Below are 72,089 nucleotides of genomic sequence, written 5' to 3'. Positions count from 1 at the left end.
AATTGAAGAGAAAAAAGAACAGAGAGAAAAGAATGGAAAAAGATTGAGCAGGGGCTCAGGGAGTTGAATGACAGCATGAAATGCAACAACTCATGTGTCATGGGAGTTCCAGAAGGGGAAGAGAAAGGAATAGGGGAAGTAAGAGTATGTGAGGAAATAATAGCTGAAAATTTCCCAGCTCTCATGAAAGAAATGAACTTACATGTCTAAGAAATGCAGTGTATCCCAAACAGAATAAATCCAAATAGACCTACTCTAAGACCATGTACTACTCAGAATGTCAAACTTCAAAGATAAATTTTCTGAGAGCAGCATGGGAGAAGGAGACAATCACATACAAGGGATACCCAGGAAGACTTAGTGTGGATTTCTCATCAGAAACCATGGAGGTGAGAAGACAGTGGTATGATACAATTAGGATACTGAAAGAGAAAGACTGCCACCTGCAAATACTTTATCAAACAAAATTGTTCTTCAAATATGAAGGTGACTATAAAATAATTCACAAACAAATTGAAACTAAGAAAGTTCATAAAATGAATCCACCCTTGGAAGCAGATGTGGCTCAAGAGATTGGGCTCCTGCCTACCATATGGGAAGTCCAAAGTTTGATCCCCAGGGCCTCCTGATGAAGGCAAGTTGGCCTGTGAGGTGAACTGGCCCTAGCAGAGAGCTGGCCCACACAGAATGCTAACCCGTGCAGTGAGCTGGCCTGAGCAGAGTGCTGGATTGTGCAGAAGTGTTGGCTCATGTGGGAAGCTGGCTGGAGTGGAGAGCTGGCATAGCAAGATGATGCAACAAATAGAGACACAGAGGAGAGACAATAAGAGATGTAGCAAGCCAGGGAACTGAGGTGGCGCAAGAGAATGAGCACCTCTCTCCCTCTCCAAAGGGTCCCAGGATTGGTTCCCAGTGCCATCTAAAGAGAAGACAAGCAGACACAGAAGAATGCACCCAGAGCAAATGGACATCCAGAGCGGACAATGGGATGGGGGGAGAAATAAATAAATCTTAAAAAATGAAAAGTCTGCCTTTGCAGGAAATATTAAAGGAAGCCTTAAAACCTGAAAGAAAAAGACAGGAGAGAGAGGCTTGAGGAGAGTACAGAAGAAGGAATAGCAGAAAGGATAACCAAAAGAATAAAAAGACAGATTAAAAACAAGATAGGACATATGAAAACCAAGGAATAAAATTATGGAAGTAAATAGTGCATTTACAGTAATATCGCTGAATGTGAATGGATTGAATTCCCTAGGCAAAAGGTATAGGCTGACAGAATGGATGAAAAAACATAAGCTGTCCATACCTGCTTACAAGAAACTCACTTTAGACCCAGGGATACAAACTGGCTGAAAGTGAAAGGTTGGAGAAAGATATTCCATGAAAATAGTAACCAAAAAAGAACAGGGGTAGCTATACTGATATAGGACAAAACAGACTTTAAATGCAAAAAGTTATGAGATAAAGAAGGCCATTATATATTATTTAAAGGGTCAATCCACCAGGAAGATATAACAGTCATGAATATCTATGGACCTAAGCAGGGTGCCCCAAAATACATGTGACACACTCTGGCAAAACTGAAGGGAGAAACAGACATCTGTCTCAAACAATAATAGTTTGAGACTTCAATATACTGCTCACATCACTAGATGGAACAACCAGACAGAAGATCAACAAGAAAACAGAGAACTTGAGCAATATGATAAACGAGTTAACCTAACAGACATATATAGAACACTGCATCCAAATTCAGCAAGTTATACTTTCTTCTCAAGTGCCCATGGATCTTTCTCCAGGATAGACCACAAGTTAGGGCACAATGCAGTTCTCAATAAATATAAAAAGACTGAAATATACAAAGCACCTTCTCAGATCATAATGGAATGAAACTAGAAATCAATAACAGACAGGAAAAATGTAAATTTGAAAAAGTATGGAGGCTGAACAACACACTCCTAAATAATAAGTGGATCAAAGAAGAAATCCCAAGTGAAATCATACAAATGAAAATGAGAACACAACTTATCAAAACTTATGGGTACAGTGAGGGCAGTCTTTTTTTTTTTTATTCATTTTAAAAAATATCACATTAAAAAAATATGAGGTCTCCATTCACCCCCACCATCCCCACTCCACCACTCCCCCCACAGCCACATCATCGTGACATATCCGTTGTATTTGGTGAGTACATCTCTGGGCATCGCTGCACTTCATGGTCAATGGTCCACATCATAGCCCATACTCTCCCACGTTTCATCCAGTGGGCCATGGGAGGATCTACAATGTCCGGTAATTGTCCCTGCAGCACTACCCATGACAACACCAAGTCCCGAAAATGCCTCCACATCTCATCTCCTCCTCCCATTCCCCGCACCCAGCAGCCACTATGGCCACTTTTTCCACACCAATGCCACATTTTCTTGATTACTAACCACAATAGTTCATGAATAGAATATCAGTAAGTCCACTCTAATCCTTACTGTATTCCTCCTTCCTGTGGACCTTGTGTCCATTCCACATCTATGTCAAGAGGGGGCTTAGATTCCACATGGATACTGGATGCAATCCTCCTGCTTTCAGTTGTAGGCACTCTAGGCTCCATGGTGTGGTGGTTGACATTGTGAAGGCAGTCTTGAGAAGGAAATTTATAGCCTTAAATACCTACATTAAAAAAGAAGAATGTGCTAAACTCAAAGATTTAACTGAACAACTACAGAAACTAGAAAAAGAACAGCAAACCAATCCCAAAGCAAGCAGAAGGAAGGAAATAATAAAGATTAAAGCAGGGAAGCGGACTTGGCCCAGTGGTTAGGGCATCCGTCTACCACATGGGAGGTCTGTGGTTCAAATCCTGGGCCTCCTTGACCCGTGTGGAGCTGGCCCATGCACAGTGCTGATGCATGCAAGGAGTGTTGTGCCACGCAGGGGTGTCCCCCATGTAGGGGAGCCCCACATGCAAGGAGTGCACCCTATAAGGAGAGCCGCCCAGTGCGAAAGTGCAGTCTGCTCACACGGAGAGCTGACACAACAAGATGACACAACAAAAAGAAACACAGATTCCCATGCCGCTGACAACAACAGAAGTGGACAAAGAAGAAGATGCAGCAAATAGACACAGAGAACAGACAACTGGGGCGGGGGGCGGGGAGTCGGTGGAGGGGAAGGGGAAATAAATAAATCTTTAAAAAAAATTTAAAAAAAAGATTACAGCAGAAATAAATGAAATTGAGAACAAAAAAAATAGAGAAAATCAACAAAATCAAAAGCTGGTTCTTTGAGAAGATCTATAAAATTGACAACCCCTTAGTAGACTAACAAAGAAATAAAGAAGATGCAAATAAGTATAATCAGAAATGAAAAGGGATTGTAACTGACCCCACGGAAATAAAAAGGACCATAAGAGGCTTTTATGAGAAACTGTATGTCAACAAACTAGAGAACCCAGGTGAAATTCCTAGAAATGCAAAAACAGCCTGATGCTATAAGAAATGCAAGAACTTAATAAATCAATCACGTTTAAATAGGTTTAATACATCATTAGAAATCTCCCAATAAAAAAGGTCCAGGGCTAGATGTCTTCACAGGTGAATTCTACTAAGCATTTCAAAAAGAATTAACACCAATCCTGTTCACACTCTTCCAAAAAATTGAAGAGGAGGAAAATTATCCAACACATTTTATGCAGCCAACATCACCCTAATACAAAGTCTGATAAAGAAACTACAAGAGAATTATAGAGCAAATTCTCTAATGAACATAGATGCAAAAATTCTCAATAAAATACTTGAAAATCGAATCCAACAGCATATCAAAAGACTTGTACATCACGACCTAGTGGGATTTAGTTCTGGTATGCAAGGCTGGTTCAACATAAGAAAATCAACCAATGTAATAGACCACATTAACAAACTGGAGGAAAAAGCCATATGATCATCTCAATCGATGCAGAAAAGGCATTCAAGAAAATCCAGCATCCTCTAGCAAGAGCAACAAAGAGAAAAGAAAAGACACAAATTACCAGTATCAAGAATGAAACAAGGGATATTACTACAGAACATGAAGCCATTAAAAGGATAATGAGGGAATGCTACAAACAACTTCATAAATTCAACAACTTAGAAGAAATGGACCAATTCCTTGAGAAGCACAAATTACCAAAACTCAAGCAAGATAAAATACACAACCTGAAAGTCCTATAACCATTAAAGAAAATGAATTTGTAATGAAAAAGCTTTTGAAAAAAGCAATCTCCAGGTCCACATGGCTTCACTGGAGAATTCTACCAAACATTTAAAGAATCAACACCAATTTTCCACCATCTCTCCAGATAATAGAAGAGGAGAAAACACTTTCCATCTCATTTTATGAGATTAGTATTACCCTAATGACCAAGCCAGACAAAGTAGTATAGAAAAATAAAACTATAGGCCAATATCTCTCATGAACTTAGCTATAAAATTCCTCAGCAGGCTACTAGCAAATCAAATCCAGTAATGTATAAAAGGAATTATAAATCATGACCAAGTGGGAATTATTCCAGTGTTTGAAAATCAGCCAGTGTAATCAATCATATCACCAAGGTTATGTAGAAAAATCATATGCTTATGCCAGATGACATAAGAAAAGGCATTTGATAGAATCAATATCCATTCATAGTAAAAACTCTCAGTAAACTGGGAATAGAGAGGAACTTCTCCTATAAATAAAGAACATCTCTATTCCTAGTTTACTGAGAGTAAGTATTTTTTGAGTAAATAAGAGTTAATACCTTGCAGAATTATTGAAGGATTGGAAATCATTTTGTATTTGGTAAATGCCTTAAACACAAGCCCCCCTCCCACTTTCCTTCTTTAAAAAAAAAAACAAACGAGTGCCTTATCCTCTTTCCAGGATACCCCTCATACTTGGATCCTCCTGGTTGAGCTCTGCATCATTAGCAGGCTCCCTGGACAACATCTCCAAACTCTCCAGGTTGGATGTCTGCTAAGAATCTCTGCCCTCTTGGCCACCTCAGGAATGAGCTTAGCCAGTAATTGATCTAATTATTCTGTATTGGAATTTTAGAAAGAAAGTATAGTGCTATTATTATACTTTGAATAAAAACATCAAAATTGAGCCAAAGCTCAATGAAAATGATATTCCTAAACTTGTTTGTAACAACTTTATTCAAACATTTTGCTTTATTATTAAAATCGAATCAAGGGAAATGGATGTGTCTCAAGTGATTGAGCCCCCACCTACCAAATGGGAGGTCCATGATTCGGTTCCCAGTGCCTCCTAAAGAAGACAGTGGGCTGGCGCGACGGGCAGGCACAGAAAACTGGCACAACAAGATGACTCAACAAGAGACACAAGGAGGGAAGCAGCTGTAGCTCAAGCAACTGAGCTCCTGTTTACCATATGGAGGACCTGGTTTGATCCCTGAAACCTCCTGGTAAAAAAAGAAAAAAGGTGTCCAAGACCTGTGCAGAGAGGCACAGGCCTCTGCACAGCAAAGCAACTCACCAAAAAAGATGATGATGCAACCAGATAGAAGGAAAAAAAGAGAGACATAAGAAGAAAAACATGATGAGAGACACAACAAATCAGGGAGTGGAGGTTACCCGTGCCTCCTAGAGAAGACGGGCAAGACAGCACGCTGACGTGATGGGCAGGTGGTGTAAGCTGTCTCAACAAGATGACGCTACAAGGATGCAGGAGGAAGAACATAATGAGAGACTCAACAAAGCAGGGAATGGAGGTGGCCTCCCACATCAGAGGTCCAGGGTTCAGTTCCTGGTGCCTCCTAAAGAAACAAAGGAGACAGACACAGCAAGTACAAACAATGAAGGGGGTGGGGGGGGGGGCGGAGAAATAAAAAATAAATAAAATCAAGAACCCGTGCCTTCTCAGACAAGTTATTTTCAAAAAACTTATTGGAGAGAATTACCATGACAGGCAAGACCTTGTAATGAAGTGACTTCTCTTGACAAAAAACTTAGTTTTGGAATTCTGTTCCAATTCCAAGCAGTGTTTGCCTGAAGAAGGAGGGGCAATTTGGGAAGTTATAGTTAAGCAGCATTCTTGTTTGGGCCCATGAACCAGACTGGTTATGAAAATGTCACTAAAGTTTTCTTATGCAGTCTGACTTTGCACAGTTTATTATTCAAGCTTATGCATATTCTCAGTATAAGAGATATACTCCATTTTTATGCCTATACTTAGAAAAGAGTAAAGTGAACAAACTCCCTAAATATCAGTACCAAGAGACAATCATACTTTTTAACATTTTATTTTGCACTAATTTTAGATTTACAGAGAAGCTGCAAAATAGCTGTGGTAGGAAGAATGTGCCTCCCCTGCAAAGATTTCCATGGCCCAGTCCCAGAAATATCTGATATATTATGTTGTGTGGCAAAAGAGACTTGGCAGATGTATTAATGTTACAGGTTTAAAATAGGGAGATTATGCTGAATTATCTCAATTGGTCTAATCTAATCACATGAATGAGCCCTTAAAATTAGAGAACTTCTGGCTGAAGTCAGAGACAGTCAAAGCATGAGAAGAACTCAACATACCTTAGCTGGCTTTGAAATGGAGGAAGCCACGTGCAAGGAAAAGAGAGAGGCTTCTAGGAGCTAAGGGTAGCCAGCAAGGAAATGGACAGTCATTCCTTTAACTGCAAGGAACTGAATTCTGCCAACAATGTGAATGGGCTTGTAAGAGGACCCCGAGTCTCTGGTGAGAACTGCTGCCCTGGCAGATACCTTGATTTTAGCCTGGTGAGACTTTGAGCAGAGAATTCCAGGAGTGTGGTGCCAGACTACTGGCCTATGGAACTGTGAGATTAAAAAAGGGTGTTCCTGATGTCATTTTTAATTTTATTTATTTGTATCTTCTCTCTTTTTTTCTTTGTCAGTCTAGCTAAGAGTTTGTCAATTTTGTTAATCTTGAAGAATCAACTTTTGGTTTTGTTAATTCTATTGTTTTCTTGTTCTCAATTTCATATATTTCTGCTCTGATCTTTATTATTTCATTCCTTCTACTTGCCTTGGGAATAGTTTGCTTTTTTTTTAAAAAAAGATTTATTTATTTATTTTATTTATCCCCCCCCCCTGCCCAGTTGTCTGCTCTCTGTGTCCATTTGCTGTATGTTCTTCTGTGTCTGCTTGCATTCTTGTCAGTGGCACTGGAAATCTGTGTCTCTTTTTGTTGCATCATCTTGCTGCATTAGCTCTCCATGTGTGTGGCGCCCTTCTGGGCAGGCTGCACTTTTTTCGTGCTGGGCGTCTCTCCTTACAGGGCACACTCCTTGTGCGTGGGCTCCCCCTACATGGGGGACACTCCTGCATGGCATGGCACTCCTGTGTGCATCAGCACTGCACGTGGGCCAGCTCATCACATGGGTCAGGAGGCCCTGGGTTTGAACCTTGGACCTCCCATGTGGTAGGCGGACACCCTATCCATTGAACCAAATCTACTTCCCTGCTGTTCTTTGTCTAGTTCCTCCAGCTGTGTAGTTAGGTAATTGATTTTAGCTCTCTCTTCTTTTTTAATGTAAGCATTGAGGGCTATAGATATCCCTCCTAGCACTGCCTTCACTGTATCCCGTAGGTTCAGATATGTTGTGTTCTCATTTTCATTCATCTTGAGATGTTTATTGATTTCTCTCATAATTTCCTCTTTGACCCACTGATTATTTAAGAGTGTGTTTAATCTCTATATATCTGTGAATTTTCCCTTTTTCTGCTTCTTGTTGGTTTCCAGCTTTATTCCATTATGATCAGAGAAAGTGCTTTGAATAATTTTGATCTTGTTGCATTTATTGGGTTGTTTTAAATTGCTAAATTTGTGCTCATTCATTACAAATCAGTAGAAAACGAATAGTACAGAGAGTTCCTGTATATCCTTCATCCAGCTTCCCGCAATGTAATGTGTTACATACAATGATTGAAACCAGAAGTTATGATTATTTTTTTCAGGGGGTCTGCAGGTAGAGACTCATCAGACAACTTTATTGTTCACAAGGGGCTCTATATACACCCCAGTCCACGTGAGAACAAGCAGCAACATGCAGGTAACCCTCAGCATTACTCATAGTCTAGGGAATTAAAAAATCTTAAGGTACAAAGTCTAAGTGTTCTATTTACTACAAAATGTTATCTGCTTATCTTTTCTTTCAGCCTTTAACAGCTTCATCCTGTTTGTCAGGAGGAAATTAATATTGGTACCATACTGTGAATGAAACTATGGACTTTATTTGACTTTCATTGTTTTTTTTTTCTGTCTAGCATCCCATCCAAAGTACCAGAGTGCATTGTGACGGTGTCTCCTTAGTCTCTTCCAATCTGTGACAGTTCCCTAATCTTTCATGACCTTGACACTTAGGAATAGTACTCATTGGTTCTTCAGTAGAATATACCTTGATTTGGATTTGTCTAATGGTCTTCCATGATTGGCATGAGCTTATGTACTTTTGACAAGAGTATCACAGAAACAATGCGTTTTCTCAGTGTACCATAGCAAAGGGTTTGTGATCTTGGTATGTCTTATTGCAGGCCTTGTTCACCTTGATCACCTGGCCAAGGTAGTGTCTGCTGGGTTTCTATGCTGAAAATTTACTATCCCTTCCAAATGTATTAATGAATATCCAAAACTATGCAAATCTTTACATTTTTACTGTGCATTGCTGGATCTTATCTGCAACAACAGATAATCACTCTTAATCAATCTTCCTTCCATATTTGTGTGGTGAATATGTGTGTATAATATAAATGCACAGATATAACAAATAGGTATGCTATGTGCTTCTTGGTAAACAGCTATTTACTTAGAAATGTATCATGAACATTTTTCCCTATCAATAAATATTTTTTAGAATACGATTTTTAGTAGTTAAATAGCATTTCATTTTATGGTTCCATTATTTTTCTAGCCAGTTTATACTTTTTAGATGATTGGTTTAATTTCTTTTATATATAGGTGTGCAGTGAGAATCTTTGTACGCAGTTCTTTGCACACATTTCTATGTAATATTCTTGAGGTCGAATTGCTGACTCAAAAGTTCTGTGCAATTTTAAAGCATTTGATGCACATTGTAAAATTCCCTCTCCCCTGCCTCAAATGCAGATTTGAGATTTCTAACAGTGTTTGATGTCAGGATTTCCAGCATTCTTGTTCCTGGTATAGTCACTTAATTATGATTATGTTCCCACAAAGCCAGCTGTCCATTGCAGAACCAGTGGTTGTGAGTGGAGACACAGGCCATGCAGACTCCAGCCTGTGGAGTGCTGGGTGGGGAGAAGTGGCTCAGCTCAGTCTGAAGCTGCTATCAGTGAGCTTTCGCTGAGTAAGCAGGAGCTCAGGGTTCAGCGCGCTGCCCGTGGGGTCTGGCTACAGAGGAAATAGCCTGAGGAGGGATGGATTCATCTGGTACCCTTTTGATCACTCCTTGTGGAAGATTATTTGTAGATTTCTTCCTTGACCTCGCTTGAGAATTCTGCGCTTCATTGTTGTTTATTCAGCCTGTTGCAGGTCATCAGGTATGTTCTGTGCACGAGAGCAGCCATACCATCTAGTTGGCTGCAGGGATTCCTTCCTCCACCAGCCCTAGGGAGCAGACTCTCCCCGACCCCATGCCTTGCCTTCCTTTCTCCTTTCCTCTTATTATATCTCTAAAACCTAGAGGAGGCCTCACTCTTCTGATTGTAATGACTGCCTCCAAACCTCAGATACTTAAACTTCAGAACCTAGAACCAATTGTGCTTGGATGTTGCTCCATGTATCAGCCAGAGATTTGGGCAGAGTTTAATCACAACATTTAGGAGCCCCTTCTGTGGCTCTCCTCTGCATTTCCTGCCTCACTCTTCAGGTTTCATGGTTGTCCCCCAGGTTCTTAAAGCCTGTATGACTGAAGGTCTCTATCCTGGGTTAGTGACCTTGTGGCCTGTCCTCAGGTTACAATCTGTAGAAAGAGGAAAGTCACCATAGGTTCTCTTCTAAGTGCTGATCTTCCTCCAGTATCTGCTTGCTTGTTCACTTTCCAGTGCCTTCTGATAGTTTAAAAAAATAGCTATTATTACTAGTTGCGGGAGGGTAGACTAATAATGGTTACTTGGATTTCATCTGAAGTGAAACCCCACCTTTAAAATTTTTTTGACAGCTATTTATTTTTTACAGTGTTATATTATAAAAATAGATTGTGTTTGATATCTTTTTTAACTTTCAAAATCCCCCTTAAGATTTTAGACTTATTTAAATATTTAGAAACATAAGGAAATAAATGAACAGCTACTATGAACTCAATGTGGTGGACTCCATTAGTTGCCTACCTGGCATCTATTTTCTTTTCCAACAGAACCCTTGCTCAGGTGAAGGTGGTCTTATTTCCAACTTTGGGGGTTGATTCTGATGAATTTAAACCAATCATGGTCATCTCATTTCCTGTGCCATCAATTGTTCTAGAAATAGGCATGTTTCCTAATGACGGAAATCTGATGGGGGCTTCTGGTAAAGATTTCCTCATGCAAAGAGACACTGGAAAAGCAGTCTACTGTTGTATCTGGATGTAATGCCTGGAATTGCTTTTTTTTTTTTTAAACTTTATTTTGTACATTTAATTTTTTTAAATTTTTAAATTTTTATTTTTTTAAAGATTTATTTATTTAGTTCTCCCCTCCCCCCCACCCCGGTATCTGTTCTCTGTGTCTATTTGCTGCGTCTTTTTTGTCCGCTTCTGTTGTCATCAGCGGCACGGGAAACTGTGTTTCTTTTTCTTGCGTCATCTTGTTGTGTCAGCTCTCCATGTGGGCGGCGCCATTTCTGGGCAGGCTGCACTTTCTTTCGCGCTGGGTGGCTCTCCTTACGGGGCACACTCCTTGCACGTGGGGCTCCCCTACGCGGGGGACACCCCTGCGTGGCACGGCGCTCCTTGTGCCCATCAGCACTGCGCATGGGCCAGCTCCACACGGGTCAAGGCGGACCTCCAATGTGGTAGAAGGATGCCCTAACCACTGGGACATTTAATAATTGTACATTTAGTAATTGAAAATATAAACAATTAAAAACTAAAAAGAAAACAGTTGAATAAAAACATACATTTCTCAGTTAAATGTACTGAATACATATAAATTTTTTTTGGAATCATACTATATGTTACACAATATATTTGGTTCAAAGTAATGCAATCATATAGTATTTGTCCTTTTGTGTCATGCTTGCTTCACTCAACATAATGTCCTCTGGGTTCATCCATGTTGTCATATGTTGCTGTTCTGGCCGTTAGCTAGGCAGCCTTCGCCTCAGTGAGGCGAACTTCTCGTTCGGGTTGTGAGTGATGGCGGAGCCCAGTATCACACAGCCAGGTTAAACACACAGTAACCACTCCGGAGACGCAGGCTTGTGGTGCAGGTCTAGTTTACTGGGGAAGTGGTACAGCTTATATAGGCAGGGGTGGGGGCTTGAGGTGATGTGTCAATTTTGGATAGGCTAGGGGGGCTGGGGTAATTTGAAGCGGCTACTGATTGGATGAGGCAGGTTTGAAGTTGGCGGGCGCGGACTTCTCTGACGGAAAAATGGCGAGGAAGAAGGGCGGTGCCGTTTGTGATAGCCATTATGTATGCTTAGCGGCCATTTTGGCTGTATGTTACTTGCTAGCGAGCTCACCAACAGTCATATGTTTTACGACTTCATTTCTTCTTACAGCTACTTAATATTCCATCATGTGAATACACCACAGGTTGTTTATCCATTCATTGGTTGATGGACACCTGGGTTGTTTCTAACTCTCGACAATTATGAGTAATGCTGCTATGAACATCAGTGTGCAGATGTGTTCTTATCACTGCTCTCAGGTCTTCTGGGTACCCAGTAGTGGTATTGCAGGGTCACATGGCAAGTCTATATTCAACTTCTTTAAGGACTGCCAAACAGTCCTCCATAGTGGCTGTACCATTTTGCATTCATACCAACAGTGAATAAGTGTTCCTATCTCTCCACATCCTCTCCAGCGCTTGTAGTTCTCTGCTTTTTAATAGTGGCCATTCTGAGAGGTGTGAAATGATCTCATTATAGTTTTGATTTGCATTCCCCTAATCATTAGTGATGTTGAACATTTCTTTGTGTTTTTTTGCCATTTGTATTTCTTCTTTGAAAAAATGTCTATTCAAGTCTTTTGCCCATTTTTAAATTGGATTGTTTGTCTTTTTATTTTTGAGTTGTAACATCTCTTTATACATCCTAGATATTAAGCCCTTATTGGATTTGTGATTTACAAGTATTTTCTCCCATTGAGTCAGCTGCCTTTTCACCCCTTTGACAAAGTCCTGTGAGGTGCAAAAGTATTTAATTTTGAGGAGGTCCCATTTGTCTCTTTTTTCTTTTGTTGCATGTGCTTTGGGTGTGAGGTCCAAGAAACCACCACCTACTACAAGGCCTTGAAGATGTTTCTCTACATTTTCTTCTAGTAGGTTTATGGTCCTGTCTTTATATTTAGATCTTTGATCCATTTTGAGTTCATTCTTCTATTGGGAGTGAGATAGGGTTTGTCTTTCATTCTTTTAATTAGAGATATCCAGTTGTCCCGGTATCATTCGCTGAAGAAACTGTTTTGTCCCGTTAACGTTAACTTGGTAGATTTATCAAAAACTTGTTGACTGTATAGGTGAAGGTTTATTTCTGGATTCTCAGTTCTATTCCACTGATCCATGTGTCTATCTTTATGCCAGTACCATGCTGTTTTGAATATATTTCAAGGGCAGGCAGTGAAATTCCTACCATGTTGCTCTTCTTTTTTAGAATGCTTTTGGCTATTCAGATGCACTTTCCCTTCCAAATGAATTTGTTAATTGCCTTTTCTAATTCTGTAAAGTAAACTGTTAGAATTTTTATTAGTATTCATTGCATCTATAAATCAGTTTGGGTAAGATTGATATCTTCATGATATTTATTTTTCCAATTGATGAACATGGAATGTTCTTACATTTGTTTAGGTCTTTTATTTTTTTTTATTTTTTTATTTTTAAGATTTATTTTTATTTATTTAATTCCCCTCCCCTCCCCTGGTTGTCTGTTTTCTGTGTCTTTTTGCTGCGTCTTGTTTCTTTGTCCGCTTCTGTTGTCATCAGCGGCACGGGAAGTGTGGGCAGCACCATTCCTCGGCAGGCTGCTCCCTCCTTCGAGCTGGGCGGCTCTCCTTATGGGTGCACTCCTTGCGCGTGGGGCTCCCCTACGCGGGGGACACCCCTGTGTGGCACTGCACTCCTTGCGCGCATCAGCACTGCGCATGGGCCAGCTCCACACGGGTCAAGGAGGCCCAGGGCTTGAACCGCGGACCTCCCATATGGTAGACGAATGCCCTAACCACTGGGCCAAAGTCCGTTTCCCTGTTTAGGTCTTTTAAAATTTCTTTTAACATTGTTTTGTATTTTTCTGCATATGGGTCCTGTTCTTCTTTGGTTAAACTAATTCCTAGATATTTGAGTCTTTTTGTTGGTATTGAAAATGGAATTTCCCCCCTGATTTCCTCCTCAGATTGTTCACTACTAGGGCACAAAAACATTACTGAGTTTTGTGTGTTGATCTTGTATCCTGCTACTTTGCTGAACTCATTTATTAGCTCCACTAGCTGCTCCACTAGCTTTGTTGTGGAAACTTCAGAATTTTATAAGTACAGGATCATGTCATCCTCAAACAGTGAGAGTTTTACTTTCTCTTTTCCTATTTGGATACCTTTAATTTTTTTTTTTTTCTTGTCTAGTTGCCCTAGCTAGAACTTCTAGTACAATATTGAATAACAGTGGTGACAGTGGGCATCCTTGTCTTGTTCCTGATCTTAGAGCAAAAGCTTTCAACATTTCCCCAGTGAGTATGATGTTGGTTATGGGTATTTCATATATGCTTTTTATCATATTGAGGAATTTTCTTTCTATTCCTATCTTTTGAAGTGTTTTTATCAAAAAAGGATTTTGGATTTTGTCATATGCCTTTTCTGCATCAATTGTGAAGATCATGTGTTTTTTTTCCCTTCAGTTGTTAATTTGGCATATTATGTTGATTGATTTTATGTTCGACCAGTCTTGAATACCAGGAATAAATCCTACTTGATTGTGATGTATATGTCTTTTGATTTGCTGTTGAATTTGATTTGCAAGTATTTTGTTGAGAATTTTTGCGTCTATGTTCATTAGAGAGATTGGTCTGTAGTTTTCTTTTCTTGTAGTATCCTTCTCTGGCTTTAGTATTAGGGTGATGTTGGCTTCATAAAATATGTTGGGTAATATTCCCTCCTCTTCAGTTTTTTGAAAGAGTTTAAAAAGAATTGGTGTTAACTCTTTTTAATATGCTTGATAAAATTCATCTGTGAAGCCATCTGGTCCTGGACTTGTCCTTGCTGGTAGTTTTTAAAATTTTTTAATTTTTAAAAATTAATTTATTGAAGTATATAAGTCATACATGAACATATGTAACCAATAAGTATATAATAATAGTTGTGAACTTATAAAACAAACATATATAACATTATACAGGACTCTTATAACTCACCCAACCACCAATATCTTGCATTGTTGTTAAACCTTTTTAACTAATAATTAAAGAGCATTGTCAAAATATTACTAACCAAAGTATTTTTCTCCCAACTAACCCTGTTATTATTATCTTCGTATCATTTAATATGAACAGACATAAACAGTAAGTGTATAGTAAAAGTTGAACTTACAAAGCAAACATGCATAAGATCATACAGGGGTTCCATATATCAACCCTCCACCAACACTTTGCATTGTCATGAGACATTTGTTACAAATTATGAAAGAATATTGTCAAAATCTTATTACTAGGGAAGCCTACTTGGCCCAGTGGTTAGGGCGTCTGTCTACCACATGGGAGGTCTGCGGTTCAAACCCCGGGTCTCCTTGACCTGTGTGGAGTTGGCCCACGTGCAGCGCTGATGGGTGCAAGGAGTGCCGTGCCGCGTAGGGGAGCCCCACGTGCAAGGAGTGCACCCCTTAAGGAGAACTACCCAGCGCGAAAGAAAGTGCAACCTGCCTAAGAATGGTGCCGCCCACATGGAGAGCTGACACAAGATGATGCAACCAAAAGAAACACAGATTCCTGTGCTGCTGACAACAACAGAAGCAGACAAAGAAGAACACGCAGCGAATAGACACAGAGAACAGACAACGGGGGGGGGGGGGGGGGGGCGGGGAGAAAGAAATAAAAATAAATAAATCTTTAAAAAAAGAATCTTATTACTGTCATAGTCCTTATCTTATGTTTGGTGTGTTTTCCCCCCAACCCACCCTATGATTATTTTTTAAATATATTTTTTATGACAGAAGTTGTAAACTTATGAAACAATCATTCACATGTGCAGAATTCCCAAACAGTACCCCTCCATCAACATACCACACTGTGGTGGAACATTTGCTACAGATGAGATAATATCATCTGACTGTTAACATGTCCATAGTGTACATTTGGCTTACATTTTCCACATTGCCTCATTATCAATACAGTACATCTTTCACATAGATGCAAGAATATTATATTATTATTGCTAACCACAGTCCACAAGTCACTCCAGCTGTACTTTTCCTATGCTTTTCCACATTCCCAACACCCTGCAGTAGTAGATGTATATTTACTCTAGCTCACAAAGGACACACTTGCATCTGTACCATCAACCACAATTCTCATCCACCTCTTGGTTTACTGTGTTTTAGTTTCAAGATTATTCTCTAGCATTCGGTCAATTGGCATTTATATACCTAGACTACCATTTTCAGCCACATCCCCATTTATAAACTAGCTGTTGCTCACTATGTGTTACCATCCACTCTATACATTCCCACACTTTTACAGTAAAGGTAATTAAAACTTCGACATGACATTAAACATCAGTAGTCCATCTCAGTCCTCCTCTTATCTCCTTCAAGAATCCACCACCTACTACCAGGCATTGTAATACACCAGAAATTGTATTTTCCTACAATTTCTTCTAGAAGTTTTTTGGTTCTTGCTTTTACTTTTAGGGTTTTGAGTAAATTTTAGGATAAGGTGTGAGATAGGGGTCCTCTTTCCTTCTTCCAGCTATGAATATCAAATTCATTTCAGCACCCTTTGTTCTGCCCAAGCTGTGTGGGTTTGACAGGCTAGTCAAAAATGACTTGACCATACATGTGAGGGTCTGTTTCTGAGTCATCAGTTTGGTTCCCTTGGTCTTTATGCCAGTACCATGCTGTTTTTGCCACTATAGCTAGGTAATATGATTTAAAGTCTGGAGAAGAGGGTTTGTTTTTCCTTTTTATGATGTTTCTGGGTGTTCAGGACCCCTTACCTTTGCAAATAAATTTGATGATCATGTTTTTAATTTTTTTTTTTTAATGCTGGTGGAATTTTTGTCAGAATTGCATTGAATCCGCACATCAAATTGAGTAGATTTGCATCTTAATGATATTTGGTCTTCCACTCCATGAGCATGGAATGTTTTTCCAGTTATTTAGGCCTTTTTTGATTTCTTTTAACATTGAATTGCAGTTTTCTGAATACAAGTGCTTACACTGTTGGTTAAGTTTATTCCTATTTAAGTTTATTCCTATTTGAGTTTTATCTGTCATATTTTATTTTTAACCACATTTTTGGCACTTTTGTTCCTTTTATTGATATAATCTTCATTTCTAGACACTCTTCCAGGCCTCTCTCTCCTGACTTTTCTTTTCAGGCTTTAGCACACCCTATAGTATTTCCTGAAAATCTGGTCTCTTGCTTAGAAATTCTGATTCTGTTTATCTGTGAATATTCTAATTTTGCCCTCATTTTTAAAAGACAGTATTGCTGGATATAAGATTATTGGCTGGAAGTTTTTCTCTAGCAGTGTCTTAAATATATTAGACCACTGTCTTCTTGCCTCCATGGTTTCTGGTGAGAAATCAGCACTGAATCTTATTGAGTATCCCTTATATGTTATGCATTGCTTTTCTCTTGCTGTTCTCAGAATTCTCTCCTTGTCTTTGGCATTTGACATTTTGATGAGTATGTGTCTTGGAGTTGGTCTATTTGGATTTTTTCGGATGAGTGTATATTGTGCTTCTTGGGCATGGATATCTATGTCCATCAATAGGTTTGGGAAATTTTCTACCATTATTTCTTCAAATATTCCTTCTGCCCCTTTTCCCTTCTCTTTTGGGACACCCATGACACGTATGTTTGCATGTCTTTTGCCGTCATTTAGTTCCCTGAGACTTTGTTCAATTTTCTCCATTCTTTTCTTCATCTGTTCTTTTGTATCTTCACTTTCAGAGGCCATTTCTTCAAGCTCACCAATTCTTTCTTCTGCCTCCTCAAGTCTTCTATTATGTGATTCCAGTGTTTTTAAAATTTCATTTATTGTCCCTTTCATTCACATAAGATCTGCTATTTTTCTATGTATGCTTTCAAATTCTTCTTTGTGCTCATCCAGTGTCTTCTTCTTCTTCTTTTTTAAAGATTTATTTATTTTTATTTATTTCTCTCCCCTTCGTCCCCACCCCCCACAGTTCCCTGCTCTCTGTGTCCATTCGCTGTGTGTTCTTCTGTGACTGCTTCTATCCTTATCAGCGGCACCGGGAAACTGTGTTTCTTTTTGTTGTGTCATCTTGTCATGTCAGCTCTTCGTGTGTGTGGTGCCATTCTTGGGCAGGCTGCACTTTCTTTTGCCCTGGGTGGCTCTCCTTACGGGGCACACTTCTTGTGCGTGGGGCTCCCCTATGCGGGGGACACCCTGCATGGCAGGACACTCCTTGCGCACATCAGCACTGCACATCGGCCAGCTCCACGTGGGTTAAGGAGGCCCAGGATTTGAACTGTGGACCTCCCATGTGGTAGGCAGATGCCCTATCCATTGGGTCAAGTCCACTTCTGCAGTGTCTTCTTAATATCCTTAATCTCTTTAGCCATCTCATTGAAATTATTAAGGAGATTTGTTTGAACATTTATGATTAGTTGTCTCAACTCCTTGATGTCATCTAGAGGCTTATCTTGTTCCTTTAACTGGGCTATATCCTCCTGTTTCTTGGCGTGGATTGTAATTTTTTGTTGGTGTCTTGGCATCTGGCTTACTGAAATATTTATTGTGGGTGCAGTTTTTCTCTCTTTAGTTTAGGACTTCCTGCCCATTCTCCCTTGCTGGTTGAGCAGTAGGAGCCAAAGTTTTAATTGGTGCTATAAGCTGTGGAGACTCAAGCTGCCCTTATTGCACCAGGGACCAGTGAATCTTCTCCCAACTATCTCCTTTGCCAGGTGTAGTGACAGAGTCACAGCTGTGTGGAATAATCCAAGTCGTGCAGGCCTAGACTGTAGTTGCCTGGAGAGAGTGATAAAGCTTCACACCCCTTTTTCCCCTGCCTGGAGTGGGGATGGAGCTGCAGGTGTGGGCAGCAATCTATGCAGTGTGGATCCAAGATGACCACAGTTGTCCCTGTTAACTTCCGATTTTCAGTCTGTGCTAGCCAAAGGTACCTGCAGTTGCCTGGATAGGCTGGATCAGGGCCCACTAGCCTCCCTCCTGTCAGAGGCGGAGCTGAAGCCTAATCTAGGGCTGCAGGCAGCTCTGGGTGAAAGAAACTGGTTCCTACCATCACTGTGATTTTCGGTCAGCCCGGCTTCCCTTCAGGCTGGGGGCAGCCACCAGCTTCTTTCCAACTTGGGCAGATTCACAGCTCAGCTGTTCCCAGGGTTATTTCTTTCCCAGTCAAGTCTAGCAATCAGTAGCCCAAATCAGCAGCCAACTCTCTCCTCCTCTCCTGTTTTTGGGAAATGGAACTTCCAATTCCAGGCATAGTATAGCTCCTGGGGTGGCTCATGCTGCCAGAGTAGGATAATCACCGGCCTCCGAGGCTTGGCAAGTAATTTCCCAGAGAGGCTGGTGCAGGCCCCTGCATCTTCCACCCTGCTGGAGGTGGCACTGGGGCCTAGGCTATATCTGCAATGTGACCTGAATGGAAAGAAGTTGGTCCCCACCAGCACTGTGCTTTTCAGTCCGCCCTTCTTCCCTTGTGCCAGGAGCCAAGTTAAGATGGTGGCCACTGGTCTTTTTCTGACTTGGACAGGCTCAAACTTTAGGTGTTCTCAGGATTATAGTTTAGCCCACTGAATTTTATCATCAGTAGCTGAAGTTGGTGCCCAACCATCTCTTCCTCCCTCATTTTTGGGAAGTAGAGCTTTCAATTCCAGTCATGGAACATCTCCTGAGGTGGCTTGTGTCTCTAGTGGAGGATGGGCACAAGCCTTCATGGCGTGGAGTACTCTACTTATGAGTCTTCTCTGCAGATGGGCAGTCTCCTCCTTCCAGTCCTTCAGGGATGGTACAGGAAGCTCTTCTGGCCTCCTGGAGTCCCCAACCAGGTGCTTCAGATAGCTCCAGAGAGCTCTGGGTGTTTACTAACTGCCCTGTAACAGGAGCTGACTCTAGGAGCGCCTTACTTCACCACCATGTTGCAGGTTATCCTGCTGGGAGATCTTTGATCATGGATTCAATTTTTAAAAATTGAGTGGTTTGTTAAGTTCTTGTATTTCTTTTTTTTTTTTTTTTAAGATTTTAAAATGTTTTTTCCCCTTCCTCTCCCCTCTTCATCCTCTTTGCCCTGCCCTGCTGTTTTTGCTCTCTCCATTTGCTGGGTGATTTTCTCCATCTATTTCCCTATTTGTTTTCTCTTCTCATTTTTTCTTCTCTAGGATACACCAGAATTCGATCCTGGGGACCTCTGATGTGGAGAGAGGTTCCCTATCACCTGCACCACCTCAGTTCCTGGTTTCTTCTGTACTTCTCCTTGATTCTCCCCTTCACTCTCTCATTGCGTCATCATCTTGCTGTATGAGTCCATTGCACTGGTACTGGCCTGTCGCGCGGGCACTTAGCTCACTGTATGGGCATTGGCTCGCTGCGTGGGCACTGGCTCATCACACAGGCACTTGGCTCACTGCGTTGGCCCTTGGTTCGTCATGTGGGCATTCATGTGGGCACTCGGCTCATTGTGTGGGCATGCACGTGGGCACTCAGCTCTCTGTGTGGTCTCTCGGCTCACCATGTGGGCATCCACTCTCCATGTGGGCACTCTCTCTTTTCCTTTTTTACCAGGATGCCCCAGGGATAGAACCCGGGTCCTCTCATATGGTAGTGGAAGCCCTATCACTTGAGCCAAATCTGCTTCCCTCTTGTATTTCTTGTAGTGTCAGTGTAGGCTGTTTTGCATTTCTAGGAATTTGCCCTTTTCATCTAGGTTGTCTAGTTTGTTGGCATCCAATTTCTCATGATACCCTATTTTGATCCTTTTTATTTCTGTGGGGTCAGTTATGACCTTCCTTTCATTTCTAATTGTATTTATTTGCATTTTCTCTCTTTTTTCTTTGTCAGTCTGGCTAGGGGGTTACCAATTTTATTGATCTTCTCAAATAACCACGTTTTGGTTTTGTTGATTTTCTGGGTTTTTTTTCCCCTCAATTTCTTTGATTTCTGCTTTAATCTTTATTATTTCTTTCTTCCTGCTTGCTTTGAGATTGGTTTATTCTTCTTCTAGTTTCTCAGTTAAATCTTTGAGTTTAGCTCTTTCTTCTTTTTTAATGTAGGCATTTAGTGCTATAAATTTCCCTCTAAGACTGCCTTCACTGTATTCCGTAAGTTTTGATAAGTTGTGTTCTCATTTTCACTTGTCTCGATGTATTTAATGATTTCAATTGTAATTTCTTCTTTGATCCACTGATTATTTAGGTGTGTGTTCAGCCTCCATACTTTTTCAAATTTACGTTTTTCCTGTCTATTATTGATTTCCAGATTCATTCCATTATGATCTGAGAAAGTGCTTTGTATAATTTCAGTCTTTTTATATTTATTGAGAACTGCATGGTGCCCTAACATGTGGTCTATCCTGGAGAAAGGTCCATGGGCACTTGAGAAGATAGTACAACCCACTGAATTTGGATGCAATGTTCTGTATATGTCTGTTAGGTCTAACTCATTTATAATATTGTTCAATTTCTCTGTTTTCTTGTTGATCTTTTGTCTGGTTGTTCCATCTAGTGATGTGAGTGGTATATTGAAGTTGCAAACTATTATTGTACAGATATCTGTTTCTCCCTTCAGTTTTTCCAGAGTATGTCTTATGTATTTTGGGGCACCCTGGTTAGGTCATTAGCTATTCATGACTGTTACATCTTCCTGGTGGATTGATCCATTTAATAGTATATAATGGCCTTCTGTATCGCTCACAACTTTTTGCATTTAAAGTCTGTTTTGTCTGATATTAGTGTAGTTACCCCTGCTTTTTTTTGGTTACTATTCATGTGGAGTATATTTTTCCAACCTTTCACTTTCAGCTATTTTGTATCCATGGGTCTAAACTGAGTTTCTTGTAGGCAGCATATGGATGCCTCATGATTTTTTATGCATTCTGTCAGCTTTTATCTTTTGGTTGGGGAGTTTAATCCATTCACATTCAATGATATTACTGTAAATGCACTATTTACTTCTACCAATTTACTTTTTGTTTTTCATATGTCATATCTTAATTTTGCCTGTCTTTTCACTCTTTTGATTATCTTTTCTTCTATACTCTCCTCCCAAGTCTCTCTCCTGTCTTTTTCTTTCAGGTTCTAAGGTTTCCTTTAATATTTCCTGCAAAGGTGGATTCTTTTTTTTTTTTTTTTTTTTTGCCAATTCTCTTAGTTTCTGTTTGTTTGTGAATACTTTATACTCACCTTCATATTTAAGGATAATTTTGCTGGATAAAGAATTCTTGGCTGGCAGTTTTTCTCTTTCAGTATCCTAATTGTATCATGTCACTGTTTTCTCTCCTCCATGGTTTCTGAAGAGAAATCTGCACTAAGTCCTCTGGATGTTCCTTGTACAGGATGGTTAGCTTCTCCCTTACTGCTCTGAGAATTTTCTCTTTATCTTTGACATTTGACATTCTGTAGTACGTGTTTTGGAGTAGGTCTATTCAAGTGTATTCTGATTGGAGTACGGTGTGCTTCTTGGACATGTAAGGTCATTTCTTTTGTGACAGTTGGGAAATTTTCAGGTATTTCCTCAAATTCTCTATCTCTTTTTTTTTAAAGATTTATTTATTTATTTCTCTCCCCTCCCCTCCCACCCCGGTTGTCTGTTCTCTGTGTCTATTTGCTGCATCTTGTTTCTTTGTCTGCTTCTGTTGTTGTCATCGGCAGGGGAATCTGTGTCTCTTTTTGTTGCGTCATCTTGTTGTGTCAGCTCTCTGTGTGGGTGGCACCATTCTTAGGCAGGCTGCACTTTCTTTCGCACTGGGCGGCTCTCCTTACGGGGCACACTCCTTGCGTGTGGGGCTCCCCTACGCGGGGGGATACCCTTGCATGGCAGGGCACTCCTTGCGTGCATCAGCACTGTGCATGGGCCAGCTCCACATGGGTCAAGGAGGCCTGGGGTTTGAACCACAGACCTCCCGTGTGGTAGACGGACGCCGTAACCACTGGGCCAAGTCCATTTCCCCTCAAATTCTCTTAATGCCCCCTTTCCCTTCTCTTCTCCTTCTGGAACTTCCATGACATATGTGTTGTTACATTTTATGTTGCCATTCATCTCTCTGAGCCCATGCTTAATTTTTTCCATGCTGTTTTTTCTTTGTTCTTTTTTAAAAAACTTTATGAAATTTATTAAGATTTCCAAAGTACATTCACTTTTTCTTTTTTTATTGTCTTTTAAAAAAAAGATAAATAGATCACACAAAACATTTGTTTAAAAAACATAGGTGGGAAACGGACTTTGGCCCAGTGGTTAGGGCGTCCGTCTACCACATGGGAGGTCCGCGGTTCAAGCCCCGGGCCTCCTTGACCCGTGTGGAGCTGGCCCGTGCGCAGTGCTGATGCGCGCAAGGAGTGCCGTGCCACATGGGGTGTCCCCCACGTGGGAAAGCCCCACGCGCAAGGAGTGCGCCCATGAGGAAAGCCGCCCAGCGTGAAAAGAGAGAGCAGCCTGCCCAGGAATGGCGCCGCCCACACTTCCCGTGCCGCTGACGACAACAGAAGCGGACAAAGAAACAAGACGCAGCAAATAGACACCAAGAACAGACAACCAGGGGAGGGGGGGAAATTAAATAAATAAATAAATCTTTAAAAAAAAAAAAAAAAAAAAAAAAAAAAAAAAAAAAAACATAGGTGTTTCCCATATACCCCAATTCCTCGCCCCCCCCTCCCCCCATTCCTCCCATATCAATCTCACCTTTCATCAGTAAGGCACATTCATTGTATTTGGTGAATATACCTGGAGCACTGCCCCACTGCATGGGCCATAGTTTACGTTGTAGTTCACACTTTCCTCCAGTCTATGCAGTGGGTTATGGCAGGCTATATAATGTCCTGCATCTGTCCCTGGAATATCATTCAGGACATCTCCAAGTCCTGAAAATGCCCCATATCACACCTCTTCCTCCCTCTCTCTGCCCTCAGCAAATCCCGTGGCCACTGTCTCCATATCAATGATATAATTTCTTTCATTGCTAGAGTCACATCAGTTCTACAGTAGCATACCAGCAAGTCCACTCCAATCCATATTATATTCCCCCATCCTATGGACCTCGGGATGGCAATGTCCACTCCACCTCTAAATCAAGACAGGGCTTAGATCCCACATAACTGATGGATGCGATTCTTCTGCTTGAAGTTGGGGGCACTCTCTGTTCTCTGGTGTAGTAGTTGACCATCTTCACCTCCCTGTTAGCTGACCTGGGTAAGTCCAGCAAACTGGAGAGTAGGTGTTACAACTCTGCTGAGGCTTAGTCCAGCAGATTCAAGTGGCTGGACTACATGGCCAGTCCAGAGATTCAAGTCTCTTGAGCATACACAAACCCCAGTGCCAATCACAGGTTCAGTAAAAGTGACAAAAGAGGCATATGTAGAGAGGTCACATGAGTCCAACTCCATCACAATCAGGAGCACAAATTCCAAAATAGGGCCCACTGGCAAGGCACTGAACTCCAGAGCCATCTGCCATGCCCATAGAACCTGTATGTCTCTGTAGCCATCAGGAACACCAATACCTGGGGTTGTATCTACTTTGGCTATCTCTGGAATCCTGCTGAGACATGCATAAGCACAAGCTCTCTGATGACCTCCTGACTCCTTTTGAAGTCTCTTAGCCGTATAAACTCATTTGTCTTTACCCTTTCCCCCTTTTATTCAAGGTCTTTTTCTAGTTGCATCACCAGCTGGTAATGGTAGTAATCCCTCGGCATTAGAGAGGTCCTCCCCGGGAGTCATGTCCCACGATCGGGGGAAGGTAGTGCATTTACATGCTGAGTTTGACTTAGAGAGTGAGCAACATGGAGGATCTCAGGAGGTAATTCTTAGGCAACTTGGAGCTCTAGGCCTAGTTGAAATTTCCAGCACACAGACTCCTATCATAGTTATCAGTATCAATGGCCCATCATTGGACCATCCTTCTTCACTGGTCTTTGATTGTTGTTGTTCCATTGGGTAATGCAACAGAGCTCCCCGGGATGGGAACTCAGCACTCCCTCAGTTGTCATGTGTAACTTTATCCACTATGACAATACCCAATGAATATTCGAACATATCTATATACCCTATATGCATGTCCTGGAAAACTCTCTCCCACCCATGCATCCCCCATCAGTGACACCGACACCAGTGCTTCTCCCCTGCCATAGTTGAACCCCTGTGTGATCCAAAACTTCTTCAAAATGAAGACTAATATATTGCCAAATTCAATTAGTAGGAAAATGAAATAGTATTGACAGGTTTAAAGATTAGAAATAGAATACATAATAATTTAGAAAAACTAAAATAAAGTAAAAAATAAATGGGGGTATTAAAAAATGAAAAAATCATAAAACTTTGTTTTTGACATTTTGCCGTTCATCACAGTAATAGGTGTTGCCTTGCATGTACAGTGGCAAGACAATCTCTTCCATTCTTTTCTCAGTGTCTACATCCTTTTTTTTTAAATTTTAAATTTTGTTTTCTAAAAGTTTTAGATCACAGTAAAGTCACATATACAATATAGCAGACTCCCATATATCCAACATCAAACCCTTTTCCCACTTCCCGAGCAATGATCTTTTTACATGCGGAGGTTATATTTGCTACAACTGATGTACAGATATTGACACATAGCTACTAATCATGGTTCTATTATGGCTTAATTATGGTTTATATTTTAGTCTGTACACTTTTCTAAATTTTTGGTTACACTATGGTTTACATTATGGTTTACATTTTCGACTATATACTTTTATGAATTTTCGGTGAAATTTAACATGGCCTATATCCATCATTGCATGATCTCGTGGAATACTTCCATTGCCCCCTAGTTACCTCCTCTTCTATCTATTCTATTCCTCTCTCCCCTATTCCCAGGGCCCGCAGTGACAACCAAGCTTCACTGCTTGAAGGACAAGATTCATAGATACTTACAACAATGCTGAGCACTTGATACTCTAGTTGTCCTCCCCCATTGGGAGCCACCCATGTTCTTGACTGACATCCTCTCCTCTGTTTAAGAACATCAGTCCACCCAGGATGAGGATGCCACCCACTGAAATAACACAATATGACAAAGTGAGCACTCACATACTCCCCAGAAGCCTGCCCCATGTGCACCATTTCAACCATGTACCTGACAATCTCCCATGTTCACCAACTCCCCCCAAACCCTCTCCCCAATTCCATGGAGCATCTGACCCATCCTCCCAACCCTGGCCCCCCTCAGGCCTGGAAAGCCCCACCCAATAGTATTCCTATGCCCCCATCTTATCCTTTCACTGCACAACTACTTACCTCCACTTTATCATAGATTTCACCCATGTAAGCATCAGCTCACAACCTTCTCCTCCCCTGTATTTCCTATAAGCCTACTGTTCAGTTTCTAGCTCTCTGGTACAGCTTGATTTGCTTAGTTCATAGCAGAGAGGTCATGTAGTATTTGTCCTTCAATGCCTGGCTTGCTTCACTCAATGTAAGGTCCTCAAGATTCATTCATGTTATCCCATGTGTTAGTACTGTATTCCTTCTTACATTATTCTATTGTGTGTATTTACCACATTTTGTTTATCCATTCATCTGTTGATGGACATTTGGGTAGATTCCAATTTTTGGCAATAGTGAATAATGCTGTTCTTTTCTCTCTTCAATATTAGCTGTTCTGTCTTCAGTATCACTTATTCTTTCTTCTGTCATTTTGAGTCTTCTGTTGTATGCCTGTAATATGTTTTTGTTTTGTTTTTTTTTTGAAATCCCATATATATATTTATATATTTATCTCCCCCTTCTGGCTTTTTGCATGCTGTCTGCTCTCTGTGTGTTCTTCTGTGTCTGTCTTTATTTATTTTATTTCCCCTTCCCCCTCGTGGCTTGCTTGCTCTCTGCTCTCTGTGTCCATTTGCTGCATGCACTTCTGTGTTTTTGTTTTTGCTTGTTTCCCTTTTTTTGTTGCATCACCTTGCTGAGTTTGCTCTCTGTGGTGCTTGCGGGCCCAGCAGTTCTCTGTAGCATCTGTGGGCTAGGCTGCTTTCTGCAGTGTGCGGGAGAACCTGCCTTCACAAGGAGGCCCTGGGACACGAACTCAGGGCCTCCCATATGGCAGACGGAAGCCCAATTGATTGAGCCACAGCTGCTTCCCTGTAATGTGCTTTGGATCTTACCTATTGTGTTACTTTTCTGTTCAGGATTTCAAATTCTTCTTTGAGCTTCTTCAATGTCTTATTATTTATTATTTATTTATTTATTTATTTATTTATTTATTTATTTATTTATTTATTTATTTCTCTCCCTTTCCCCCTCACCCCAGTTGTCTGTTCTCTGTGTCTATTTGCTGTGTCTTCTTTGTCCATTTCTGTTGTTGTCAGTGGCATGGGAATCTGTGTTTCTTTTTTGTTGTGTTATCTTGTTGTGTCAGTTCTCAGTGTGTGTGGCACCATTCCTGGGCAGGCTGCACTTTCTTTCGCGCTGGGCGACTCTCTTTATGGGGTGCACTCCTTGTGCATGGGGCTCCCCTATGCAAGGGACACCCCTGTGTGGCATGGCACTCCTTGCATGCATCAGCACTGTGCATGGGCCAGCTCCACATGGGTCAAGGAGGCCCGGGGTTTGAACCACGGACCTCCCATGTGGTAGATGGATGCCCTAACCACTGGGCCAAGTCCGCTGCCCCCTCAATGTCTTATTGATGTCATTAATCTCTTTAATCATATTGTCTTTCAGCTCATTAATTTGATTTTTGAAATTTTTGTGCATCTCACTTATTAGTTCTCTCAAATTCTGTGTCTCTTCTAGGGCTTTGCTATAGTCCTTTTCTTCGTCCCTGTCTTCTATTTTCTTATTATGGCTTATAACTTTATCCTGCTGTCTAGACATCTGATTCAGATGCCTAGATGCAGTAGTTTACTCAGATCCTCAATTTCTTTCTCTTTTGTAGGGATTTAGTGGCAGGAGGCTGTGTGATACCACTGCTATTTGATTCTTGGCTTGACCTGGATTGTTAGGATTGTCCATGCTAGTTGCTCAAAACTGGGCAGTGGACCCAGTAATTGGTTGTAGATTCACTTCCTAGGGCCTTGGCGGGGAAGGCTATAGAGGTTGGAGAAAGCCTGTCCTACTTGTTTTTAATTTTCTCATGTGCACTTCCTTGGTCTGCCACCAGATGGTGCTGTTTGGCAGCTTTCAGTTCAATGCCTGTTCAGAGTGTATTCGTTGCAACACAGATGGGATCGATGTGATAGTGCTTCCTTTTAATTCAAACTTTCTCTGAGACAGTTCTCCAGCCTTCTCTGGCAGCCCCCTCCCTTTTCCTGGCTAGGAAATATTTCCACTTCCTTCTGAGTCCTCAACAATCAGTTCAGGTTAGTAGAGAAGGAGATTGGGAGGGTGGTATATCTTTAGCCCCTTCCTGGCTCCCAAGGCAAACAATGGCACAGTTCCACCCGGCCTGGAAGGGCTCCTGGGACACAGCAGACCAAATTTGTGTGTCAAAAGCTGGGTAAGCCTTAGACTGTGTCCCTCTCTTCTCCCTTTTCCTGGGGTGGTAGATCCCTGGAGTGTGGCAGGCCCAGAAGCCTGAGAATTTGAAAGTGTCTTTAGTGTGGGGGATGGTGCTGGCAGCAGCAGCCACTTGTTTCAACTCACAGTTCTGTGGTTGTGATTTCCCTCCTTTGTACCTCTCTCCTCTGGGCAGTGTCTAGCCTTTGCTTGTTGTCCTAAACCCTAGAAGATCTTTTTCTGGGCTGTTTCAACCTTGTCCTCTAGCTATTTTTTAAAACTGTTTTAACCGTCTTGTTACTGGCCTGCAGATGAAGTCAACACTCAGAGGAGAGCAGAGCTAAGAGCATTGCAGAGAAGTGGAACTGGGTCCTTGACATACTCATCTTAGACAAATTTCCTACATCTACTCTGCAAGCCCCCTGGAATTATGTGAGATAATAAATTTCATTTTTGCAAAAGTCAGAGAGCTGGTATGATGGGCAGGTGTGGCAGCTGAAGCAACAAGATGATGCAACAAGGAGACACAAAGAGGAAAGACAATGAGAGACACAACAAAGTAGGGAGCAGAGGTGGCTCAAGAGATTGAGCACCGTTCTCCCACATGGGAGTCCCATGTTCAGTTCCTGGTGCCTCCTAAAGACGAGCAGACACAGAGAGCACACAACAAATGGACACAAGAGCAGACAGTGAGTGCAAAAAACAAGGGGAGGGGGGTAAATCAATTAAACATCTCTAAAAAAAAATTTTATCACAAAGGTACAGTAATTAAGAGAGTATGGTACTGGCATAAGAATCAGTATATAGGCTAGTGGACTAGAACTGAGTGTCAAGAAATTGATTTTTGACAGGATGCCAAGACAATTCAAAGGAAGAAAGAATATTCTTTTCAATAAAAGGTGCTGGAAAAACTGGATATCCACATGTGAAAGAATGAAGTTGGGTTCCTACCATATACCATGAAAAATTTCCTCAAAACAGATCATAGACCTAGATGTAAGAGGAAAAACTATAGAGCTCTTAAAAGAAAACATACATATAAATCTTTGCAACCATGGTTTGGGCATTAGTTTCTTAGATACGATACCAAAAGTACAAGTGACGAAAAAAAAAATAGGTAAGTTGAATTTCATCGAAATTAAAAATTTTTGTGCTTCGAAAGACATCAAGAAAGTGAAAAGGCAACCCACAGAATAGGAGACAATATTTGCAAATCATAGATCTGATAAGGGACTTCTATGCAGAATATATAAAGAGTTCTTACAATTCCACCATAAAAAGACAAATGAATTAAAAATGAATTAAAAATGGGCAAAATATTTGAATAGGCATTTCTCAAAGAAGATATACAAATGTCCAATAAGTAGATGAACATATTCTCAATATCATTTGCAATTGGGGAAATGCAAATCAAAACCACAGTGAGGGGAGCAGATGTGGCTCAAGCAGCTGAAAGCCTGCTTTCCACAAGGGAGGTCCCTGGTTCGGTTCCTGGAGCCTCCTAAGAACCAAAACGCAAACAACAAGCACACAAATGATAAAACCAACCCAGGGATGCTGATGCGGTTCAGTAATTTTGTGCTGGCTTCCCACATACAAGCATATGAGGTACTGGGTTCAATCCCCAGCCCCAGCAGCTCACCAAAAAAAAAAAAAAAAAAAAAAGAGATACCACTTCAAATCTGCTAGTATGGTGTATCAGAAAGATGGACAATAACAAGTGCTGGTAAAAATATGGAGAAATTGGAACCTCCATGCATTGCTGATGGGATTGTAAAATGGTGCAGGTTCTGTGGAAAACAATCTAACAGTTCCTCAAAATAAATAGTTACCACATGTCCCAGCAATTCCACTCATTGGTATATACCCCAAAGAAATGAAAATGTAAGTCCTCCCAACCTTTCAGGGTAAAGGGAGCTGGTGTTAGGAGCCATTGCTTTTATAAATTTTAGGAAATGGGCTTTGAGAGGTGCACTAATAATGGTAATAATAATAACAACAACATTCTTTGAGTCTCTGAGTCCCATCATGCCTACAGAGGGGAAATTAATGTCTTAGGCCCAAAGAGGTGAAGAGACTGATAAGCTTAGTAAGTAACAGACCTGTGTGTAGTGAGGAAGGGGGGGACAGTATACGTGGAGTTTTGAGATCTTGGTACTTAGACCAATGCTACAATGTCTTTGGTTATATTTACACACAGTCTGTGTGTGTGAGTGTGTGTGTTTGGTGCTCGGGATACACAGAGTTCTGGGGTGTTGGTTCTTGGTGTAGTGCAGTTTCTGCTGAACCACACTGTGTTCAGGTATATTTACTCACAACCTTAAGGTGCGTTCATGAGGTAGATGGGGGCAGGATACATACAGATCCTTGGCTTCTGCTTCGAGTGTCTTGGTCCTCCACCTTCAAATTAATAAGGCTTGAAAAAATCCACTCAGAAGAATTATATATATGGAAGCTTCTCATACATTGCACGAATGGACTGTAGAAACAGGAATGGGTTGGAGAAAATGAACGTGTCATGATGGATGCTGAAAGCTGCATTATTTGCTACTGAATATTCAGGCAGTTACACAGTTGTTTATGCAAACATGATACAATTTAAATTCTCAAATTTGAAATTTACCTCGTACTAAATTGTAGTTTTGCTCTTAACATAATTTACAGGGAAATTGGGACATGATTTCATTCTCACATATTATTAGGCTTATTTCCTTGAAAGAGATTAACTTCTTAAATAATGAGTTTGATGTACACCAAGGACAATTTTAGTGCTGCAAGTGGCTACTAAACTATGCATTTGAGAGCAAGAGGCAGTGGGGAGTACAGTGTAATTACTTTGTGTAAGAAATATTCTTCTGTTATCTTATGGTAAATATTAAGTATACATACTAAGTGTGATGCATAAGAACCCGTTTCATTAGTGTGTTGAAAGCAGCAAGCCCTTCAAATGGCTAGATTTCTCTGGACTTAGAGTTGAGGGAAGAAAGCAATGGATTTCTTCTATATGTCTCTTTAACTACTTTTCCTTTTCCCTGAAACTTTGAATACCTCCTTTTTCCTTTTCACATTCAACGATCAAAGACAACCTGCAGACTTCTCATCACTACATCTGCTTGACACCTGTGTCTCCTGCCTGTATCGTTGGATACACTTTCTGTTCCTCTATCTAAGGCAGACAATTCCTTTTGTGGATTACATCCCATCTTCTTTTGTCCTCAGGGGGCATTGCTTCAGCTGTTTTTCCTTTTACTGTGCCATCAAGTTTTCCCTGTCTACTGGATCAGCGTATCCACTTGCTGATCCCTTTAAAATAATAATAATAATTTAAAAAAGCTTTCTTTTACCTTATATTCTTCTCCAGTGACAATTTCATTTCTCTCCTCCACATTATAGCAAAACTCCCTGAGAAAGTTTTCATGTTCTTTCTTTTTTTTTTAAAGATTTATTTTTTATTTCTTTCTCCTCCCCCCTCCCTCCCGTTGTCTGCTCTCTGTGACCATTCACTGTGTGTTCTTCTTTGTCCGCCTGCATTCTTGTCAGCAGCACCGGGAATCTGTGTCTCTTTTTGTTGCATCATCTTGCTGCGTCAGCTCTCCATGTGTGCAGTGCCATTTCTAGGCAAGCTGCGCTTTTATTCACGCGGGGCGGCTCTCCTTGCGGGGTGCACTCCTTGTGCGCAGGGCTCCTCTATGTGGGGGACACCCCTGCATGGCACGGCACTCCTTGGGCACATCAGCACTGCGCATGGGCCAGCTCACCACACAGGTCAGGAGGCCCTGGGTTTGAACCCTGGACCTCCTATGTGGTAGGCGGATGCTCTTATCAGTTGAGTCAAATCCTTTTCCCTCACATTCTTTCTTGAATGTGTGCCAGTAAGGTTTCCAACCCCACCACTCCACTGAAACAGATCTTGTCATGGTCACCAATGACCCGGTGTTGTTAATCTAGTGGTCACTTCTCAGACCTCATCTTACTTGACCAGCCTGCAGCATTTGACACAGTCACTCTATTCTTTAAATGCTTTTAAAACCCTGGGCTTTGGGATAACGCATCTTCTTGGCTCACCTCCTTCTTCCTGCTCACTCCTTTTCAGTCTCCTTTGCTGGTTCTTTCTCATCTCCATGACCTGCTAATGCTGAGTGCTCCGGGACTCAGTCTAGAGCCTCTTTGCTATATTACCACTTCGGACACGAGTGCTTCCCAAACCTTTTCATATTTTGGCCACACAGAAAATGACCACCTGTTTGGCACATGGGTTAGTAAGGCTGCCCATGGTGGAAGGTGACCAGTTCATAGACCTGTGCAGCCCTGGACTGCACACCTAAGCTCACCTGTAGCCAATTGATATGCTGAGAAATACCAGGTAGAAAGTTCTGTACTAAATGATCATACCTGTTTTTCCTTCAAGTCTTTGTATAGCATCTATGCTTTAATCTCCAAATTTATATCTCCAGCCCAGATCCCTCTTCTAAACCTTAGACTCCTGTACCCAACTGCCTCCTCTACATCTCCATTTGGATGCCTCATAGGCATCCCAAATATAACATTACCCAAACTGATCTCTTGATTTTGGTCCCAGACTTGATTCTCACACTATCTTTTCCAGATCTATAAATGGCAATTCCATTCTTCAGGTTGTTTAAGCCAGATACCTCTAGTCAATCTTGACTTTTTTTTTTCTCCCAAACCCTACTTTCAATCCGTCAGAACAATCTAAATGTTAATAACACTCAGACTGTCAACAGTCTGACCGCTTACCACTTAACCATCTCCATTGGTCCATCCTTGTTCCAAGGATCTGTCATCCTGCTGTTTTAATACAATAGTGTTCTGCTTGGTCTCTGCTTTAATCTTTGTGTTCCTGCTACCTATTTGCAATGCAGTGGTCAGAATTATTATTTTTAAGTAGAAGTCAAATCATGTCACTCTTCTGCTCAAAACTCTTCGGTGATTTCCTATCTCAGGAAAAGCCAAATTCCTAATAGCGGTGATAGGGAATCTCATTGCAGTAGAGAAGTTTTTAATTTTGATGAAGCACAATTTATTAGTTATTTTCTTTTCTGTGTCCTTTTAGGAAATCTTTGCTACCTCAAGTTTGTGAAGATATTCTCCCATGTTTCTTCTAGAAGTTTTATAGTTGTAGCCTTGTCATTTTGTTCTATTATAAACCTATTTTATCTGAAAATGTCCTTATTTCACTAAATTTTTCAAGGATATTTTCTCTTGATATTGAATTCTGAGTTGGCAGTTTTCTTTTATTTCTGCACTTTAAAGCTGTTATTTCATTGTCTTCTGACCATCACAGTTTCTGATAAGTGAGTGGTAATTTGAAATGTTGTTTCCCTGTGTATAGTGTGTCATTTTTTCTCTGGTTGCTTTCAAGATTTTCTCTTTACTACTGGTTTCGCTAGTTTGATTGTGATGTGAGTAAGTAAGGGTGTTCTATTTGTGGTTTGCTCAGCTTCTTGGATCTGTACATTTTTCTCTTTCATCAAATTTGGGAAAATTTCAGACATTATTTCTTCAAATATCCATTTTGACTCCTTTTCTTTCTCCTTTCCTCTGGGACTCCAATGATACATATGCTAGACATTTTAAAAATTGTTTTGTAGACACCAGAGGCCCCACGCATATGTCTCAGAGGAGATCTCTCACAGCTCTTCCATCAGTCTCTAATTATTCTCACACATACCAGGTAAAGGCCAATGGAGTAGAATTGGCCATGGGTACAGACTGTTTGTTCAGGAAGCTATGAGAGTCTAGACCATCATGCTAACCTTGCTTCATCTTTACAAAGTCACTGAAAGTCAGTGCTTTTCTTTTTACCCATCTATTGTGGCCTCCTCTTTCTCTTGCTGCTCTACCAACAATGAAGGCAACCATGCTTCTAGGTTTCATTTCTCCTCAGCTCTCTGGTGTACTTTAAAAGTGCATGATTTTCTGGTTAACCAACTTTTTTTCTTGGTAGCAGGTTGGGGGAGCATTCTCTAGTAACTTTCTATATCCTAAGTGGATGTAGAAGTATCCTACTGGTTTTGATAGGCTATATTTAAATTATTTTTCTGCTCTAAACACTTTTTAATTTCCACGATCTTTTCTCTTACTTCTATATATTTTTGAAGTGTTTTTAAATTTCCAAATATATACATTTTTAAAAATTATTTTTTATCATTGATTCTTAATTACATTTTGTTAGAGAATAAGTCCTGTGTGATTTGGCACATTGACATATGTTGTGAATTTCTTTATACCCTTGACATAGTCAGTTTTTGTAGATGACCCATGTAAATGAAAAGAATATATATTCTTTAGTTGTTAGTACATTGCATCAAGTTTATTGTCCAAATAATCTTTCTAAATCCCTGTTAATTTTTGTTCCCTTGATATATAAATTGCTGAGAGAAGTATGTTAAAATCCCCCACTATGTTTTTGGGTTCCAGTTATTCCTTGTAATTCTTTAACTTTACCTTTATATATTGTAAGCCATGCTTTTAAATGTGTACAAGTTTAAAATTGCACCTTTTGTTTTGATGAGGTGACCTACTTTATCTCATCTAGTATTTCTTGGCTTTCAAGTTTATTCAGCTTCAGTTTTTGCTCCTCACTCTAGCTTGTTTCTGATATGTAGGAAATTTCCTTTATTTCTGTTGAATTCTATTATATTTTAAATCTCATTGCCCCCATTTCATGTAGTATTTCAGTGTGTTTGCAGTTGTATATGGGAGGGGTCAGGGCTTGCTGCATCATATTTGTTTACTCTCTGGATCCACAGTCCATCAGTGTCTCTCTAGTCTCTCTCTTCACTGTGACTTCTCACCTCTTTCCCCCTCTCCCCTACAGTTCAAATTTTCCAGCAAGGGACCTTATTGGCTGAGCTTATCATTTTGCTCCAGATCCCGTCATTGGAGACCTGGTCTACCTATTAATTGTCATTGAGACAGGTGCCACCCCCAGTCTAACTGGGTCTGTATGCTGGGCAGTTTCACATATAGAGGGCTGTGCAGTGGCCAACCAGCCAACTAAGCCCTTCTCATGATTTGTGGGCTGTTTTAAGTGCAGCTGCTACTCCCGTTTGGTTGTCAGCCTCAGCCTCTGGCAAGGATCTGTACCATCAAGGATCTGCTGATGCATTAAAAAATAAAAAACACCTTTATTGTAATAACATATATATACATGTATCTATAACATCAAATTTCCCATTTTAACTATTTTTTAAGTATATAATTCAGTGGTATTAATTATATTCACAATGTTGTGCTATCTTCCTCACTGTCCATTCCCAAATTCTTTTTATCATAGATGGAATCTATTAGGTCATGTTAGGAAATGGTTCTGAAATTGGTCAAATCTTATAAAGCAGAGCACGGAAAAGAGGCTCTTATGTTTTTGTTTTTTAATGTAAGAAAAGTCTATGCCTGCCAGGGACCAGTGAGGCCTTTAGTCTTATTTCATAGCTATTCTGGTCTTAAGGACTTTTTTTTCAACCTTGGCTGTCACCAGCCAAGTGTGGGAAATGTTTCCCATTTCAAGTAGCAGGGCCTATCATTTACTTCAACTACAGGAACTTCAAGGAGCAAGTCTTAGATACTCATCTCATTTACCTGTTCATCAGCATCCTAAATCATAGTGACAGGTTATCTGAACTGATAGGGATCTTAGGAATCTCCTCCAACCCTTTCATTTTAGATGACATGACTGAGCTCCAGCAGGGAAGGCCTCTGAGCAAAGTCCCGTGTCAGCTGGTGGCAGAGCTGGGACAAGGATCCTGGACTCTGGACCCTCCCCATTCAGGGTCTTATATTCTTCCCACTTCCCTTGAGGGCAGAGCATTGAATCATGTTGGAAGTTTTAGTATTGTTTTGTCAGCATTGATTCAGAATCTGCAGTGACAGGAATGTCTAGGAATTAGAGGGCAGGAAGAACTGTGGTCCCTTGATGTGTAATTGTAGTCAGAGGTAAATGAGCCAAACCAAAGGCAGAGATTCAAGCACAGGGCCTTTGGGCTGCATGGGAAACAGGAAATGCTGCCATAAGCCTTATTTTGTCTTACTCGGTTCAGTGTAAGAAAAATGTTACTCCACATTTTATTTTTAATGCTATCAATATCCCTTTTTCCTTCTTTTTTTCAGTTCATTTCCTGCCTCCTTACCTTCTGCAGCTTTCTTGCATACCATTAACCCCTAGTTTCTGTAATCTTTGTTGTTTTTTTTCCCTACTGACCTCTGACATAAAGTATTAATTTTTGGCATTTTCCCCCTTTCTTTGAAGTGTTCCTTCTGGCTACAAAAACTTCCAATTAAGTTTTTAAAGTAAAAGATAGAAGTTAAAAGCAATTGTTGCCTGGGGTTAGCAGGATGGAAACTTGTAGTTGCTTGAAGCTCTACTTCAAAAAGAGGAAACTCAATTTTAAAAGTATAGACGTTTATTCACAAAATACATTGTGTTCAAAAAATGATTCTGTGGATACTCTAGGCTGTTGGGGAGTCAAATCATAGGTCAGTTGTTCTTTTGTATTTATTTACATAAAATTCTCATATGTATCTGATATTTTCATTCTAAATAAGAATGAAAGAAGTTTGCAAGCATCTGGATCCTTTTTTAATCTGTTCTTAGTAACTTTAATTTAATTTTGAGATTCCCGTTTTTATTAACTAAAGAACTTTTACAATGTTCTTATGTGCCTTTCGTGCACACAAAAGAATATATGACTATTGTAAATGTCCTTTTTTTTTTTTTTTTTTTTTTTTTTTAGCAATTTCTCATATTGCTAAATTTCACCTATATAACAGGCTCCCTGGAGAGAATGTATGTATTCTAAGAATCACAGAGAGGGGTGATGGGTAAGTGACTGAGGGTGCATTTTACACGGGTGACTTCCTTTAGGTGCAGATTTCCAGGGTTCTGTGAGCACTTTTGATTGCTGAGAGAAAAGACCTGTGACCTACCCCTTTCCCTCCTCTCGCTCAGGGCTATCCAGCCAGGAAGTTCTAGCTACTCCTTTCATTCTGCTCTCAGAGGCCCCAGCAAAACAAAGTGGACGCTTCCTGGAAAAACTGGAGATGTCCAGCAACATGGAGAAGAGAGGAGTACCTTCTGAAAAAATCAGAATTTCTCATTTTCATCATAAATCCAAGGAAATAGTCAAGGAAATGAAAAATAAATCATCATCACTAAATGCAGGGTTTTCAAACTGCAAGCTGTCTCTCTGGTGGATCACAAAATCAATGTAAAGTGTCATAACCAGTGCTAAAGGAAAAGCAAGGTGTGTGTTGAAAGTAAAAAGAGCATTGCATATGACAAAGGGAAGGGAAGAATAGTTTTATGATTCTTTAAGCACCTTTCTGTGTGTATATATCTGTATGCACATATATATGTTGGGACATGATGCAAAATGTATTTCCTACCAGGGATTGCTGCCAAAGAAATTTGAGAGACTCTGGCTTATGTGCTCAGTCCTCCCACAGTATGGGAACCTCCACATTTACTGTGGACCCCCAACTTCTGATCTTTGGTCTGCTACTGACAGCACTTTTTGAGGAGCATTCCCATCTTTTCCTATTTCAAACCTTCTCACTCCAGTGCTTTCTCTACTGTTTCCATTTGCCTTTATACCTTTGACCATCCCTTTATTTTTAGCCTTTATCAGTCACTTTGATTCATGAATGTCTTTTTATACAACATATCGTTGGGTCTTGCTTTATGAGCCTAGTTAGAAATCCTTTCTTTCAATAAATTAGGTAATCCTATTAATGAACTTAAGACCCATTCACATTTATTAATATGACTGTTATGTTTGGTCTCAACTCTGTCATATTATTTTGTTATAATTACTGTGTGTAGTATATTTGCTGAGTTTCTCTACTTGATAATTTCCTTGTTTTTTTAATTTTCTATTTTTTTTTGATATTTAGGAAGGTTTATGTTTTTGTTCTAGTAATTACCTTAGAACTTAAACTTTTAAAAATGTGTCACTATGATGCAATTTTCTTATTTAACCTTTTAATATGAAGTTTGTCCATTTTTGTTGACATTCTCTGACTCACACATATGGCCTACACAGAAATCAATGAATTGATGCCCTTTCCCCATTCTTGTATTTCTTAGTTGCATCATTGCCACTTTGTCAGAATCTCTCACTTTTTATTGAGGTATAATTACGTACATTAAATGCACAGACCAAAAGAATATGAAGAGTCTTAACAAATGAAAGAAAACATTGCCATCACCCTAGAAAGTTCCCTTGGACCCTCTTCTATCTTCTTCCCTACCAGAACTACTATTCTGATTTCTATCCCCATAGATTAATTTTTTTAGCTCTTGAACATCGTAAAAATGGAAACCTACAGTTTTGACTCTTTCATGTCTGGTTTCTTTTACTGTGCATAATTTTTTTTTTTTTTTAAAGATTTGTTTTTCTTTATTTATCACCTCCTTCCTCTAGATGGTTTGCTTTTCTCTCTGAACCGGAACTGAACCCAGGATCTCCCACATGAGAGGCAGTGCCTAATGGACTAAGCCACATCTGCTCCCCATGGCCTGTGGGGTCTGCTGGCTTGTGGCCTCTGTTTCTTGAGGCAGGGCCAGAGTCTAGCTTGTTGCTGCGCAAAGGGGCTTTCTAGCTCGTTGCTGTGGGAGGCGGCTTTCTAGCTCTTTGCAGTGGGAGACTGCGTCTGCTTGTCTTCTTTTTTAGGAGGCACTGGGACCTGAACCGGGACCTCCCATATGGTAGGCGGGTGCCCAAGTGGTTGAGAAGCATCCACTTCCCAATCTTTTTTTTTTTTTTTTAAAGATTTATTTCTCTCCCCTTCCCCCGCCCCCAGTTGTCTGTTCTCTGTGTCTATTTTGCTGCGTGTTCTTCTTTGTCCGCTTCTGTTGTCAGCAGCACGGGAATCTGTGTTTCTTTTTGTTATGTCATCTTGTGTGTCAGCTCTCCATGTCTGCGGTGCCATTCCTGGGCAGGCTGCACTTTCTTTCATGCTGGGTGGCTCTCCTTACAGGACGCACTCCTTGCGCGTGGGGCTCCTCTACGCGGGGGGGCACCCCTGCGTGGCACAGCACTCCTTGCACGTATCAGCACTGCACATGGGCCAGCTCTACATGGGTCAAGGAGGCCTGGGGTTTGAACCACAGACCTCCCATGTGGTAGATGGACGCCCTAACCACTGGGCCAAGTCTGCTTCCCCACTTCCCAATCTTTAACGGGCGTAATGCTTCTGAGATTCATCCATATTGCTGTGCATATTAATAATTGTTGCTTTCTATTGCTGAGTAGTATTCCATTGTATGGGTATACCACAAGATGATTATCCAATATCCTATTATTAAATATTTGGATGTTTTTCAGTTTTTGGTTATTGTGAAAAAGCTGTTACGAACATTTTTATTCAAATTTTTAAAATGTGGATATATCCTTTCATTTCTTCTCGGGTAAATATCTAGGAGAGGAATTGCTGGGCTATAGGATACGTATATATTTAATTTTATGAAAAACAGCCAAACCTTTCCCCAAAGTGATTGTATCATTTTATACTCTTCACCAGTACTGTATGAGACTTCTACTTGGTCAACATTTTCAGTAACATTTGGTGGTGTCAGTCTTTTAAATTTTAGCCATTCTCATGTACAAGTATAGTGGTATCTTATGGTGGTTTGAAATTGCATTTCTTTGATGACTTACAACTTTGAGACCTGATGACTAATGACATTGAGTGTTTTTTTAAAATGTGTTTATTGGATATTCATATATCCTCCTTTATGAAATGTCAGTACAGATCTTTTGCCCATTTAAAAAATTATATTGTTTATCTTTGTATTATTGATTTGTGGGAGTCTTTAATATGTTCTGAATATATGTGTTGTGAATAAAAGGCAAATACACAGCTTAATACTTTTTATGTTCTTCCTAGGAAATCTTTGCCTCTCCTCAGCTTGCAAAGATATTCTTCCATGTTTTCTTCTAGGAGCTTTATAGTTTTAATGTTTACATTTAGGTCTGTAAGCCATCTTGAGTTAATTTTTGTGAATGGTGTGTGTGAAGTACGGAGTAAGGTTCAGCTTTTTCCATATGGACATTTAGTTGGTCAGTGCCATTTATTGAAAAGGTTTTCCTTTCCCCATAGAGTTTTATTGAGGTCTTGTCAAACGTTTTTTTGATTGATATTTGTGGGTTGATTTCTGGATTTTTTTTCCTTTGATCTTCTTGTCTACATTTATGTCAGTACCATACTGTCTTGAATATTTTAGCTTTATAGTAGGACTAAAGTCAAATTAGGTAGTGTAAATCCATGTTTTTTTTGGCTTGTCATTTTTTATTGAAACCTGGGCATGCATCAGATAATAGGAACTGAGGTAAATAGGCTTTTTGTGTGAGAATTTTTGTGAATCTGAGCTGTATTTAGTGTTTTCTATAGTTGCCAGAGGCCTCAGAATCTTCTAGTCTCCTGTTTTTATTTAGTGTCTTGCTTTTCATTTCCCCTCTTGACTTTGGGCTTCTTGAAGTACGCCTCCTCAGGGAGAGTCTGTTTCTTGCATCTCTTTCAGCTATAATCCACTGTTATACTGAATCTTTGTTGGAGTGGTGGTAAGCCAAAGGGAGGGGAACAATCTGTAATCTTCTGATGAAATCTTAGTGTTTTAGTGGGCCTATGTTTTAGGGCTAGGACCTCCACAAGTGTTTCTCCAGTGGTTAGCTTTTGCTGCTTCCTGTTCCCTACTCCCTCCCCTGATTATGGTGTTCCCAGTCTATTTCCTTGAAGCTCTGACCATGCTATGTTTTTTTTTACCCTTAGGTCTAACAGGAAGGCTAGAGGGGCCTTAAAAGCATAGAATGCCCTTTACCCAGCTGGAATAAGGCTCTAGCAACGTCTTCTTCCCCAGAGAGTAAGCCTTTGTTGTAGAGAAGCCTATGGCTATATTTTACAAAAATGACTTTTTCTCTCTCTCATCCCCTGCCAGAACCACAAGGGGATCTTTCTTGGATCTTCACTGTAGAACCTGATAGGGTTCCTAGAGGCAAAGTCTGTGAAACTATGCAGTCCCCTTAAGACTGTGGTCTCCAAGAGCATCTCATTTCCATGTTAGTTCACACTGAGCCTTTTAGTGATTTGTCAAAAGTACCATTTAAGGTTTCTTACCAGTTTATGGCTCCAGTGGCTTCTATTCCAGGTAAGCAGATCTTGGCGCTGACTCTCTGGATGCACCTGTCTTTCCAGCTTTCAAGGTGGCAGTTTGCTCTGATTGATTTTCAGTGTGTCCAGCTTTATCTTTTTGTGAGGATGAGAGTGACAACGTCCAAGCTCTTTATATGTCAGAACTGAAACTAGAAGTCCCTGATTCTTTTAACATTTTTTAAGCCTATCTAGTGAATCTTTCATTTTAGCTTTATACTTTTAAGTTCTAGAATTTCCATTTGCTTCTTTTTAAAATACACTTTCTTTGAAGATTCCCTATCTGTAAATTCCTTAAATCCATATTTTCCTTTAGTTTTTTTCCCTTTATTTTTTTTTCAAATATTATATTCCCACCCCCCCTCATCCCACTCCTCCCACATCAACAACCTCTTTCATCATCATGGCACAGTCATTGCACTTGGTGAATACATTTTGGAGCACTGCTGCACCACATGGATAGTGGTTTACATTGTAGTTTACACTCTCCCCCAGTCCACCCAGTGGGCCATGACAGGACATACAATGTCTACCACCTGTCCCTGCAGTACCATCCAGGACAACTCCAAGTTCCAGAAATGCCCCCACATCATCTCTCTTCTGCCCTTTCCCTACTGCCAGCAGCTTTAGTTTTTTAAATTTACTTTCCTTTAATTTTTTGAACATTTTTATAATAGCTGCTTTGAATTATTTGTCTACTAAATCCAGCATTTGTGCCCACTTGGATTAATTTCTGTAGATTGTCTATTTTTTCTGAATATGGACCAAGTTCCTACTTTTTCATGTGTTTTGTAGTTTTTTTTTTTAAAGATTTATTTTTTATTTATTTCTCCCCGCCCCCAGTTGTCTGCAATCTGTGTCCATTCACTGATTATTCTTCTGTGACCGCTTCTATCCTTATCAGTGGCACTGGGAATCTGTGTTTCTTTTTGTTGCATCATCTTATTGTGTCAGCTCTCCATGTGGGCGGCATCATTCTTGGGCAGGCTGCACTTTCCTTCACGCTGGGCGGCTCTCCAGTTACTTGTGTGCTCAGTAATTGCTTAAGTTTAATCCTGGATATAACAATTCTGTTTTATGTTGGCTTGTGACTGGATCCACTTGACCTAAAGATTGGTGAGTCATATAGCAACCAATTTGTGATAGGTTGGTCTGGTGACATAAACACTTGATTATAGTCATCCTAGTGGATGTGATTGATTTCCTGGTTGTATTAGTCAGTCAAAGAGGTGCCGATGCAACATACCAGAAATCAGTTGATTTTTATAAAGGGTATTTATTTGGGGTAGAAGCGTATAGTCACAAGACCCTTAAGAGTCCAACTGAAGGTACTATAAGAGGTGCCTTTTACCCAGAGTCTTTTGCCACATGTTGCTGCAAGATGGTGGGTGATGTCTGTGAGGGTCCAGCCTTTGTAATCCTCTTCAGGCTCCATGGTTCCAGCTTCTTCCAATCTCAGCCACAGGCTGGAATAATTCTTGTCTCTCTCCTGGATTTCCTTTCTCTCCAGGTTGGGTTGCTCTGCTCTCTCCACAAGGCCAGCTGTAGACTATCAGGCTAATGGCTCCTCTCTCTTCCCTAGGCCTCTCTTCCCTGGGACCTTCTCTCCTTCCTCATTTATCTGCTTCTCTGTGTGATTACTTCCCAGGGCTCCAGCATTAAAACTCCAACCTCCCTTCTCTGCCCTGCGGTTTCTCTATGAGTCCCTGGGGTGGGGCATCAATGTCTTACTGACATGGCCCAATCAAAGCCTTAATCATTATTTATTCAAGTAAAAGTGAAACCTCTGAATCCTGTATAATCTAATATGCCCAGAGGAACAAACCAGTTTACAAACATAATCCAATATCTATTTTTGGAATTCATAAACAATATCAGATTGCTACTCTGGTGTTAAAGCAACCTTGCATTCCTGGGATATATCTCAATCATGGTATAATCATTTTTATATATTGCTGAATTTGGTTTGTTAGTTGTTTGTTGAGGATTTTTGCTTCTATGTTTATAAGAAATATAGCTTTTTTTCCTTTTTCTTGTGATGCCTTTGTCTAGTTTTTGTAGACTTCCCTCATAGAATGAATTGGGACATGTTTCTTCCTCTGTTATTTTTTTAATGTAAGATTTTAACCAATGAAGCCATCTTTCCTAGGCTTTTCTTGGTGGGAAAATTTTAAATTACTGTACTTGTACAGTACTTGTTATAGGTCTACTCTGATTTTCTATTTTTTCTTGAGTCAATTTCAGTGTCTTTCTAGGAAATTTTCCACTTCATGTAAGTTATCTAACTTGTTGGCGTATAGTTGTCCATCATATTCCATTATATATTATTTCTATTTCTATAACCCTTATTTACTCTTAATTTTAGTAATTTGAGACTTTAAAATTTTTTCTTGGTCATTCTAACTAAAGGTTTGTCAATTTTGTTGATCTTTTCAATGAATCAACTTTTAGTTTCATTATTTTCTCTATTTTACTGTTTTCTGTTTCATTAACTTCCTCTCTAATCTTTCTCATTCCCTTCCTTCTGCTTGTTTTAGGTTTGTTTTTTTTTAAAGATTTATTTATTTATTTATTTCTCTCCCCTCCCCCCTTGACCCCGGTTGTCTGTTCTCTGTGTCTATTTGCTGCGTCGTCTTCTTTGTCCGCTTCTGTTGTTGTCAGCGGCATGGGAATCTGTGTTTCTTTTTGTTGCGTCATCTTGTTGTGTCAACTCTCCGTGTGTGCGGCGCCATTCCTGGGCAGGCTGCACTTTCTCTCGTGCTGGGCGGCTCTCCTTACGGGGTGCACTCCTTGCACGTGGGGCTCCCCTATGCGGGGGACACCTCTGCGTGGCACGGCACTCCTTGTGTGCATCAGCACTGCACATGGGCCAGCTCCACACGGGTCAAGGAGGCCCAGGGTTTGAACCGCGGACCTCCCATGTGGTAGATGGACGCCCTAACCACTGGGCCAAGTCCACCACCTGTTTTAGGTTTTGTTTGCTTTCTTTTTCTATTGTCTTAAGGTAGAAAGTTAGGTTATTGATTTGAGATCTTCTCTTTTAATATAGGCATTTATAACTATAAATTTCCCTCTAAGTGCTGCTTTAACTATATCCCATGAATTTTGGTATGTTATATTTTCATTTTCATTTGTCTCAAAATATTCTAATTTCTCATGTGATTTTTTGACCCATTGATTATTTAGGAGTGTGCTAATAGATTTCCACATATTTTTATTTCCTGAATTTCTGCTTTTGATTTTTGTATTAGAGAAGTTTTGAGTTTACAATCATGCATAAAATACAGGATTCCCATATACCACACTATTAATAGTACCTGGCATTGGGGTGGTACATTTGTTACAATTGATGAATGCACATTTTTTACAATTGACTATTAACTATAGCCCATGATTTAATATAGGGTTCCCTATATGTACAGTTCCACATTTTTAAAAAATATATTTTTTATTCATTTTCAAAACATACATAGATCACACAAAATCTTACATTAAAAGATTTTTCCACATCAACTTCTTTCATGAGTGTGGGACATTCATTGCAATTGATGAATACATTTTGGAGCACTGCTGCACTGCATGGATTATAGTTTACATAGTAGTTTACACTCTCCCCCAGTACATTCTGTGGGTTATGTCAGGATATATAATGTCCTGCATCTGTCCCTGCAATATCATTCAGGACAACTTCAAGTCCCAAAAGTGCCCCCATATCACATCTCCTTTTCCCTCTCCTTGCCTTCAGCAACTCCCATGGCCACTGTCTCCACATCAGTGATACAATTTCTTCCATTATTAGAGTCACCATAATTCTATAGTAGTATACCAGAAGTCCACTCTAATCCATGTTTTATTCATCCATCCTGAGGACCCTGGGGTGGCAATGCCCACTCCACTTCTCAATTGAGAGGGGGTTTCCATCCCACATGGCTGGTGGATGGGACTTTTCATGCCCGTAGCTCTAGACTCTCTTGGTTCCTTGGTGTGGTGGTTGTCCAACCTCACCTCCCTGTCACCTGACCTGGATAAGTCTAATGAACTGGAGAGTAGGTGTTACAACTCCACTGAGGCTCAGGGCTCAGCTGGCACATGGACAGCCCAGAGATTCAAGTCTCCTGGGCATGCACTGACCCCAGTGCCAACCACAGGTTCAATAAAAGGGACATATGTAGAGAAGTCATATCTGAGTCCAACTCCATCACACTCAGAAGCACAAATTCTAAACTAGGGCCCACTGGCAAGGCACCAAACTTTGGAGCTATCTGCCATGACCATAGGACCTTGGTGTCTCTGTAACCCTCAGGAGCACCACTACCTGGGGTTGTAGCTACTTTGGCTATCTCTGAGATCCTGCTGAGACATTCATAAGTGTGACCCCTCTGATGACCTCCCGACTCATTTTGAAGCCATATACCAAGGATTTTTAAAAATTTTATTTTTGTACCATATATACAGCTGAGCATTTCCCCTTTTAACCACATTCAGATATATATTTCAGTACTGTTAATAATGTTCACAATGTTGTGCTACCATAACCATTTTCCATTTCCAAAACATTTCCATCATTCCAAATAGAAACACTGTATTTTAAGTCTTAACTCCTATTTCCTATAGGAATATAGGATTTCTGACTTGGGGGACTGGATGGACAGTGCTGTCCTTTGCCAAGAAGGGAAGATAGGGACCTTAGGAAGGTTGGCTGGTTTGGGTTGAGATGTTGAGGCATTGATTTCATAGTTATGTATTAGAAAAGAAACAAGCAACTCCATACCCAACTCCTAAAATTTGTGAAATAAGAATGAAATAACTCCAAAAGAAAATTTCTCACAACATCCAGAGATGCTACTGCTGTTAAAAAACTGGATGATTGTTTCCTTCTTCTCCATGGGCTTTGCTTAAAATCACAGCAGCAAACTCATATGCCTTCATTCCTTATACCTTAATAATATTTTAGTTCTCAGTATGATTTATTAAATGATTATAGGAGCCCTACTCTGTTAGGCATAGGTAATCATGAAGTCACATTTCCTGTTCTCAAGAAGGGGAAATAGATAGGCTTGCAAAGCCCCATCACAAAGAAAGAGTGGGGAGTCACTCTGCTGTGGTATTTACAGGATGAGGCTCTGAGCCTTAATTAATGAACACAAGTGAGGGAGAGGTTGTTGGGCAAGATAATGGTGCCAGTGAGCAAGGTACTGTTTATTAGTGGCAAGGGGTTTGGGTGAGATGAATCTAGAAAGGTATTTGGAAACCAGACGGAGAACCTGGCATGCCAAGCTTAGGAGTGGGAACTGTAAAGGTATTAGTTCCAGAAAGGTCCAGCTCAGCAGCTTGTACTCAGTAGGCTATCCCAGGATTTGATGTTTAATTAGCACTTAGGAACTTCCTTGTTCCAACTCTTCTCTGAATGAATATTATCCTTGATGTGGAGCAAAGAAACTAGGGGTAAGGACCTGAGCCTCACCTGTAATACCTGAGGACAACTTATTTGTAGGATGTGGTTAGCTAATTACTGGCATCAATTGCTCTTTCTCAAAAGTTATCTTGTGTGACTTAAAATATCTTAAATGAAAACTTTTCTTATTTTTAAAAATAACATTTTTACAACCTTTAAAATTAGAATTTTTTCTAGTTATTGATTTGAATAGAAAAAAATCCTACACCAGTTGAATCTTCATTTTCTTTTCATCTTTGTTTTTTCTGCATTCCCATTTTACATTTTGACCACTTTGAGTTAATTTTCTTCAGTTTTTGAAACTCCTATCTAATATGCTTCAATCAAAATGCATTATTTGATTTTACTTGTGCATTTAAAATAACAATAGTTCTTCATTCCTTTTTGTTGAGGACACAGGTAACATAGCAGAAGACTATACGCCTGTCAGTCGGCCCAGAGATTATTGCTGCAGAGAGGTGTGGTGAGAAGTTGGCCAGAATGGAACTTGGGAGCCAGGTCTTGAGTCAATCTTGTTTACTGGCTGCAAAGGCTCATATGCCTTCAATTCTTGTCAGAATTAGTGTGAGTTGCCTGTAGTTATAGAATCCTTGAAAAATATTTTTAAGTATTATTACATTAGCATTTATTTTATGCTAATCTTTCATCCACTCTACTGCCACCAGTTTTCAGGCTCTGGAGATGGCTTCTAAAAGCTTTGTGGCAGCAGCTAATAATTGTTTTTTTTTTTTCCAAATAACTTTCAGTTCCTAAAAACAGCCCTTGCCTTCTTGAGGAGAAATTTTACTTTATCTCATATTATTTGTCATCCAAGTGTCTGAAGTTCTTAGTGTCACTTGCTCCCATCACACTTTGTGTCAACAAACCCCAAGTAGGTCAATATTCTAAAAATATACATTTGTTTTCAGTTTTTCAATATCAAATGAAGATGAGCATCAGAACACTACAGTTCTCCATTTTGTTCAATGGGAAAGGAAGAATCTTCACATGAAGGTAGGATGAGGGAAATGTATGTTTGAGGTGACATTAGTGAGGATTTGAGATGTGAGAGAGAGAGAGAGGGTGCATTCAGCTTTACATACCTAGAATTTGGAAACTATTTTTGTGCAGTCCTGAGGCTCCAAATGCAGATCTTCTTGTGGGGCCTTTATTATTTATCTTTTATTATTTAGGTTTTCCTTTTTGTGAGGTTTTCTCTTTGGAATGCTCAGGAACACTGATAAGAGGGATTTAGGGAAACTCCATGTTTGTTTGATGGCTGTTTTTCCTTTCTTAGACCCACTTTATGCTGATTGACTCTCAGTCACTGATTGCTGACACCAGCTCAGCAATAGGTTTGCACGAAGGGAAGGTGACGCAGAACTGAAGAAATAAAAGGACAGAAAGAAAGACATGAGAGAGAAATTAAAGATGGGACCAGGGGACTCAACAGCTTCTGGAACTCCTAGTTTCCACATTGTATTTATTAGAAATTACAAAGCAGTAGTTATCTACGTTTACTTTCAAGGCCGCTTGTTATTAAAGCTGCAACACCTGCAATACTAGGGAACAGGCCATACAGAGTTCAAATGCCTCTTCACACAAACAGTTTTCGTGCTGACCAGACAGTGTTCCATCTAGTCAAGGCCGGTGTTCCTAAACCACACTTTTTATCTTCATTATGGAAATGTTTCAACTTCAAGCCAGGTTCTCATGTTCACACTCAAGCTATTTTCCCACAACTGATAGATGGTTTTCAAGTGTATGCTAAAAGTATGTCTCATGATCATGTAATAGAAGAACTGAGTTGAAATATGTTTAAAATATCAGAAGCTGAATAAGTACGTGGGTATAATTTTTTAAATGTTACAATGAATTAAGTAAACTTTCACTGAAGCATAAATGGTGGTACAGAAATGCATTTCAACTGATTTAAGTTCAACTCCATGAAGGGAGAATTTATGGCACCAAAACTTCCCCTCCTTTATCACACTAAAATTTTGATTACTATCTAATCTACGGTTTTTGTTTTCCTAGGCTTTTTTCTCCCCCATACAAATTTTTGCACTTTATTAACATTAGGTAGACTTCTACTTAAAACAAAACAAAACAAACAAACAAAAAAACCAGATCTCAAGTCAACAAATGTCATCAAAATCTGTTGGGATACTGTTCAAGAACAAAATCCACTCGGGTATTTTCCTCAAAAAACCAGAGAACCAAAACATTAGGTGCTATGCTACCTGCAAAACAGAAACTGATTACACATTGATTGAATGTTGCTTTAATGAAACTTTCAACAGCGTGCTTAAAATAAGTCCAAACAGTGTTCCAACCACTTGATTTCAAACCAAGTAGATTTTGGTTAGAAGAAGAGGTGTTTCATGATCAATATGGATGGAACAAAACATCACGGCACTAATCCAGAAAGAATAAAAAAAATGTTGAGGACAAGAAGAAATACAAAATTAATTAGCTTCGCTGTTCCCTTAGCTGCTTAAATTCCACAGATTTTGTAAATGTCACTAAAAAGATACCTACTCTTGACAGCATACATTTCTTATCATTTCCCATTAAGTGACTATTTTGGAATTTTATGTTATGTATTATGAATAGCATTCAGCCTCACTTTGATCACCTGAATAACCTGGACAGCTCTCATTCTGAGCAGTCACTTCATTTATCCTTTCAAAGCATAATGAAAGGAACAGAGGAAGTGAGAACACTATCACATGCATCATAGATCACAAAGTCACAGAACTTTGAGTCACAAGATAGGTTAGAAAAGACACCGATTCTGCCTTGAACCAAAGCTTTCAGTGTATTATTAATGGAAATTAGTGGAAATGGCTGCTGAAGTAAAAGTTGAAGTGAATGAACCAAACTGATTTGATTTATTGAATCCAGTCTGTATTAGTCTGCCAAAGGTATGCTGATGCGAAGTACCAAAAATCTGTTGGCTTTTATAAAGGGTATTTATTTGGGGTAAAAGCTTAAAGTCCCAAGGCCATGGAAAGTCCAACTCAAGGTTCCATAATAGGTAATTTCTCACCAAAGTCAGCTGCCATGTGTGGAAGCAAGATGATGGGTGATCTCTGTGAGGTTTCAGCCTTCCCCTCTAGACTTCCTTTCTTAGACTCAGCTGCTCTGCTGCTTCTAATCTAATCAAAGACACCTCAGATGAATTTAATGCAAACAAAGGGTGTCACACCCAGAGGAATAGATTAATTTACAAATAATATCTTTCTCCTTTTGGGATTTATAAAATAATCCCAAACTGCCACACAGTAGAACCTATAAACTAAATCTCTCTAATAAATTTTGCACTAAACATCATTGTACTATACTGGGAAACACAGCATGGTTTCAGATTTCCATACAGTTCTGTCCAGGCACCCTATTCTCAAGCTACAATACTCTAATGTTTATTTTTGTCACCATCTACCAAAGAAAAGGGAGACCAAATTACTTGACCTTAAAAGAAAATTGGAACCAGGGTTTACTCCCCTTTCCCCTCTGGAGTATCATATTAGTATAAACCCACAGTGTAAGAGAGTATTGTTTTATTTGAGGGACTGAAGGGAAGGAACTCCATGGTGAGGACTACAAATGGAGGAAGAAATAATGTTAAAATAATTCACAAAATAATAACTGCAGTCATTTTCTTTCTTTTTTTTTTTTTTTTTTAAAAGATTTATTTATTTATTTAATTTCCCCCCCTCCCCTGGTTGTCTCGGTGTCTATTTGCTGCGTCTTTGTCCGCTTCTGTTGTCGTCAGCGGCATGGGAAGTGTGGGCGGCGCCATTTCTGGGCAGGCTGCTCTTTCTTTTCACGCTGGGCGGGTTTCCTCACGGGCGCACTCCTTGTGCGTGGGGCACACCTTGCGTGGCACGGCACTCCTTGCGCGCATCAGCACTGCGCCTGGCCAGCTCCACACGGGTCAAGGAGGCCCGGGGTTTGAACCACGGACCTCCCATGTGGTAGACGGACGCCCTAACCACTGGGCCAAAGTCCGTTTCCCCCCATTTTCTTAATAGGACTTGACTTGTGGAAGAAAAACTTTCATGGCTGTTGCAAAAACATCTGTATGAAGTAGAAACTGGTTTTAGTAACATTAGTAGAGAGTATGTTCTAGAAACTGGAGGTATTGATGTAAATTTAGGCATCAATTTAATAGAACATTCCCGGATGGTTAGGCTGAGGCCAACACCTAATAAGGATGAAGGCCTTGTCTGTGAGGAATTTGGTTGATACCTGGAGAAATATTACATTATGCATAAACCAAATTGAATTGTTTTCACATGTGTTGTAAAATTTCATACAGTAAAAGATTTTTTTCTATGTGCACTTCAGTTTCACAGCAAGAATGGCATAGAATACCTAGACACAGAATAGAGCATTCGTGCAACACATCTAATTCCTTGATATAATAATGCATACAACAGTTCAAAGTGATTATACTATGATTACAACTATAGTTTCCCACAACTACAAGGTGGTGGTTATGGAAAGCATGGCCCCCAGTATCAATATCTAGAAATCAGCCACCACCTTCTTCCGTGTGTGTTCTCTTTTTTCATTTTTCTTCATTTTTTAAAAATCAACTCTGCTGTTGTTGCTGATTCTTAACAAAGCTGGTAAAAACAAAATTTTAATCATTGAACATAGCACTCTAGCAATCAACACATTTAAACCCTTCTATCTTCCGGGGTGAAGAGAGCACTGTGCGACATTTAGAACCCTCATTTACAAACAAACAGGTGGTCATGAATTTTCCTGGCTTGAAGGCTTCCACAACTTTCCTGATCAGATCATCACAGGAAGTCTGACTTAAGTTTTTCAAAGCTAACATAAGAAAATTCTGGTTCTGGAGTTATGTGAATAGTCCAGTAAATTCTATCCAATTTCATTCCACTCATCAAATACCCACAAGGATTGGATAGTGGCATCAGTGACAGAACCACGAATTCCACTCTCACAAGTAACATTCATTGCAGTAACACCTTCTTTCACGCAGAACTGGTCCGTAACTGCTGGGTCAAACTCATTCATCAGAATTTCCAGAGTTTGAGCTGGTTGACTGATGACGTGACTCTGGAAATCTAGAGTATGCCAGTACCAAGAGTCAGAATCCACTCATCCCATACAATATGCTGCTCCATTTGGGAAAATTGCATTAAGAAGCTCTTTCTTCCTGGAAATTCTGGTGTGGGTACCTTTGGTGAGAAGGCTTCCTGAATTTCTTACGAGAATATAAGAAGCTTTGAGTTGTGTCAAACCCACTGTAATCCCTAGAAGCTTCAACAGGGGAACCAGTGCTTTCAGTAAAAGGATGGGATCATATGTCAGTTTTTGTCACACTTATGATTGACCCTTGCACATCCTTCAAAAGTATGTCCCCAGATCCTTGATTTGCGTTGGGCTGCTGCCAGGAGAACCAAACCTCCAACAGCTTCTTGGTCTCTTGGAAAATGAGCAGCTTCCATCACTGTGAGATGAGTGAACAACCAACAACCACAGAAAAATCAACTAAATTAAATCTTTTCTCCCGCCTCTGTGGATTGTGGTTTTTTTTTCCCCTCTAATTTTATATTAGCTTTTTTTTAAAAAAAGGATTAATAAAATTTTCGCAGCTTTTTTGTGAGCTAAAGTCGAAATGCGATTCTTTTGGAAACAAGAGGGAGATACAGTTCAGTCTCTTGTAGTCTGCTGCTTCTCTGTTAATAGGGAGTAGAGCGAGTGCTAGCTAATGTCAGTGTCACTGGCCATACTGTGTAAGCCTATGTGGGCATAATATTAGTAATTTTTTTTTTCTTTGCATTTAACTGGCTTTCTAGGAGTTATGTGGTGGTCCTGGTTAACAAAGTTTAAAAATTAAGGCTTTTAAACATTTGTTCTTCATATTGTTACTGAGTATATTTCTATGCTGGGCAGTATGGACAGGATTTAAAGCTAAATATGGATTAAAATCCCGGTTCTGTCATTTACCAGATGTTATGCTTTTATGCAAATCACTTAGCCTTTCTGAGTGGTAATATATAAAATAGACTTCATAATGCTTCTCTTATGTGGTGATTGCACACAACACACCATATATATTTCGTAGTTGCTAATAAATGTTAGTTGTTTCTTCCCTTGAAACATTTCGAACATTAAAAATGACTTTTTTTGACTCATTTAAAAATGACTACCTTTCATTATTTAAAAAAAATTAGTTCATTAAAATGAGTTTTATTCTCAATAGTTTTTAAGTTTAGAAACATACCTGCACTCACATACATATACATGATGAAGTATATGCCTTGAATCTTGTAATTGACTCTGAGTTAGAAGACTCATTTGACAGAGAAAATTGGTTGTGAATATTCATTTTTCCAAATATATGTTGTGTTTATGATTGTTATATAAGTATGTATAAGTATATTATAAAAATGCAGATTAATCCAGACAATGTTTTCTTAGTCCTTGAAAGAAAGAAAAGTGTTCATTTGACTTTGGCAGTAACTGAGACTGTGGAACTTACCGCAAGGTGGGAGGTTTAACATTCTAGAGAACTTATGCAGGCCTCACCAGGAATTTCGTTGTCACTTGCAGTTGGTAGCACAGAAGGAATCTTAACCATTGACATTGGCAGGCTACATGCGTTTCACACTTTCTTGCTCCCTGAAGTGAAGGGTATTTGACTGTACCTTTAGCAGTCTTGTTTTAACCAGTCAAATCATACCTTCTAATTTATGAAACTTGTTCTCCTTTTATAAATTCGTGTAAATGTAATATGACATTCCTTATAAACTCTGAAAATATACTTGCTTACTTGTTAATTGACTCATTTGAGGCCTTTCTTTCTGCAGTCTTTTTTTAAACCAGCTGTCTTTTTGAGTTTATTTATCCCTTACTTTCAGTCTCCAGATACTGAGGCCTGGACATTCTCCTAGAGGTCAATCCCTGCTGGTCTTGAGGTCGCCAGAAGGTTTTCCTGAGAGCCCCCAAGTACTGTGCGACTCCTGATAAAGTGCAGGTCTAATTCACACAGTGTCCTTGGTTGGAGATTGAGTAAATTTTAAGTAAGCAAGTGAGCCACTGAGTTAGTTTTTACTTCAGGCTATTGCCAAATTATAAACTCAAGAGTTCAAGTCTAAATGTGGAATATCCTTGATAATTTCCAGGTGAATTGCCCTTAAGACATTTTTCTTTACTTTTTTTTTCCGCCCTAAGGAATGACTACAATTTCACAATTTTACTTAAAGTTTCATGAGGTAAAATTTGGAGTAGTTCCTTTCAGAATTTCAAAGTACAGTTTAGGACTTTGCAGAAAAAGCTGGTCAATAATGATAGCATTATGGACTTTATTTAGGATCTGTCTTCAGAATTAAAGCCTCTTTTTGGGGAAAAAAAGAGGATCCAGTTCATATACTTTAAGGTAGTGATAGGTACTTATAGGATCTTGATATTTTCCTGGTGAATTGTTATTAAGTAATGACTAGCTTTATCTTTAAGAAGGCATTCTGCCTTATGTCCCTTTTTGTCATGTTACGTTAGCTTCATGTGGGTGAGCACTTGCGTGCTATTTCTTTTTCTGTCCCTTTACGTTCATTCTCTCTTTGTATACTTAGGTGTTCTGATGGTTAGGCTCGTGTGTCAGCTTGGCCAGGTAATGGTGCCTGGTTGTTTGGTCAACCCACCACTGGACAAATTGTACTGTAGGCCATTTCATGGACCTAAATCATCAGCGAGGTGATTGCATCAATGGTTGACTGCATCTGCAATCAACTGAGGAGATTGCCTTCAGCAATGAGAGATATTGCCAATCAGTTGAAGGCCTTAAAAGGAGAAGTGATTTCAGCAGTCAGAAGAGAGAATTCCCTTCTCTCTTCAGACAGCCAGAGTCTCCTGGGGAATTCATTGAGGATCTTCATCGGAGTTCCTGGCTTGCAGCCTGCCCTACAGAATTTGGACTCGTGCATCCCCATGGTTGTGTGAGACAATTTTATAAAATCTCATAATATTTACGGCTATCTCCCTGTCAGTTCTGTTTCCCTAGACAACCCTGACTATTTCTTTTTTGATAGTAAATTTTAGTTTTTTAAAATATAGCTTTCGATTTACAGAAAAATTGTGAAGATAGTATAGAGAGTTCCCATTTATCCTGTACCCAGCCCCACCATTAAGTAACATCTTACATTAGTATGGTACGTTTGTTACAAATAATGAACCAATGTGTTCACACATTATTAACTAAAGCCTATACTTTCTTCATATGTCTTTAGCTTTTACCTAATGTCCTTTTTCAGTTTCAGGATCCCTCCCAGGACCCCACATTACTTTTAGTGGTTTTGTCTCCTAGGCTCCTCTCGGCTATGACAATTGCTCAAACTTTCCTTGTTTTTGATAATTTTGATAATTTTGAAAAATCCTGGTTAGGTATTTTGTAGAATGTCCCTCAGCTGGAATTGTATCTAATGTTTTTCTCATAATTAGACTGGGTTATGGATTTTTGGCAAGAAGGCCGCAGAGATGAAGTGCTGTTCTGCTCACATCATGTCAAGAGTATATATTATCAACATATTTATCCCTGTTGTTGTTAACCTTGATCTTTTGGCTGAAGTAGTGTTTTGTCAGGTTTCTCTACTGTAAAGATACTCTTTTTCCTTCCTTTCCATATGGCGCCTTTGGAAGTCAGTGTGTGTAGCTCACATGTAAGGAGTAGGAAGTTACGCTCCACCTCCTTGAGGGTGGATAATATAAAAATTATTTAGACTCTTCTGCATGGGAGATTTGTCTCTTCTTCCAATTTATTCATTTACTCAGTCATTATTTATATCTAAATGGACTCATGGATATTTACATTCAATTTTGGATTAAAATCCAATATTATGCTTATTTTCTTGCTCAGATTGTTCCAGCTTTACCCTTTGAGAGCTCCTTCAGTTGGCCCATTTTCCTTTGACATATTCCCACTGATGTGCCACAGAATTTTTTTTTAGTACTTCCTTACTTTCTGGTACTACAAGATGTGTGAGGCTTACCTTGTATATTTCCTGTCCCGGTCCTAGAATCAGCCATTTCTCCAAGGACCCCTGGTTCCTTGTATTGGAGAATGGTATTAGAAACCAAAATCATTCTTACTGGGATGTCATTGCTTCTAAGACATCTTAGGTGGCAGGACAAGGAGATATATGAGTGTCTAGATATCTCCTTTTAAAAAGCATATAAGTGTAATTTTCTACTTTAAAAAGTCCAATCTGAGGACTCTGTCTTTTGTAGGTAGTTTAATTCATTTATATGAATTGTGAATACTATTTGTAGCAGAAGCTCTGGGATGCCTTGCCTCACCATAGTAGTATATGACAACTCCTGTGTCTCTTTGTCTCAGGTTTTCTCTTAATTGTTGGAATCTGCTTAGCCACAAGCAGTCTAGGATGAAAATGCCTGAGAACTAATGCCCTTTGGCGTCTTTCAACCAATGACAGACAAAGAAATATATATGCCAGCTTCTTCACTCTTTGTAAAATAACTTGGACTGTAGTTCTACCTTTGCTCTCAGAAATCTCCAGCAAGATTAAGCTAGTTATCTACAATGCGAATTTGCTTCACAGTACACTCTTTTGTGACTGTCTGCCCTTCTCTGTCTTACTTTCCTATCCCCCAACCAGTGTTTTCTGGGGTATCTTCCCAAATAAACTACTTGCATTTGTCTTTGTTTCAGGTTTTGCTGGAGGAAGGGGTGGGGAGACCCAAGTTAATACATTTGGATTTATTTCTGTCATGTTATGCTTCCTATGTAGCCCGCTTACCCCTCTCCCACTTCTCTCCTGTGTTCTATTCATCTGGTTTGCTTTATTCCCTCCCTACCCTGTCAATAATTTGGAATCCTTACATCCTATTTCTCTTCTTTTAGAGGTTACTTTTATCGTTTTAACATGCTCGGTATACTTTAAGTAATATCTCCATTTTCCTCTGAATAATATAAGGACTTTAGAAAACTTTTATGCTGATCCCCTTCCATCATTGATATTATCATTGAGTAGTTTTAATATACTACCTTCTTTTTAATTACTTCTCCTATCTAAAGCTGGACATTGTTTTGTTTTGTTTTTTTTCGCTCATTTTTGTTTTTTTTTGCTTGTGGATTTTGTTCATTGTATGCTGGTTTCTTCTTTAAGAGACACCAGGAACCAAACCCGGGGACTTCCCATGTGGAAGGCAGGTGCCCAACTGCTTGAGCCACATCCATTCCCTGCTTGTTATCTGTTTTGCTTGTTGTCTGCTCATCGTCTGCTTGTTATTGTCTTTTCTCATCTGCTCATTGTTTGTTTTGTCTTCTTTAGGAGGCATCAGGAACTGAACCTAGGACCTCCCATGTGGGAGGTAGGCACCCAATTGCTTGAGTCACATCTGCTCCCTGGACATTGTTTTTTAAAAAATTTATTATTTATTTATTTATTTCCCCCACCCCCTGTTGTCTGCTCTCTGTGTTCATTCACTGTGTGTTCTTTCTGTGTCTGCTTGTATTCTCATTGGGCGGCTCCGGGAATCAATCCTGGGAACTTCTGGAGTGGGAGAGAGGCTATCTTTCTCTTGCACCACCTCAGCTCCCTGTTCTGCTACATCTTCTCATTGTCTCTCCTCTGTGTCCCTTGTTGCGTCATCTTGCAGTGCCAGTTCTCTGCGTCAGCTGGCACTCCTGTGCGGGGTGGCACTCCAACGTGGACCAGAACGCTGCATGGGCCAGCTCACTGTGTGGGCCAGCTTGCCTTCACCAGGAGGCCCTGGGCATTAAACCCTGGACTCTCCATATGGTAGACGGGAGCCCAACTGCTTGAGCCACATCTGTTTCCCAGATATTGTTTTTTTATAATGTTTTTTATAGTTAATATTTATTTAGATATGTTTATCAAATTCATTGCTTACCATTTCTTCTTGCATCCATTTTTGGGGACTCAATTTTCCTTCTTCCTAAAGTATACCTATTAGTAATTCTTTCAGCAAAAGTCTGTGAGTGGTATATACAATATTTGTTTGAAAATGTCTTTATTTCACTCTCACTCTTGAATGATAATTTAGCAGAGTGTGAACTTCTAGAATTACAATTATTTTTCCTAAATACTTTTATACTATCAGTTGACTAGGGTTGGTATATATAATTTTGATGAGAAGTGTGTGCTGTGGGTCTGATTATCTTTGTGTGTGTGTGCATGTGTTATATGTATCTGATTTTTCTTTATGGTAGCTTTTTAAGATTATATTCTTATATTTGATCTAGTCTCTAAGTTTTACTAAGATATGTTGATGGATTTGTTTTACTTATCCTACTCAGTACTAAGAACTCATAGCTTCTGAAATGCTGGAAAATCTTCAACCATTATATCTTGAAATATTACTTTGCCTCTTCTCTCTCAATGCTCAATTTGTGGCATTCCTATTAGATACATGTTGGGCATTATCATTCTATTTTTTTAATGTATACTGATCACTTTTTCATACTTTCCATGTCTTTGTCTCTGTCTCTGATATTCTGGGTAATTTTTCATGTTTTCTGGTTTGTTTATTCTCTCTCCAGCTTTGTCTATCCATTTACTCCATTCATCAACTTTTAAATTTTAATGACTATATTTATCATTTCTAGAAGTTTCTTAAATGTCTACCCTTCTTTTTTTTAAGAAATAGGTTTCCTTTTTGAAGTTTCCTTAAATATTTTAAAAATATTAATTTTATAGGGTTTTAAAAAATATCTTATCATCTCTACTTCTTGGTCTACTTACTCTCCCTTTTAGAGACTTGCATTCTTGTATGCTGTATAATTTTTTTTTTTTTTTTTGCTGTGAGATCCTCTTCAATGGGAGTTGTATAGTTTCAGAAAATTTGGAAGAGTTTCAGCTATTATTTCTATAATTTTTTTTCTGCCTACAGTCCTCCTTTCAGTTACACATATGTCAGACCATGTAACATTGTCTGACAAGGTCACAGACACTCTGTTAATTTTTTTTGAGAGAGTTCCTTTATTTTTTTTGTGATTCAAGTTGAATAGTTTCTACTACCTTGCCTTTAAGTTTACTTATCCATTCTTTTGCAGTCTTTATCTGCTCTTCAGTCTACTTGGTGAATTTCTCTATTCAGATATTGTATTTTTCATTTCTAGGAGTTCCATTTGGTTCCTCCTTAAATTTTCTATTTTTTAAAATAGTTTTGATTTTTACCATCATTGTGTTGAAGTTTTCCTTTAAATCTTTGAACATATTTATAATACTGTTTTGAAGTCTTTGCTTATTTGGTCCTCTCTATAATTTGTGAGTCTGCTTCTATCAACTGACTTTTCCCTTGGTTGTTGGTCACATTTTTCCATTTCTTTGCATTTCTAGTAATCTTTTATTGCATGCTGGTGATGTAAATATTTTCCTTTAATTCTGTGTTGAAGTTTATCTGTGGTTTAAATTGTCCTATTGAGGCTTATTATAAAACTTTTAGGGTGAGTCTAGAGCAGGGGTTCTTAACCTTTTTTGTTCCACAGACCCCTTTGCCATTCAGGTGAAAACGATGGGCCCTTTATAAGTCCACACTATATTGTGTATTATTTAATAAATGAATCACACCCACACCAACATAGCCCCATAAGAATAATGTTTTTTTAAATTTCAACTCAAGCTCACAGACCCCTTGTTAAGAACCCCTGGTCTAGAGTAACTTTTATTTTAGCCTAATTACTACAAAGTCTTTCTGGTGTTTCTGCTCCATCCCCAGAGTATTCAACAAGGTCACTCTCCTCCGTTTATTGGTGTTTGAATCCCTGTAGTTTTTTGTTTTGTTTTATTACTGTTTATTTTTTAGCTTGTATCTCTCTGGTAGCTTTCCTTTCTCAAGAAAATTTTCTTTGCCTTATGGTATCTGTATTAGTCAGTGTTCTCTAGGGAAACAGAATCAACAAGAGATATCTGTCAATAGTATGCGATTTTATAAGAGTTTCTCATGCAGCTGTGGGGATGCACAAGTCCAGGTTCCTCAGGCAGGTTGCAACCAGGGGCTCCAGTGAAAGTCAAATGAAGGTTCTTGATGCGTTCTGGGAAATGTTGGCTGTTCAAAGATGAGCTGGGACATTCTCTTTCAATGCTGGAATCACTTCCCCTTTTCTAAATTTTTATTTTTTAAATTAATTTAATTTTTAATTGTATTTTTTTTGAAATACATAGATCACAAAAAGTGTACATTGAAAAGTATTAGAGGTTCCCATATACCCCCCACTCCTCCCACATGAACAACCTCTTTCATCATTGTGGCCTATTCATTGCATTTGGTGAATACATTTTGGAGCACTGCTGCACTGCATGGATTATAGTTTACATTGTAGTTTACACTCTCCTCCAGTACATTCTGTGGGTTATGGCAGGATATATAATGTCCAGTATCTGTCCCTGCAATATAATTTCGGACAACTCCAAGTCCCGAAAATGCCACCACATCAAATCTCTTCTTCCCTCTCCCTGCCCTCAGCAACTACCGTGGCCACTTTTTCCACATCAATGCTACAATTTTTTCCATTACCAGTCACAATAGTTCTATAGTAGAATACCAGTAAGTCCACTCTAATCCATATTTTTTTCCTCCACCCTGTGGACCCTGGGATGGTGATGTCCACTCTACCTCTAAATCCCACATGGTTGATGGATGCGATTGTCCTGCTTGCAGTTGTCGGCACTCCTGGTTCTCTGGTATGGTGGTTGACCATCTTCACCTCCCTGTTAGCTGAGCTGGGTAAGTCCAACGAACTGGACAGTAGGAGTTGGAACTCTCCTGAGGCTCAGGGCCCAGCTGACACATGGCCAGTCCAGAAATTCAAGTCTCTCTGAGTACCCCAGAGCCAACCACAGGTTGAGTAAAAGTGACAGAAGAGATATGTGTAGAAAGGTCACATCTGAGTCCAACTCCATCACACTCAGGAACACAAATTCCAAAGTAGTGCCCACTGACAAGGCACTGAACTCCTTCCCCTTTTAAGGCATTCATCTGATTGGGTTAAGCGTCACTCATTGCTGATAGCAATCTCCCTGATTGATGTAATTGTAATCAGCTATCTATGATTTACCACTGCAGTAAAGTCAATGGTGACTAAAGTCCATAAAACCCTTATATTACAGTTAGCCCAATGCTTGCTTGACCAAACATTTGGGCACAATTACCTGGCCGAATTGACACAATAGTCTAACCATCACAATATCTAACCCTATGCCTGCATGATTTGGAATTTAGCCAAAGTCCCAAGAGGTCCCCTATGAAGGTATCTGGAGCTCTTTCTCTGTGCAGCTACCTCTTCTCTGGTATTCTTTTTTTTTTTAAAAAAAGAGTTATTTTATTTATTTCTCTTCCCTTCCCTCTCCCCCCCCCCCCCCCCGCCATTGTCTGCTCTCTTGTGTCTCTTTGCTGTGTGTTCTTCTGTGTCTGCTTGCATTCTTGATGGCACTGGGAATCTGTGTCTCTTTTTGTAGCATCATCTTTCTGCATCAGCTCTCCATGTGTGCAGCGCCACTCCTGAGCGGGCTACACTTTTTTCGCATGGGGCGGCTCTCCTTGCAGGGCATACTCCTTGCGAGTGGGGCTCCCCTATGTGGGGGACACCCCTCCATGGCACGGCACTCCTTGCGTGCATCAGCACTGCGCATGGGCCAGCTCACCACATGGGCTAGGAGGCCCTGGGTTTGAACTCTGGACCTCCTATATGGTAGGCAGATGCTCTATCAGTTGAGGCACATCTGCTTCTTCCCTCTTTGGTATTCTGCTCCACAAATTCCAGCTACTTCACCCTTTGGGAACTCTGATATCTTTCTTTAGAGCTAACTGAGGCAGTCAGATTCTTTTTGGGATCCCTCTACCTTACCATTCTCCAGACGGAAATTAGGGTAATTGTAAGGCTTACATTGCTTGTTTCCCTTTTCTCAGTGATCATAGTCTTGTGTTGTCTATTGTTCAATGACTGAAAACAGTTGGCTTATACATTTTGCCCATCTTTCCAGTTGTTTGCAGTAGAAGGGCAGTTCTAATATCAATTATTTTATTATGTCTGGGCTGGAAGACCCATATTGCCTCTTATTTTTTTTAATTGTAGAGAAAAATAAAATCATGTGACCAATTAAATTTGGTACTTTAATGTTACAGGAATTTTTATTGTTAAATCAGTATTTCTTAGAAAGGCTTCCTTTTATGCATAGGTAGAAGCAATCTTAAAAGTAGTAAACTATTCAGTGTAATAGAAATTGTCACCTTTTTTGTAAATATCTGTTTCTTTAAGTGCGTATGTTTTTGGATATATGCCTATGTGTTGTTGCATGCAAATGTGTAAAAATCTCTATGTATTTGAAATATACACACATATACATAAAGCCTATTGGTGGGAGTTATAAACTCTCAAGAATCTGAAAGGCCACCTTATATTAAGTTCTTGGCAGCCATGATAAAGGGCTATTAGACATTTAAATGGAGATAACAAATAGGAAAGGGAATATCATGTCAAGACAAGTGGTATAAATTAGGTAATTGCATGTTCCATATTCCTTCCCTATTTTTCCATTGAATAGTTTTTCTTATTTTTTTTGTAGGCCTTTGTAGCAATTTGATATTATTTATGAATTCCAAAAATAGATACTGGATTATGTTTGTAAATTGGTTTGTTCCTCAGGGCATATTAGATTGTATTGGATTCAGAGGTTTCACTTTTACTTGATTAAATTATGATTAAGGCTTTGATTGGGCCACATCAGTAGGAGCTGGATGAGTTGGAGTTTTGGATGCTGGAACCCTGGGAAGTAAATACACAGAGAAGCAGATATGTGAGGAAAGAGAGAAGGCTTCAATAGACACAGCAGAGGCTCTGGGAAGAGAGACAAGCTGTTAAGCTGGCCTTGTGGAATGAGCAGAGCACCTGATCCCTGAGAGAAACAAGGCCCAGGAGAGAGATGAGACTTATCCCAGCCTACAGCTGATATTGGAAGAAGCTAGGACCACAGAGCCTTAATAGGAAGAGGAAGACTCAACCCTCTCAGAGACCGGCCGCCTTGCTTCAACATGTGGCAACAGACTGGTAAGGGAAGTAAGTTACGTTTTATGGTCTGGTAACTGTAAGCTTCTACCCCAAATAAATATTCTTTATAAAAGCCAACAGATTTCTGGTACTTTGCATCAGCACCCCTTTGGCTGATTAATATAGACCTCATTATAAATTCTGGATATTAACTTTTTTGTTACATATGTTATAAGTGCAGAAAATTAGCTCATTTTATGTTGTATCCCAAATTGAATAACTTCTTTGCACAAATGCGCTTTGCACTAGTGATCAGTATAGCAGGCGTTTAAGAGCATGACTTCTGAAGTCAGAGTCCCTGGGTTTTAATGCCACTAGTTGTATGATCTTGGGAAAATTAACCTCAGTGTGTGACATTTCCTTCTATAAAATGGCAGTATACCTATCTTACGGAGTTTAGGGGTGATTAAATGGGATAATTTTGGCAAAGTACTTGTTAGCTTCTGATACTTATTAAATTGTTAATAAATATGAGCTATTATTATTATTGTTATAATTTCTGTCACATGGTTACGCCAAAATGTTCTTTGGTCAAAGGTGATGATGATGATGATTTTTTTTTGAGATACCTATTTTTAAAAAAATATTTTAATTTTAATTAAATATTTTTATTTTTATGAAGCTTTATTTTTTATTTTTTTTATTTTTTTATTTTTATTTTTTATTTTTTTGCTTTTATAAAGGGTATTTATTGGGGTAGAAGCTTACAGTCACAAGACCGTTAAGGAGTTCAACTCAAGGTACCATAAGAGGTAACTTCTGACCCAAAGTCATTGGCCATGCAGTAAGCAAGATTGTGGGCAATGTCTGCGAGAGTTCAGCCTTGCTTCTTCCTCTGAAGGCTTCATGGTCCCAGCTTCTTCTGATCTCAGCTGTAGGTTAGCATGAGGTTTATGTCTCTCCCCAATTTTTATGAAGCTTTAGATTACATAAATGTCACATCAAAAATATAGGGGATTCTCATATGTCCCACCCTCTCCCCCTCCCATACTTTCCCATATTAACAACATCTTTCATTAGTGTGGTACATTTGTTACAATTGATGAACATATATTGAAGCGTTGCTACTAACCATGGAATATAATTTACATTATCGTTTTTACTCTGCCCCCCTAGCCATCATTACAATGTAATGCAGGACAATTCCAATGTTCCAAAAGTGCCCCCATGTTACACCTGTTCTTCCCTCTCTCTCTCCCCTCTGAACCTCTGATGGCCACTGCCTTTATGTCAGTGATATGTTCTTCCATTGCTAGAATAATAATAAGTCTACTTTAATCCATTGTTTATTCCCCAATCTTGAGGATTTTGGGATGGTGATACCCATTCTATTTCTGGCTGAGAGGAGACTTAGATTCTGTGGGGCAGATGGATGGAAGTGTCTTGTAGTCGCAGACACTTTCTGTTCCTTGGGATGGACATTGTCCATCACAATGATTATTTTTATTAATTTCAGTAAGCATTTTGTTTAAAAATTTATTAAGAAGTTATAATTAATGTATAGCATACAGAAACAATTTGCTTACAAAATAGCTCTTTCAAAAGTAATGAAATTTAGGTCATTTTTTTTTCTAATAAGCATTAAATACCTACACATTTCATGTGTCAAATCAGACAAAATTTTAAATCATAGCTATTTGAGCTTATTTATATCCAAATTGAGAATTAGATACTGTAAACTCTGTTTATGTGGGAGAACATAAACATTGTTTCCCTGCTTTTAAAATAACCTCTTTGAGAGACTGTTTTTAGCTCAGTGGATTGCACAGTGCTATTTATGTTTAATTACCCTTTTGAATTTCCCTGAGCCAGGCTGCTGAATTTGCACGTATAATTTCTGTGGGTGTAACAACCAGACCCCACCCTCCCAAATCACTTTCTGTGAAGCATCTTTAAGCAAGAATAAGATGATCAATATATAGACAGTTATCACCTGCTTCTCTGTTGTTTCTGCTTGCTTTTTTGGTAAAATTTGGCTTATATTTTTAGTTTCTAAATTATATAGTATATACAGTATCACTTCTATTTTATTCTTCCTATTAAAATTAATAGAAAAAAATCTTTATTTTTCAGAAATTTCTCCCAACAGAAACTTAAAAAAAATACTATTTAATAAAAAGAGACAGTGAGATTTTTTCTTTTGGACTAAGGAATTTACTAAAAAATTTCCTGAGGCAATGACTGCACAACTCTGTGATAAAAGTGAAAACCACTGAGTGTACACTTAGAATAGATTCTACAAAGCAGAGGAATGTATAACACAGTGAATCATGTGGGTGAAGATAGACTGTGGTTAACATATAAATATGAGAGTGTTTTCTCATGAACTATAACAAATGTACACTACTAATACATGGTGTTTATAAAAGGGTATATACGGAAAAAATATGCCAAATATTAGTAAGCTATGGACCACAGTTAGTGGTAATAGCCTGATAATGTTCTTTTTTTCTTTTTTAGCTTTTGAGGCTTTAGTATAGATATGGTTTCTGACAGGCTTTAAAAAAAAAGATTTAATTATTTACTTCACTCCCCTCCCCTCCTCCTGCCCTGCTGTTTTTGCTGTCTGTGTTGTCTTCTCTTCTCATTTTCTCTTCCCTAGGTTTCACTGGAATTTGATCCTGGAGACCTCTGATGTGGAGAGAGGTTTCCTGTCAATGGCGCCACCTCTTGGTTTCTACTGCCCTTCACCTTGACTCTCCCCTTGTCTCTCAATTTGATATGTCATCATCTTGCTGCGTGACTCACTCGCGCAGGCACTGGCTCACCACACGGGCACTCTGCACCGGCACTGGCTCACTGCATGGGGACTCTTTCTCTTCTTCTTTTTCACCAAGAAGCCCCAGGGATCGAACCGGGTCCTCCCATATGGTAGGTGGGAGCTCTATCACTTAAGCCACATCCACTTCTCTCTGATAGGATTTACAAATATTGAAAATAGCTTCCAGATCCTCTTTCTTCTTTTAAGGATCTTTGGAGATTCACATGAACTACCAGATTTGATAAATGCCATTATCATCAATGTTCTGGGGAGAAAAGCATTCGTTGACTTCTAAAAATTATAATCAACATCAATAGATTACAAATTTTGATTATTCTTATTTACTTTTTCATAAAAGGCTCAATATAGTTTTAAAAAGATATAGAAAACCTTTTTTTTTTTTTTTTTTTTGCATTTAGATAAGCATTTTAAAATATAAGGTAAGACTACAAAGCAGTGTAACAGGTATGCTTCTGATACTTGTAAACTGGATTAGAAGGCAATCCCCAGAATTCCAGAAATGTTCTAAACAATTGAAGCATGAATGGAAATATTGTCATTTTAATTTTCAATCACAATAAACTGCATTCAACTAGGAATCAGGGCATCTTGGGAAGCAGATGTGCTCAAACAGTTGGGCATCTGCCTGCCACATGGGAGGAGGTCCCAGGTTTGGGTCCCAGTGCCTCCTGGAGAAGATGAGCAGAGAGAAGAGAGAACCATCAGGGTGGGGGATAATTTTTTTAAAAAAGTGATAATAAACAAATATGTCTTTTAAAAAAGGGGGGATCTGGGTTCTAGTCACCACCCTGCATGGTGTGATCTTAAGTCTCTCAACTCTGGATACTAGAAGCTCCATCATAAAATGAAAGTGGTAAAGTCAAGTCATTTCGAATATCCTTTCCAGCTCCATTGTTTTGTAGTGCCATGAAATCTTAGTTACATGCTCCAAGCTGTTTTGGGTCAGGGATTTAAAACCCTGTAACCAATGTATAGCACTTTTTAAATTTCTACTTTTTTTAAGTCTTGATCTTAATTTAAAAATATATTTCATGTTTTTCTGTGCATTTAAATATTTTTCCTACTAAACAACCTCTTCATTTTTAGCAGTAAAAAAAGTTTCTCAGGGATGTTTGCTTCATTTCTGGCCTCTATTTGTTTTCAGCTTGGCTTATTTAATTTCTCCAAGATCTTCTGGAGTTGTGGAGGCCAAAAGGATCACCACCTTCTCACGAGATTTGCCACCCTTATCCAAAACCACATCACTCTTCCTGAGCTCTAAGACCTTGGAAAGGTACTGCCAGAGCTCAGCATTAGCCTCTCCTTCTGAGGAAGGTCTCCAATAGCTACATTACTGCTTCAGGTGTCAAACCTTTTTTGTCCCACCAGCTTTCTTAGGCATCTTGATGTCCAAAGGGAGCTGAATGCGTGTCTGGCTCCAGGGAGCCACAGCGTCCCCACCCTGGGGGCTCACAAAGGCTGAGGAAGTTCTTTTATGATCTATAGCATATGTTCCACAACGATGTGTTGTGTTGGTGGACTGGTGATGTCTGGGAATTCTGCACAATATACATGATTGTTTGTAAGCTCACAATTTCTCTAATAAAAAAAGATATACTAAAAAAAGATGCGGGAGAACTGCATTAACAATTAACACAATTTTAAGGAGTTTACCTCATTTGTCCGTAAGGTATGTTATATATTATTTTTCCTTGTTTTTTTACTTGTTCTAAATTTGTTGATGAGAAGCTTACTCTATATATGAAAGTTATAAAAGTGGTGACTTATGTAGAAAGAAGACTTCTTTAAAATATATTCTGCAGAGAAAATTATTAGGCTGACGCACTGTATCATACCACCCCCTCTGTAAATAATCTTTACTGTGACCTGCGAAGTGTACTACCATGATAGAAAAAATAGAATAAATTTTTAGTCATTAAAAAAAAGTGAGGGAGAGTTGAATGCGGTTCCTGGAGAGAAGATTCTCTGATGTGAATTGGCATAGACAGCTTGTAATAACATTACTTGGCATTTTTCAGGCACAGTAGAAAAGGTGTTCACAATACATACCTATAAAATTCCTGCAGGGTTTTGTGTTCTTATTTTTTAAGTTGGAAACACTAGTCCCTGAAGGTAGTGGTTTTATACTTAAAAAAGGGTTTGCTCTTTTCTTTTTGTGATATGTTAATAAATATGGAATGATCTAACACCAGAGGGCAGTATTTTATAGTAGTTGCTAAATTGACCTTATTCTCTGTAATTATCTGATGGATTAAAAAAAAAAAGGGTAACTTACGTTTGGTGTTTTCTCCCATATTGCCATATTATGTACCAGTTCTGGGACTCATACCTAAGCATCCATAATGAATCTAGAATTTCATAAACCACAGACCTTTAAACAAAACAAAACATGCATGATTTTTTGTGGCATCAAACCTCCCAGAATGAATTTTCACACTAAACTGTGCTATTTCCAGTGGTTGGTCTGAGGGTTAGGGATGGGAGGCTTTTGTTCTCATGGCCTCATCCCAGATTGAAAGGAAGTCCAGCTTCATAAGGGAGTGAAAATCAGCCTCCATCTTCAGCCAACACACCTGAGTCAGCTTCAGGGATGGTGAAAATTTATGGTTTTTGTTCCAGAGGAATATCCTTGTCTGACTGACAAGCAAACCGGCCTTTTGTCAAGAAACTTTAATAAAATTTATTGAATGCACATTTACACATTTTGCAGTTTAAAAATAATAGACAATTGTGAGGACATTTCAATGTGCTACATTTGATCCTCTGTGTCTTTTTGTTTTACTTTCCATTAATATAACCATATATTAAATCTTTTAAAATATTTTCTTACTATTTTGATATCTTTGTTAAAACAGGAAAGCATATTTTTATTCTTTGGGTAATTCCTACTTAAATTATTTATCCCTGCTTGCATATTCATTGTAGAAAATAAATATGGCAAAAGAAGTAAAAAAAAAAAACAGAAACAAAAACAACAAAACCTTATAATCTTACTCTATATGTAAGATTTTGTTGTATATATTCTGCTTATATTCAATGTTTTTTCTTTTTCTTTTTTGTAAATTTGGTGGAAACATACTGTACATGCTATTTAAAAATTTGTATTTTCACATACGATGTAAACAACATCTTGCCACATTGTCCAGCATAATGCTTGTCTAGTATTTTATAGCATGAATGTATATATTTCATTTAATAACTTTGCCCTCCTGGCAGCAGTACCTGAGAGAGTCTGACTATTCATACTTTTGCCCACTTTTGGAATATTATTCTCATTAAAAACAACTGTCAAATTGCTTCATTCAATCAACAGATATATCTTTAGTGCTTGGGATTAGTGAAAAAAGAAACAATTCCTGCCCTCATGAAACTTACATTCTACTGGGGGAGACAAACAAAAATAATAAATGTAATGAATAAGTAAATCATTTAGTATAGAAAAAAAAACGGCAAGGTAAGAGAGTGGGGAGTCAAGAGGGTTGCAATTTTAATGAAAGAAGTCAAGGCAAGCCTACTGAAAAGGTGATATAGCAAGACCTGACTTAAGTGACAAATATTTTAATTTGCAATTTTTATGACTAAGGCTGAACATTCTTTCATATGTTTATTATTATGTGCACTGTCTGCTCATGTCCTGTGCCCACTTTTCTGATTGGGATATTAGGTTTTTTGTTGTGATATTTCCCCCAAACTTTCATTTGGAAATAATTTCACACTGACAGAAAATTGCAAGTACAGAACTACTATGAAAAAACCTGTACATGTTTACCCAGATTCACATATTAACATTTTGCCCATTTTTCTTTATCATAGTTTCTCTAATTTTTTCCTAAACTATTTGAGAGTAAAGTTGCATACATTGTGACCCTTTTCCTCTAAATTCTTCAGGAGTACTTCAGTGTGTTTCTAAGAGTAAAAATGCTCTCTACATAATCAAAGTACAATGATCAATGATGTAAGTAAATTTACATCATACAATATTGTCATTTAATCTATTGTCAACATTCCAGTTTTGTAAATTGATCTAATAATATCCTTTATAGCATTGTTTTTCTCCAAGTCAGGATCCAGTCTAGGATCAAATATTGCGCTTAGTTGTTGTGGCTCTTCAAACTCCTTTAATCTGGAACATTTCCATAGCCTTTGTCTTTTATGATGTTAACATTATAAAACAATGTGGTCCTTCCTTTTTTAAATTAGAATGCTCCTCATTTTGGGTGTTTCTGATATTTTTTTCATGATTACATTTAAGAAATGTATCCCTACCTCTTACTATATGCGAGAGGCTGCATCTTTCTGAACATACCCATCTGGAGGCACTCTACCCATTGGCCTCTCAATGGTGGTGCTAATTTTGATCACCTAATCAAGTTGTAGTCTGATTTTTGCCACTGTATAATTAGTATTTCCCCCCTTGAAACTACTAAACAATCTATGGGGAGACACTTTAAGATTATGCAAATATTCTGCTTATCATCAAAATTTCCCCTTAGATTTAGCATCTGTTGATGATCCTTGCCTGACTGATCTTTACTATGGTTGCAAAATGATGATTTTTTAAGCTGCAGCATTCCCTCCATGTTTACTAGTTGGTACTCTTCATCTACTGTAAACCAGAGTTCTCTCTTCTCTCCCTTTCTTCTCTTTCTCCTCTTTCTTCTCTCACTCTCCCCTCCTCTCCCTTTCCTCTCTCATCCCTTCCCTTTCTTCCCTCCCTCTTCCCACCTTCTCTCCCCAATCCCCCTTTATCTTTCTAATGTCTTATGGACTCATGGATTTCTATATTTCCATGCTTCATAGTTCATTTGTATTTATTATTTTGGTGCTCAAAATGTTCATGAATTGCACTGTGGAAGCCCCTTCAATCTGGCCCCTGTGTTTTTATTAGCCTCCATCCATTTTTTGGAACATTTCCTTACTTTCTGGCCTAATTAGATATTACTTTCTGGCCTAACAAGCTATTCCAGGCTCATCATATACTCACTCTCCCTAAACCCAGAAGTTGTCATTTCTCCAAGGATGCATGATTCTTTTTAACATGGAATGGTATTCTTAGCCAAAATATGGGTACTGTGTGTACTCATTTCTTCTGGGATGACTTTGCTTTTATGTCCTTTCAGGAGAAATTGCTAGGAAATATATACACACATATATGCATTCATAAAAATACACACATTTTGTATATCAATACAAAATTCTAAATAGAGAATGGTAGAATCTCATATATATTAGAAGTAATCTTCCCAGTTTATAATTTACCTTTTAATTATTCATGTTAATTTTATTTATGATTTTTTAAAGAGATTTTATTTCCACACCTCCTTGTTGCTTGTGCTCATTGTCTATTCTCTGTGTCTGTTCGTTGTGTGTTCTCTCTGTTTCCTCATCTTCTTTTAGGAGGCACTGGAACCACACCCAGGACCTCTCATATGGGAGGGAGGTACCCAACTGCTTGAGCCACATCATCTCCCTGCTTGTTTGTGTCATCTCATTGTGTCATCTCATTGCATCATTTTGTGTTATCTTGCCTGTTGTGTCAGCTCACTGCTCATCTTCTTTAGGAGGTTCTGGGAACCGAAACTGGGACCTCCCATGAGGTAGGTAGGTGCCCACATCCTCTCCACATCCTCTCCCCTATGATTTTTTTACCCCCTCACTCTCCTCCCTGCCCTGCTGTTTTTGCTGTCTGTGTCCATTTGCTATATGATCTTCTGTATCTATTTCTCTTTTTGTCTTCTCTTCTCGTTTTTCTCCTCTAGGATTCACTGGGATTCGATCATGGGGACCTCTGTGGAGAGAGGTTCCCTGTCATTTGTGCCACCTCAGTTCCTGGTTTCTGCTGCATCTCACCTTGACTCTCCCCTTTGTCTCTCTTTTTGTTGCGTCATCATCTTGCTGTGTGATTCATTTGCACGGGCACTGACTTGCCGCATGGGCACTTGCGTGGGCACTTGACTTGCCATGTGGGCACTCGGCTTGCTGTGCAGGCACACTTTTTTTTTTTTTTTTTTTTTTACCAGGAGGCCCCAAGGATCGAACCCAGGTCCTCCCATATGGTAGGCGGAAGCCCAGTCACTTCAGCCACATCCACTTTCCCCCTATGATGTTTTGATATTTCAAATTTTGTTGTAATTTCCTTTCTTTTTCTTTATGTTTCTGTTCTTAGTATTACTCTTCAGTTCTACAAATATTCACATATTTTGGTCCCTTCATTAAAAAATGTAAATTTCTGATTCACCTGTAGTTCATTTTTATATGTAGTATGACTTAACCTAATATATTTTTTCCTGAATATTTAACAGCTTGTATTAATAGCACTTAATATTTTATGCTATTACTTCTTATTGGCAATGCTGCTTTTATCATACTGTTTCTGTTTTTCCATGTGTACACACTCACATATACACACCCCCCCCACAGTGTTTGTTTTTTAGATTCTTTGTTGTTCCATTGTTCTGTCTAGTCTTGTGCCATTACCAAATTGTATTAAAATTCTAGCTTGACAATTTTTTAATGTCTGAAAGGTAAAATTTACATTCACTCATTCATTCCCTGAGCCATTTGTTCATTAATTTATCTTATTTGTTGAGTACTGTGGGGGATTGAATCATGTCCTTTGCAAAAGACCTGTTCAGGTCCCAACCCCTGGTGCTGTGAATGTG

The 72,089-nt window shown here is 39.2% G+C and overlaps 1 pseudogene; it reads right to left on the bottom strand.

The window, feature by feature from the left end:
* Positions 1-51,179: 51,179 nt before the first annotated feature.
* Positions 51,180-52,065, bottom strand: LOC101442389 (S-adenosylmethionine decarboxylase proenzyme-like; annotated as a pseudogene).
* Positions 52,066-72,089: the final 20,024 nt, after the last annotated feature.

The sequence above is a fragment of the Dasypus novemcinctus genome, chromosome 18, assembly GCF_030445035.2.
Source record: "Dasypus novemcinctus isolate mDasNov1 chromosome 18, mDasNov1.1.hap2, whole genome shotgun sequence".
NCBI lineage: Eukaryota > Metazoa > Chordata > Mammalia > Cingulata > Dasypodidae > Dasypus > Dasypus novemcinctus.
The sequence above is the reverse complement of the archived record's forward strand: the minus strand, read 5'-3'. Positions and strand labels throughout refer to the sequence as shown.